This window comes from Hylaeus anthracinus, unplaced genomic scaffold (genome assembly GCF_026225885.1).
Source record: "Hylaeus anthracinus isolate JK02 unplaced genomic scaffold, UHH_iyHylAnth1.0_haploid 27474, whole genome shotgun sequence".
Taxonomy (NCBI): Eukaryota; Metazoa; Arthropoda; class Insecta; order Hymenoptera; family Colletidae; genus Hylaeus; species Hylaeus anthracinus.
In genome coordinates this window covers 28,901-100,989 of record NW_026535263.1, presented here as the reverse complement: position 1 = coordinate 100,989, position 72,089 = coordinate 28,901, and the positions used below count along the sequence as shown (strand labels likewise).

The 72,089-nt window shown below is 41.0% G+C and overlaps 1 protein-coding gene across 1 annotated transcript; it reads left to right on the top strand.

The window, feature by feature from the left end:
• Positions 1-30,411: 30,411 nt before the first annotated feature.
• Positions 30,412-62,568, top strand: LOC128893416 (uncharacterized). Its single transcript, XM_054154326.1, has 3 exons — positions 30,412-31,800; positions 52,231-52,526; positions 60,804-62,568. The coding sequence occupies exons 2-3, from the start codon at positions 52,260-52,262 to the stop codon at positions 60,891-60,893; spliced, it is 357 nt and encodes a 118-aa protein (XP_054010301.1). The 5' UTR covers positions 30,412-31,800; positions 52,231-52,259; the 3' UTR covers positions 60,894-62,568.
• Positions 62,569-72,089: the final 9,521 nt, after the last annotated feature.

Genomic DNA, 72,089 nt, shown 5'->3' with positions numbered 1-72,089 from the left:
TGCATGATTTTTGCTTTTAGAAGATTATATTGTCATGGAGGCATTAATGAGTATCACCTGTGGGATTGAAAAGATGATGACATTTGAGAATTTCTTCTGAGGATGCTGAATGATTGATATAATTATACTACGTAGATTTTAAAAAGACATCCTTTCAAACAATGTTTCTACCAATTTTCATAAAAAAATATTTATCTCTATAGAAAATTCTCCCTACACTATGCTACCAAGATTCTTCTGTCTAGGTAAAATAAATTCCTCGGGTCCTGATAGTCAGAATTAGTTACAGAAGGCTTACTAGAAATAAAATAAATATTGCTATCATCGTGCAGCTTTCCCAAAATATTGTTTTATATAGATACCTCTATTTCCATTTTCTCACATCGGAGTCAATAATATGTATTTGTTCATTTTCTTTAAATAGCCACTGTTCTTCATCTCTGGATGCCACAGATTTAACTATCTCACCAGCTATGCTTGAATTCAAGAGAGGTTTCGAGCGACCCCAGAAATTGAACTCATCAGAAGTCATCCTAGTGATAAAGGTATTCAAATACACGTCTCCAACATACGTGGTACACATTCTACATCACATATCCCAAAGCAAGCCTTCAATCTCTTCAAACTTATTCAATTCTCGCAATTTCTCCAATATCTATTGGATATACTATATATGTTACCAATAACGGGTGTTTAGAGCTGCATGACTAGGTTTGATCAGGTTGAGAATCAAATAAGGGTCGATTGCTAGTATTTTGAGTATTCTTTGGGGGCTGTCTTTAGAATATTGGATATAATTATAATGAATTACTATATATGTTACCGATGACGAATATTTAGACCTGCATGACTAGGTTTCATTAGGTTGAAAGTCTAGTAAGGTTTGGTTGTAACCATTTTAAGCATCCCTCGAGGCTGTCTTCAGAATATTTGATATATTAATAATGAATTACTATATATGTTACCAATTAGGAGTGTTTAGGGCTGCATGACTAGGTTTGATTAGGTTGAGAATATAATAAGGGTTGAATGATAGTATTTTCAGCATCCTTCAGTGCTGTCTTTAGAATATTTGGTATATTAATAATGAATTACTATATATGTTACCGATGACGAGTGTTTAGAGCTGCATCAGCAAGTTTGATGAGGTTTAGAATTTAATAATTAATAATGAGTTACTATATATGTTACAATTCTCGCAATTCCTTCAAGTTTCATTGGATATACTACAATAACTGCTACAAGGAAGTAATTTACATAGTCACCACAATTGCTCTCAACATCCCAAAAAATTCCCCAAAAAAACAAGTTCCACCAAGCAATAGGTGTGACAAATCTCCGAACCTCGCACACAAAACCTCTTTCTCCCCTATAAAAAAAAAAAAAAAAAACAAATACAATCTCTCGAAATAATACGACGCTCAAGTTCCAGAATAACCCTGGAAGGCGTCGTTCGACAACGACGTCCCGCGAAGAAGGGGGTCCGGTTGCATAAGAGCCGCGTCCATCGTTCGGAAGTTGTTCGTCACGTCGGTTCTTATTGAAACATTCACAAAAGGGCGATCGTAGCTTTATCTGCAGTTTGATTGTAGATTATTGATGTTCCTCCCCGTGTTCGTTCATCCAGGCAAGCGAGGGCCGTCGCCCGTAAAAAAAAGCCCCGAAAAATCGACGGCAAAGGGTGGACCACCACCTCCTCCTCCCCCACGCCCCCTCTGCCCCACCCGGTTCCACCCGCTCTCCCTCCCCCTCCCTCCTTCCCCGTGCCCCCAGCATCAACGTTCCCTCCGCCCTGGCCAGTCGAATGCATGTCTCTCCCTGCACTCTCTCTCGTTGCACGTAAAAAAAATATCTACGTCCTCCCGGTACGGCAGCTCGAATCGGTCGCGCGCGCGTACGCCACGGCTTTTTTTTTTCACGCGTGTGCGCGGCCGTGTATCTCCGTCCGCGCGCACACACGGTGAAACGCGGCCGGACGGCCACCACCCCCATGGGGAGAAGGGAGAAAGACAGTTATTGGGGGGAGGGGGGGTTTCGGCGAACGCGCGAGCACGAAGCAACGAACGTGTATAGCGACCGATGTAGGCGGACGTAGACGCGTAGACACGTACACGGACCTAGACAGCGCCCGATGGAAAGAGAGTGAGAGAGGGAGGGGGCGGGAGGGAGAGGACACGTAGGAGGCAGCGGCCGCGTTGTTTTCGCGTATGTAATCTCGATTCACAATGATTTCACATACTTTTGCCATTAGAGCCGATTCACAAGTGAGCAAACAATGCGTCCCATTCTTCCGATCGCTACAAAAGGGTTTTTGGCACACTTTCGCGCGCGCTCGAGCATACGCGTTCATGAGAGGAACCAAGGGGGGTGGGGCGGAAAGGGTGGGAGCAGAAGCGCCCGTTAGAGAGGGAGGTATGCTAGTGGGCCTCGCGCGAGAGAGAGACGCACGACCCAGCTCCGGCGAAAGAGGCGCTGGGGAGACAGACCCGCGGACGACAGGGGGGAGGTGAAAAAAGGGGTGGTTACCCACCCGTCTGAATTGCATCGTCGATGCACCGGCGCATCGGATTTCCATGCGACTCTTCCTGACAATCGCCGTCCTCTCCTCCGCTGGCAAACGAAAGCTTCTGCCTTGCCGCCCCGTTACGAGGAAAGTTTGGCACGGCTCGCCCCGAAGCTTATCTTGTCACGGGGCGATTAGCGAATCGCAGATACCGGACGGTCGGCGTGCGGACGACGAGAAAGGCCTTGCATCAACGTGCGCGCTAGGGTTTTACCGGGGGCACGTTTTCAGTCACCGATTATATATCTTTCTTTTTTTATTCTCGCACCCCTCTCCTCCAGTAACGCGATTGCCCCGGATAGAATTCTGATGCTGATGCGAGTAAAGGATTTCGAAACAATATTTGTTTTGGATGACGAGTGTTTAGAGCTGCATGACTAGGTTTGATCAGGTTGAGAACCAAATAAGGGTTGATTGCTAGTATTTTGAGTATTCTTCGGGGCTGTCTTTAGAATATTGGAGATATTAATAATGAATTACAATATACGTTACCGATTAGGAGCGTTTAGAGCTTCATGACTAGGTTTGATCAGGTTGAGGGTCTAGTAAGGTTTGGTTGTAGCCATTTTGAGCATCCTTCGGGGCTGTCTTTATAGAATATTTGATATATTAATAATGAATTAGTATGTATGTTACCGATGACGAGCGTTAGACCTGCATGATATCTTTCTTTTTTTTTTCTCGTACCTCTCTCCTCCAGTAACGCGATTGCCGCGGATAGAATTCTGATGCTTGATGGGAATAAACGATTTCGAAACAATATTTGTTGTCTTTCCAGACAGCAAACACGCAGACGGGCAACCCCGTGGACGCCGGTCCGCGCTGTTACATAGAAATTAAAATGTAGAAACACGCGGACCACTTGAATAGCAACTGAATTGGATATCGAGAGCCCTCCCCGTAGAGCGCCCGGGACTGATCAAATATTTTTTTTTTTTTATTTTCGTACCGGGGGGGAGGAGGTTTTTTCGTTTTTTTTTTTTTGTTTCGACGTACTTGACGAAAACACGCATCTGCGCCCCGATCTCACCGGGTCCGACGGCGCGGATTCTGAGCACAGCGAGGCGGGTGAGAGTAGATGCCGTTGGATGAGTGGCTGTTCGTCGTTCATGGTCGTTTCGAGCTGCGAAAATTTGTGTACTCGCGGAACAGGCGTGAGCTGGATGTTCTATGATAAATAGAAATTGTTGGAAGGTGGAGGGTGTTGTTGCATCGACGGCATTTGGGGTGCTTTTTTAGGGGAGGGAAAGGTGGTTTGGTTTTGGAGTGAGCGGCGTAAGAAGATGGAAGGGTTGGTGATGAGAGGCAGGAATGTTCGTCTGGGAATGTTGTGGAAATTCTTTTAATTATGTTCGAAAGTCATTGAAATATTTTTTGTTCAGGAAGTTGGTTACTATTTGGATAGAACAGTGCAAGAAGATGTTTCAATTATTTCCAACAACCGTTAAAATATTTTTTATTTGGGAGATTGGTTACTGTTTGGATAGAAGAGTGCAAGAAGATGGCAGGGTTGGTGAAGAGATTGAGGATTTGTCTTTTTGCAGGGTGGAATGTTCGCGTAAGTATCAGGTAGAAATCGTTTCAATTATTTTCTACAATCATTAAAATACTTTTGTTAGGGAGATTGTTTACTTTTGACAAAAAAAAGAGTGCAAGAAAATGGCAGGGTTGATGAAGGGATGGAAGATTTGTCTTTGTGAGGTAGAATATTCACATGGGTATTATGTGGATATCGTTTGAATTATTTCCTACAGCCATTAAAACATTTTTTCGTTTAGGAGATTGGTTACTATTTGGATAGAACAGTGCAAGAAAATAGCAGGGTTGGTGAAGGAATGAAGGATTTGTCTTTCTGGGGTGGAATGTTCACGTTGTGGAAATTGATTCAATCATTTAATTCAATCATTTCAATTAAATCCATCATTTCAATTAATTCATTTTAATTAAATCATCAAAAAATTTTCAAAAATGTACACTTTTGTAATTAGCCAACGGTCGCAATAATACTAATATATTTCAAACAAAAAAGTTAACTCTAATTGATCTCCAGTTAGGCTTACGTATCAGATCATGTCTTAGACGTGATGCTATTGATCGTTTGAACAATCTATTCAAACTAATTATGTACTAATAACCATTGAGTAATTGGATGCTAATTAAACGATTAGCAGTGTCATGACTGGTGCAGGTTCTGCTGGATAAGCCTCATCAATTAGATTAATTAGATGATCCGATGCTGGAATATTATAATATCATTCCGTGTGCCAAAAGTATTGCTTATCACAAAAAATAGTATTTCTCTTCACCATACTGGAGGGTATTAAATAATAAGTGACCAGGGAAATAGATTCTTCAGCAAACTATAAACAAATTTACAAGCAAAGAAGATATCAGCTGTTGCTCTTCTCTATTTACAAACAATGTCCCATTTCGTTTCTTTCTTTAAAACGTTTCTCTACCATTCATTTCCGAGAATTACCTATTCTTTTCTTTTAGTCACCTCTACTGCTTTAGAATTTTTCACCAATCTCAATGAGAATTATTTTAAACACACCCTTCTCCCGGTGCATCTTTGTAACAACTTTCAAGCACACTATTACATACCTATTACCTAAATTATTACTTCGTCCTGTATCGTCTTTCAGCCTCAGATTCATGCTTCAAATCTTGAAAAAATTCTCCGGAATTCCTTAACGTGTACAAGTATCGTTCAAGAATCGCGGATAATCCAGCGGGTGACCCGAAACAATAGTCTCGAACCTCGCTACCGATCGTCCAGCCTCAATTCTAAAAGTCTGCCTTGAAGGGTCGTTAGGTTAACGCGGTGACATCAGAGGTAGTCGGGTACGCTAGCCCGTAATATATCGAATGATGAATCCGCGCATCGCAAACCCATAAAAACCCGTCAGCTCCGGACAGATACGAGATACGCCCTATTACTGTCCACCAACACCCAAGCGCCCCAGCGCCGTCCAGTTCGCAACGGCTAACTAAATTACCAGTTACATTTTTTACTGTCCGATCCCTGGGCGTTTTTTACCATCGTATCGAACGCAATGAAATGCTTCCCTAGGTCGTCGCGGCACTGGAAGTCCGCCCTGCAAACCGAAAATGTTGCCCGTGCTATTTTTCTCTTTTTTTCCTTTTTCGCCCGGGTGCTCGGCCAGGTTAAAACGATAGATTCGAAAAAAAATAAATACACCGGCGTAACGGGTGTAAATGCGCAAAAAAATATACGGCTGATCGAAAGCGACGGCCGGGACGAGGGCGAGAGGGACGCTGTTTTCGAAAATCTTTCGCCGGAGCACTCCCCAGGACCGGCCGATCGCTGGAAGGGATCGAAATATATTTTTATAGGCCACGAGAAAGGTTTACGTCCGTTGTGTCACGTAATACCCTCGCGACCATCGCATAGCCGTCGGCGTTCTCCGTCGTTTCCCATCGCGGTGTCGTCGACGTCGACGACGGAATAATGATCAGCAAAGCAGTTTAATTGATGGAATTAGATCTAGCGAGGCATTAACGATAACGGGCTGATCCACACGTGCTCGCCGCTACTTACGGTAATCATTGCACGTTATTAAGAGAATGTCTCTTAAGTGACTCTAATTGAAGGAAGACGTAATTAGAAGCTAATTACTCGGAACTGGACGGTGGTCTAGGCCCCTATGAATCTAGTATCTGGATATCGGGGTGTGTCTGATATGACTGGCACATATAGACACGTTCTCTAACCATTCAGTACTTCACAGTTTTCTTTTAATAAATAACAAAATGGTTCTGGATGTATTCAGAATTATAGTATATTTTATGAAGTGTCAGTCTCATAAGTATTCCCTCTATGTCTATTGGAAGTCCGCCAGTTCTGATATTTTCAAATAAATGAATCGTTATAAATATCTACATACATAAATGGACTTCATTAACCCTTTGCCCTCGAAGCCTTTTTTCTGATATCTACCAGCAATTCGAGATGCTTTCTAAGCAAGCTTTCTAAGCTTATATTCACTTCGAACATCTAGCCCGATTGTAATATTATTGTCACCTCGAGTTCCAAAGAAGCTAAACCTAAAGAAACATTATTGTTGGTAGATTTGCTACGTGGAACCTATTTGTGACTGAGAGCCTCCAGTGCAAAGGGTAAATAATAAAAAGGTTATTTACAAACATACAGTCCATCAATTTTAGACAAATGTCTTCACTAGATTAAAAAGAAGAATACATAACAAATTGAGTAACCTCCTCCTTTTCGAAGTTGGTTAATAAATAAGTCGAATACTTATGGGATTGACTGTATATGAAACCTATAGACTGACCCCGTGAGTACCTGGCTATTCTAACTGACTAATCGTCTATGCAAACTGAAAATTCATGTGCAATTCATGAGAGAATGCGAAGAGTTGTAAAAGTGTCATACTTGCAGGTTCCACCAGCCACGGTGAAAGTTTATTTCCAGAGTCATGTGCTCGATCGAACCTGTTACAACTTCCTTAGCCAAGAACATCTGTTCGACTATTAAGACCATATAACATAGCTAATAGTTGTCTCAAAAACTTCGTCAACTGTTCCTTGCAACATATGCCCAGGCTTAATCATGGGTTACTTTTACTTCGTACCGTCAGACGTTGGGGACTTCCCAGAATTCCAAGCCACAGGGTAGAAAACAACCTTCGTACACCCTTCGTGAGGGTTAATTCACCGATGGGGGCGTTTTCATGCTTTCAGAAGTATAATCACGAAGTACTCGAGCTATAAGATACTCGGAAGTCAGATGTTGGCGAATTCTGGGAATTGCAACTGTCGTTGTTAGACTGCGGAGTTTTATGCATTTATAGGTAGCTTAAAAAATACTAAAAAATGCACACAATGTGCAAGAATATAAAAATAATGAAAGTAAAGTTCACATTATAATATTTGCAGGGTAAAATAAATTCCTATTTAGGTACAATTTTTGTAGGAACGTTTGCAAAGATTTTATTTTCCATAAAGATCCACAGTCTAGTCATTATTATTCGAATCATTTCAAATTCTATTCCTAGGTAGGACAAAATTACGAAAATCTTTTTATTCACAAAATTATTATCTCAAAACATATTTTAGAAGTAATTTTTATCTTCGTCTTAATTTTGCGATGTCCAGCTGTACAATTTTACTATTTTCGTCAGTATTAATGTTCTTCGAGTAAATCCTCCAACGAGACAATTCACTCTGAAAGAACCACATTCTAACTAACTAATAATTTAAAATGAAATATGAACCAAAATGTGTTTCTATAAAGCAAGGAGAGTTCCATCTCCATACTCTGATTCGTACATCATTTTTATATTTAAATTTGAATTAAACAGTGCCTGAAATAACAATGGGATGACCGTCTCGTCTCGGTTAAACACATTTACGCGATTTTATATCGCTGTTATCCGCCAACTTCCGACATCGAAACAGTTACGACACGCGATCAACGAATTCCTCCCGAAGCGCTCAGAATTGTGCGGGAAAGAATTTATTAACTGTGAATCGCGGCGATTTTATTTCGCATAGGATTTTATTAGGCGCTCGAAAAATCAGCGACGACTAATATTTTACTATTGCTCCGCCGCGAAACCAAGGGGGCGTATAAAATAAAATGTTGCGCGCGTTTATGCAACTGCCGAGCCACTCGTTTCGGAAGTGAGACGGTGTAAATTTTACAGTACGCGGACGATAAACGTGTGCGCCAGATGAAACATGGTCCGCGCCATTTTTCTTCGCCACCCATTTGCGCGTAAGTCACGGTCTCTCTTTTTTGCTTTTTTTTGGTTCATTTTTGTTTTGTTCGCCCCGGATCGTTATCCACGGATCATAATCGTTTCCGACCCCCTGCAGGTATTCGTAAACGTCGGCTGGACGCGTATTTGTAACGTTCCTGGAAAACACCTTTGTTTGGGGACGGCCCCGCGATTATTCCCGCTGTCGAAAAATTGGGGAAGCGGGATAGGTTGGGGTGATGGAGAGATTTGCTTGGAGAGGTTTGTAGTGGTGATATTTATAATTTTCTGTAGGTTTACTGGTCTTGGAGACTTTTGGTTTAGGGTTAGAGGAGTCTCAAACTTCAAAGATTAGGGTATGATTAGGGTATGATGAATTGTAGGATTACAATGTTGACTTATTGGTCCTGAGCTTTGAAATGAGGTTATGGAGATATGGTGGATAAAAATATCTGAGCAAGTACTTCAATGACGAAGAGATCTGCTTGAAGAATTTAATACTGGTGGTGTTTATGGTAATTTTCTGTAGGTCTATTCCTGAAGACTTTTGATTCAGGATTAGGAGAGCCTCAACCTTCAAAGTTTAGGATAATGTTGACTTATTGATCCTGAGTTTGAAGAGAGGTTACAGAAATAATATCAATAGAAACTTTTTATCAAATACTTCGAAGATCCTCAATTAAAGCCAAATAATAGTGAAAGCTTAAGAGACAGAGGTGATCCTTAAATATTTCTCGAATCTCTCCAAAGCGTGGACATCTTATTTCAGCAATTTCCAAATCGCACGCAACACGATACACCCTGACATCCACTCTGCTACACCTAAGCCACTAAAACCAGGTACAACCGGTATTCCGCAACAAATATTTCGAAGATTCTTAGGTAGCGTCAAAGAACACGTGGAAAGGTTAACGGCCTCTGACAGACCTAGAATTAAGCGGCCGAAAATATTGCACGCGAAGTCTCTACAACCTTTTTCCGTCCAAATGAGCCAGCTTCTTTCGGCCCGAGACTTTGTTCCGGGGCACCCTCGTAAACGACAATTTAATTCGTATGGAAGGCGGCGATTACTCCACGCGATAAAAAATTACGCTCCCTCCCCGAAACCTGACGGCGTCCATGAAAAATGCAGCGAGCCGAAAGGTGCGTGCTTATGGGAACTTCCCGGAAGGAGTAAACCGGACGGTTAACCTAATTTATGCCAATATCTGGCCGCTTCGGAGAGGTTAAAGGTACTGCATCTCGAGGAGCCATCGGGTCGTAACGGATAGTCCGTATTCGTGGCTAAGTTACGACCTCGTAGGGCCGACTTCATCCCTCGTAAAAAAGGCCCGAACGGCCTTCCGAAACGAGGCACCGCGCATAATTATCCGACACGTCCCTCATTCGCGTTGGCCCCCTCAACTTTACTGTCCCTTCGGACCTGCAAGCCTGTCGAAACTTTTGCGAAGTAACGCGCAAGTCAAATCGACCGCGATTATACACGCCTGGAAACCTCCCATCCACCCCCTACTTGGCTGTATCTCAAATTTTACGCGCCCACATCTTAGAAAGAGACAATTAGGGGGTCGCGTTCTGGATAATTCACGGAAATAAATCAAATTTCACGGAAAGGAAGAAGGTTTGACTCCGAACGGTCTTCAGCATCTTTGTTCTTAAGTTGTAGTTTAGTATGGAGATTTATTTTAGGTTAGGTTGTTGTAGGTTGATGTTCGTACAGGAAATTCTTTTTGAGGTAGACTAATTAAGCTCTAAGCACTTTGGAAAGGCAAGTCCTTACTACTGTGGTTAGTGGAGATTTCTTGGGAATTTGGAGTGGTTTGGATCATTTTCATGGGGATTGAGTGAGAAGACTCGTAATTATTTATGAATTATGTGAGGATTTTTGAGTATAATATTTTAAAAATCTCTTCCACTATTAGTGTTTTGAAATATTCCCTTGAGACTCCTCAACGCTCACACTACCTAGAACGATTAATTTCAATATCTTTGGAATTTGGGGCATTTTGGGTCATTTTCATGGCAACCTAAGCGTTGATCGAAAGAAGTCGTAATTATTTATGAATTATGTAACGATTCGGAATAGAAATAATTACAAGTCTTCTCAATCAACGCTTAGGTTGCTATGAAAATGACCCAAAATGCCCCAAATTCCAAAAAAACTGATCCCCATCATCCACAGTAGTAAAGACTTGTATTTCCAAAGTGCTTGGACCCTATTTATAAATTGTATACCTATTTTTGAAACCTCTTAAATGTTTTGAAATATTCCCTCGAGACTCCTCAACCCTAAAACTACCAAGAACCACGAACTCCAATATCCTCGAACTAAGATGAACGGATAATTCGCATACCAGTTCGATAAGTATCGCCTAAATGTCTCCCACGAGTGAAATTTACCAAAAGCGATCCCAGTGTCGACGAGGATGTTCCTTCGGTTGTGTAACGTCGAAGGGATCCGCGTAATCGATGCAAACTGCGAGTCGATCAGTGGAAGGGCCGCGACCGCGATAAAGATTAACTCTTCAAGCTCCGTTGCGCGCGCGTAATCAGCAAGGCGGACATAACCGTACGGAGTTATCAAATTGATCAAGCCAAAATAATCTGTGCGAGCGACCACCCCGGTTATGCGCCATAAACGCAGTGTACGAGCAATACCGCGTGCCACCTAACCATGTATACCTGCGTATAAACCAGTGTCCACGAGGCGGGCGTCGGTGGGATCGCCGACACAAACGCGGCGAACATAACATAACCTGGTGTCACGCGCAGGACTTTACAACTCTGCCATCTCGTCGTTGGTCCTACCCTTTGCCCCACTTCAACAGTCCCTTCGTCGGGTACATCGCCCTTGCCCCGTTCTTCCCTTCGAACCCCTTTCGCCCATCCCGATGAAACCTGCGAAAGTACATGATTCATCAACATTTAAAACGAACGCTACAGTCGCGTAGCGGACACTTCTCCATTTTCTCGTGCGCGGCGCCAGTGTCTCGACCCGCATAACTTCCACTAGGACTTCTCGCCAAAGGACCAGGCTTAAATATATATCGAGGTTTGAAACGTTAAAACCTGACATCCCAGCTGTCAGCTTTCGAAATGTTTCAACGAAGACGGAAGTCCATCGCGGTACACCGAGTCGTTAAAACCGGACCGAAGACTTCGGAACGACCGGGAGGTCGCGAGTCGAGACCTGGGGAACTCGAGGAGGTCCTGGTACACACGGAAGAGGAAGATATGGGTAGGAAAAGAGCGCGAGAGTCGCTGATGATCGAAGTCCCTGAGAGTGACAGAATGATGACCAGAAATAGACGTTACGGGAAAAGAAAACAAGGGCCGCTAGCGAAACGGTCGGCCATGGCAGCCTCGAAGAGGCAGTGAACATCCGCTGGGTGCTGGCAGATATTACTATAATGCAACTCTGGACATAAACGCGTTTACGACGCGCTGCGTTGTCATTACGCGGCCCCTGCATCGTTCGCCAGTGGCTTTAACTTTATCGGCACCACCACCGACACCGACGCTACAATCATTGTTACCACTACCGTAAGCGGCTTCTCCGGCCGTCGAAGAAAGCCTGGTTGCTTCAAAACCTTCCCCTCCTTTTCCTCTCCCTCTCGTGCTTCGCCCTCGGGAAACACCTGTCTGGTATGCTTTACGACGTACTCGTAAAAATTAATTACCTGTAATTAGAAAAATCGCGAGTGTACCGTCGCGGCGCGGAACCCCTGAAAGAGGAGCCAGAATTCGACAGCGCGTTCCCTGTGAACTTTTTGGAGCTTCTGCAACAATGAAGGGACGTTTTATGGCTCGGCGAGGAACGGAAAAGTGGGAGATCATTCCCTCGTGGGTTTTTGCTACGTTGCTTTGTGCTGATGTAGAAGGGATTCTACTGCGATCGTGGTGGAATATTATTTGGTCTTATTATTTGGTGTCATTGGTATTATTACTGAGAGTGATATTAGGGAGTTCCATAAGTTCGTGCTGAAGACTGTGTAAATTTAATACAAAAATTATAGAAATGTTATAGTGACGGTATAACGACTATGTCAGAAATGTGAGAAAATATTGTAAAATGGAAGAGATAACCTTTTTTTAAGAGTATATTTCACATATTAATTCGAGCAGCAGAAGTGTCATGAACTTTTAGGACGATCTAATATTATTATGGTATTATTATTGAGAGACTTAACACTTTATTTACCGGGAGCCTATTACAGACTTTTTAATTCCAGTATTTAGCTTTTCGAATTTATTTACTGTGTCGATGGTTGTCTACTTACAATGTTCAGTTTTTGGAAACAGACTTGACTTTCGATGTACCCAGTAACAATACGGAGGAATTATTTTCAGCCTAGATTGTCATATGGTGTTGTAGAAAATTCTTTTTTGAATTAAAGACTGTTTCTAAATAGCTTGGTAGATAAAGTGTTAAAGTAGAAGTTTCAGAGATTCAGATGGTTTGGATTGTGTTCTAAATAGTGTGATCTGAATGTTTGAATGATTGGCGCGCCTGACATCGGGTGGCGCTAGTGTCGCGCCCAGCCTTTGTGCCTAATCTTGGAATTCTATTTTGCTTAAAAATTGTCTATATACAAATCAATATACATCGAAACTCGTTATCGAGAGAAACCTTCCACTTCCTAATCGCTAAGAATCCGAACAAAAAGAATAATTCTATCGGATTTAGAATTTTGTAAAGGGAAGATAGCTTGCCCACAGTTGAACCAACTCCAATTTGGAGTTGAGCTGTGCCTACGCAGGGACCAGCTGAACCCAACTAGGCGCATATAGAAACCAACCAGTGCGAAAGGGCACGAAACGACCAGAAGAAGACGAAGTATCTGAATATGTATACGCGCGTGCATTGTATCCATCCATACACGTCCATAGTTCTGTCCTACACGCGTTGGCTGGGTGTTGCGGCAAGGAAGGGTTTAACGATTCGCGTAGCTGCGTCGATTTACGGCCCCTAAAACACATCGAATGCGCTTTATATGTATGTAAATTAGGTCAGGCGCTTTGCTTCGTCCGGACCCCAATCTTCGGTAGGGCGGTGCATTGGGTAATACTGAGCTGAAGGCAAAATTACGACGTTTTCGTTTGGTCGAATACAGGCATACAGCCAAGCGTGAGTTTCTGCGTGGCACTCAATCGCCGAACTGCGACACTGTCACTGTAAATCATGTTTATCACCGTTGCAACTTATAAAGTAGTACATGCTTTGATCGCCTCATTAGGTTAGAATATTCTTGGGTACTTTGTACAAAAGGTAGTGGGAAAGAGTAATGTCTTTTTCTATTTTTATGAATTTTATCATAGCTTGGAATGATAAGGAAGGATTAACAAGAATTAGTCTTGTATGGTATTTATTTTGATGAGGTCGATTTCTTCGTTCGAAAAGTAATGTCATTTTTATTTTTATAAATTTTATCATAGCAATACTAATAAGAATCACGGTTCAGAATAAGTATTCATCGAACACAGTAATCGTGAGAAATTTTTCTATATCTTTATACCTGTAACTGGAATAACTAAAAATTAATTTCTGATAATAGTTACATTAATTATTAACAATATTTGTTCAAGCAATGACCGAGAATATGACTTTGTTGTAATATTACACTCCATAGAAAGCGGTAGATGCTTTTTATAAAAATATTCAAAATCATTACTAACCAATAGGTAACTCGTGATTTCAGTCATCAACCAATTACGTTTCTTTTGAGTAGCTTCGTGTGCAGACTTATAATATTAACAAAATTGTATGTGGCATCGTCTGTTAGCGCAGCAGTCACGGCGTCATATATGATGGCGATCAGCAATATAATAAAACATTTTGTCGAGATCTCGACGAGATTTTGAAATAATCTTGATCTCGCCCAAATCTCGGCATGCTAAATTTCGATATCGATCTCGAATGTTACAAGTAATCGTAGCTTAAGGGGTTAAATTGTAAGATTCTACCACTCCAAGGTGTCTCGACCACAAAACACCAAATTCTTTTTCCCAATTATTGTCCTACTGCTCGAACAATAGCGCGAGTTCTCCAGAGATCCTAAGAACTTCCATGAACACCAGTTACATTGGAGGGGGGTAGCAGTTACGAGTGCTAGTGTCGGTGCCCCGAGAATTGAGATATACTGTTTTATTGTGAATCATTTGAATGCGGGGGGGGGGGGGCGTTTTTTGAAGTTGCCACGAGAAGTGGTTGCTCCGAAAGTGGTTACTTTGAGTCACAGGTATTCTCCTGCTTTACGGGGTACCTTCTCCCGGGACCGGAGTAAGCTATTACTGAAATTACCGACGATCCGACGCTCGCAAATCAAAATTCGCCGTTCCTTCGTCGCTCCGACGCTGCATTGTTACGATTTATTGCCGACTAAACGCCGCGATTTCGCAAAAGAAAACGAAACGTCGGCCCCTTTGCGTCCGCGATCCAAGGGCGGCCATTAGCGCGGCTTCGGCAAGGCAAACAAGTGCGAGGGTAATCGGAGAAAGGAACGATTATTAGCGCTCAACTTTGTAAATCGCTCCCCTTAAAAGGAGAATCCTGCTGTTGCTCCAGTTCTATTCTATTGCTCTACTAGCGTGCGAGGTTCTGCAGTTTTGTTAGGAGACTTTCAGACTTAACGAAAATTATTGATCAAATCATTGAGACACACCTTTGACACTTTCGGGAATGAATTATTTTTTTTCTCGTACTAATGTAACTTAATTTTTAAGATAATCTTAAATAGTTTTCCAGGAAAACTAGTCTTTCTTCATGCTCACAAATAAAGACATTCGCCCTAAACGATAATGTAGGTAATTTTTAAATTTTGTGTCTTCAATTTTGGACGAAAGGCTCAAATTTATACTGTCTAAAATATTATAATTCAATAACTTACTATTCAATTACAAATACTATTCAATTACCAGATTGCTTAATGCAATACAATACAACAAACATAACAATTCCAGTAAAAAATAATGAAATAGCAGGAATAAGTATATAAACAAAACAAAAGTAACAAAAATGGTCACTAGACCTCGACCTGCACAATAAGAAATCTCCCCAAAATTAACTAATTTCTCGTAACTCCTGAAGTTTAAAAAATTAACCTACTACTGAGACACACTAAAGTGATCGAATCTCACAAATCAATCTTAAAATCTATACTGTCCCAAATGTTGCAATTCAATGCAGGTTGCTTATAGAATTGCCAAAACAAACAAATTTTTCGTAACTCCTGCAGTATGAAAAATTAGTCTTGTGCTGAGACACACTAAAGTGATAGAATCTCCCAAATCAATCTTAAAACTGTCTAAAAAGTTGCAATTCAATACAACATTTTGCTTAAAGAATTGCCAAAACAAACTAATTTCTCGTAACTCCCGGAAAATGATCCTAGCATCGTTATCACAACGTGCCTCAAAATGGAGGCAACATTGAACTCTTACGTGCGGAGGGTCGAGCGACCGTAGGGAAACAGTTGGGCGAACTTTATGATCACCCAGTACAACTGCGAATAGCACGTTCTAAAGGCTCGAGCGCCGCTGCCTACGTAGGTTGCAGTTTGAACTATAAAACGACGTAAATTATGGCCGCGGATTGCAATATTATGAGGCTATATACGCACGTTTAATGATCGAAGCTACTGGGCAAGGGATGCATGGCTAAATATTGTCCGGAAATGGTGCGAAGGCATAAGCTGACTCGTCTTCGCTCGACTGGCAACTATTGACCGTTGCATTCGTGACCGCGTACTACGAGGCTTTCCATTCCCAGGGAGCTTTCCCTCGCGTAGAAACGTGAGAAAAACACCTGCAGATGGCCGCAAAAATCGCCAGAGACTTTTAAGGGTTGGGACAGTATCAACGCTTCTATCCGGATGGAGCGCGTTATGGTTGGTAATAAGCGACGTCGTGGCAGTTTTAGAAAGAATTTTATAAATATTTACAATCGCTCCTATGTGTATTCCTATTGAAGAGATTTGCCCTAATTTAAATGGCAGGTTCGATCTTTTCAAACCAATTTTTCATTGTAAATATGTTCATGAAGAAACATTACAGATGTAACTTATTATGTATTCTACTTTATCTTGCTGTATTACATTGTGTAAGCATATGAAGAATAATGGTGTATCTTGCTGCATTATACTATTATACGTTGTATTATGGTCCGTGATGGTTGAATTTGAGAAGCCATTATTCTCCTTTCTTTGATCAAATATTTTTCTCTTCAGAATACTGTGAAATTAAAAAACGAGTTCGATTAACACATTCCCTAACCGTTTGCCATCAATCTTATTATAGTAACGTGAAAGTAGAATTAAATAGACATTTAGATTAATTATAGTTAATTTTACATATAAATTTCTTCATATTCTCAATTAAACATTTCTTGTTCTATTCCTGTAGTTTATAAATAGAGAAACTTATTTATTTTATTAATAAGTTTTAGGGAAAGGAGTAATTAACCAACATTCCTAAAGTTCATTACTTTTAACGTTAATCTCTTATTTCTTTTCTTATTAATTTTATTTTAAATTGGTTACTGTACGAATACTTTTTACACTGACTGGATATATACGCGTATAAAGTTTATTCATGTACATGTTTATAAGGAAACATTTCTTTGAAAATATCAAAGCTGTCATTTAATAGAGATCAATTTCTTAAATGGATGTAAAGGGTAGGAATACTTTTGGGCCTGACTGCATTTATGTATTTATTCTAATGCTCTCCTAAGGGTTGCATAGCCTTCACTTCCACTTACAATTTCATGTACAATTATATTAGTTAATCTATCCTTTCTATCCATAACATAACTGACGAGAAGGAGAGACACTTTCAGGGAAAGATTTGTATATTATTGTTCAAGTTACGTTCAGTGATAAGCAATAGGAAAACCCCTTTCGTGTTTTAAATATTTCAACAAGGTGTTGTAGACGTCAAGTTCGTAATTTTATGTTTTCGATTGTATTTCTTATAATAGAAATTACAATTCGTCTAGATTGCAAACCACACGTGTTAAAGTATCTCTTTCGTAGACGTTGATATTTGAATAAATAATAAGGTAATCTTTTTACACTCTGCGAACTTTGATAAAGATAGTCGAATAATTATGGATATTTCTTTTTAGCATAAAACGAAGATTCCTTGAACCATAACACGCAAACTTGGTACAACATGGGGCAACATGTCCATTACTGCAGTGGATGGTTTGAAGGGCTAGGAGCAATTACTCAAAAATTACCATAGTTAATTGCAGTTGTACTATAAATTACGTAGAAGCATAAATTACGTCATTGATATCTGTCATATCAAAGTGGTGCTTAATACGATAGAAATTATTTTAAGTAAACATAAGGTTAGATATTCAGTTTCAATTATGAAAATCGCAAATGTTACAAAACCTACCATGTCAGTTTTCTTCTCTTCTTAATATTATTACAAAAAATTGTGTTTCTAAAAATTTTACTACCAGTTTCAATTATGAATATTGCAAATATTACAATACCTACCATGTCAGTTTTCTTTATCTTCTTAATATTATATTTCACTTCATCAAGAAACAATAAAGTAGTTTTAGATACATTAATATAACATTGAAAAGGATCCTTCCACTTTCGATTCTTTTATAATACTCTTCTTCTCTTTGATTCGTCAAAAAATTGTCTTTCTAAATAATTTTACCACCAGTTTCAGTTATGAATATTGCAGAAATTACAAAACCTCCGATATCAGTTTTCTTCATCTCCTTAATATTATGTTTCACTCCATCAAGAAACAATAAAGTAATTTTGGATACATTATACAAGATTGAGAAAGACTCCTTCAACATTTTCTTTCTAACTACACCACCAGTTTCATTTATGAAAGATTCATGAAACCGTCGCGGAAAGAGTTATCCAAGATCAAGAAAGTCTTCTTTTGTATATACAGGAAGACAAGAGATTCATTAAGATCAGAGATCATCAATCGAGATCCTTTGTTAGATTAAGGAATAACGACTAACAATAAAATCGAGATCCTCGAACACGAAAAATTTGCTTCAAGTTTCCAATATTATTACAAAATGTCCTAATTGGAATATATAATTTCCTCCATGCTTCCAAAACGTTTTCTTTCTATTACTTTCACTACCTTTATGTTCTAAGAAGGATTCATGGGGGAATTAGGGAAGGAATTATTCAAGACCGAGAGAGACGACGACGCTTCTTACGTATTTACAGAGAGACAAGAGAGTCGTTTGGAATATCCATTCAAACAAGAAGCGTTTCTTGTTACCAGATCACGGGCGGGAACTGTCGTCTTACGATACAAGACGTAATCTTTACAGGGACACGAAGATGCGGGCGAAATATCAAGTTCGTTTCACGGAGACACGGTGTCACGTGTAGGCTATATCCAAGTTAAATTGCGCGTTATTCAGTCTGAACAGGTGTAAATTATAAACCTATTTTCAGCGAGCTTGCTCTCAAACGCAACACCGTGTTACGTACGATACATACTCGACGAATGCTATACCCTGAATCACTGGGAAAAATATATTTATACTTGTTATAAACTTGCTTAAAATTCTTTGGACACTTACAATTTTTAAGTTGGGTTTAAATATATATAAATCTATGAATAATTAAATTAAATTTATACGTGTTAATTTCAAACGAATCTTTGGAAATAAATCATTTAAATTCTTATAGCTTTCACAGGATTTACAGAGCTCTAAGTGGAAACTCACATTTACAATTCTTTAGTTGGGTTTAAATATATATAAATCTATGAATAATTAAATTAAATTTATACGTATTAATTTTAATCGAAACTTTGGAAATAAATCATTCAAATTCTCTTAGCTTTTCACATGCTTTTCTATCTACAAATGTCTAAGTAAAAACTCACATTTTTTAGCACATTCTTGTGTCAAAACATTGACGCAATAAACAACCATTGTTGCTTATAAATTTTAAAACGTTCTCTGTATACACACTTTACCTTCGCAATTGAAATTTTGCAAAATTGTATTTATCGCAAGTTAGGCTATTTTGAAGGGTATCGCGGTGGAAAGCAACACTGTGTTACGCGGAGTGTACACAGAACGGATCGAAATCATAAATCTACGGAGGAACAGGCTGCGATAATAATTGTTAATTACGAGGGGATGTAAGAACGAGCGGTTTCATTTAAATACAGTATAAGTAAGCGCCGGCAGGGAGAAGGTTCGCAGCCCGTCGCTAACGAATCTAAACGCCGGAAGGGACAAGATCTGTTTTATTGTCGGAGCATAAATTGTGCAATAAACAACGACACAAGACAAGATAGTATATTACTCAGTCATAAAAGGCGAGAATAGGGACGGTTACTGTCGTGGCGATGGCACTGAACGTTGTTTTGTTACATTTTCCTGTGAAAAAACAAACGAATAGGAGGGATGATTTGCATGGGCGCGGGAAGACGCTCCGCCAAAGGAAAATGCGTAACAAAATGGCAGAGGAAGGTTGTTACAAACTGTTATCTTAATTAGTATTCGAATGGAACATTATTCGTTACCCCTGCTTTATATTACTCCGCCTTTCATGTTACTCGGGTCATAAAACATAATGTCATAACTTACATTTTATATCAGTATAGAACGTAACGAAATGTGTGGGGAGCAAGCTTAACATTCGTAACGTTTATTTCGAGATATTTATGGTTGTAATTTTTCTTTAATTACGCGTATGTGTATGGAAATGAGGATAATTTAATTTATGGACATTTCCTTGATGAGTCAAGGAGAGTTCTTCATTTTCATGATCAAGGTGAGAGAAAATGGAGGTGAGCTAAAAATTGTTAGAAGAGAAAATATTAATACCTCAAGATTAATTTCTAATAATTTTCTATTAATTCACCTATAATATTGAATTAATAAAATTCATATCTCCAATAGTACTGTAAGGGGTTCCACATTGATCATCCCTCTAAACCAGTTTGCACCACCATGATCAAGGTAATCGAAAATAGAGATCAGCTAAAAGTTCTTAAAAAAAAATATTAATACTTCCAGATTAATTTCTAATAATCACCTACAATATTGAATTAGTAAAATTCATATCTGCAATAGTACTATAAAAGGCTCCACATGGATCCTCCCTCTAAACCAGTTTGCACCACGAATAATCAAACGCACACTGCACCACTCGGTCATCTTCTTGCACTGTTCCTACCAAGACCCATCGCAAATTTTTCATTCGCGATCATGCCAATTTGTCTATAACAGTGTATCAAACAGCAAGACCTCTCGGAATCATTTCGCTGAAACCCCAACTGTTCCAATCCACGTGTGCCAATCCACGAGTATAATAATACCTAAACGGCGACATGGCGCTCGCGTGATAGCGAGTGTCGATGGACGTGAGTCTGATGAAAGCTAAAAAAGGAGAAAGAGGCACGGTAGAAAAAGGATTGTCGTTTCGGAGACAATGGCGGAAGAACGGATGTGAAAGGGGTACAACAGGCAACGTTGCAATATTGTTTGCGATCCTTTCACGGACGACATATGGGGGCTGCAGCGATCGAAATTTTTATAGAAGCTGAGGGAACAAAAATACCGCGAGAAGTATCTTTTTTTTTTTTTATCGAGTATTTCTTATTGGGGCATTCAGAGCACGGGGCGAGAAGAAGGAGAGGTAGCAGGTGGTCGACGACGATAATACCGTCGAGATGAACATTGTCGTGTTCGGGGAAGGATGTTCGAAACAAAGTAATCTAAGGGAGAATCTCTTTGTATCAAGCTCCCATTGATCGACAATTTCGCGCATCATTGTTGTCGTAATAACCGCTTCTCGATATTCTGCGGCACGTTATTCCCCCGGTTGCAAGTAATGGGGCTATTTTTCTTTATATTTCGCCGGAAGAGCAAACAATGCTCGAATTTCGCGGCGTACGTTGGCGCCTGTGGTCCTTTTCTTGCCTCTTTCGCGAGAGTTTGAAACTGCTCGATGACACGGAACACAAAACTTTGGAGGAAGAATGAAAGGCGAATTAGACGCGGTATCGATTCTATATATACGTAGTTAGTAGTATACAAAATTTATTTACTTCTTCGTTCATTTATTTATTTTGTCAACGAAGTATCTCACTTGTTCTTTTGTATATACTATAGCGCAAAGTCTCCTGTTGATTATTTCAAACGTTTCGTTCTGTATCTTCCTCTCTATGTTGGAAAATTCAGTGCTAGAACGAATAATAATATTTGTTATTATTAAAATTCAGTACTAGAAAAGAAAGTTCTATTTTAACAGGATATACAAGCACTAGACCCTTCAAGCTTGTAATTCACCTATGCAAAATTAAACACACAACACCTAGAGAAATAGAAACTTAAGTAGCACGCATGCTACTCATTACTCGAACCAAATCATCCAACACATTTTGCAACATTTTTGCAATATTTGCAACAATCGCAATATTTGCACTATATTTGCAACGTTCGCAATATTTGCACTATATTTGCAACGTTCGCAATATTTCCACTATATTTGCAATATTTGCAATAATCGCAATATTTCCACTATATTTGCAATATTTGCAATAATCGCAATATTTCCACTATATTTGCAATATTTGCAATAATCACAATATTTGCACTATATTTGCGACGTTTGCAATATTTGCAATATTTGTAATGTTCAGAATATTTGTACTATATTTGCAACGTTCGCAATATTTGCACTATATTCGCAATATTTGCAATAATCGCAATATTTGTACTATATTTGGGACGTTTGCAGTATTAGCAACGATCGCAATATTCGCAATATTTTTTAAATTTCCTGTCCTAACCTATTCCAACGTTCCCGCGCCAAAGTGATCTGTAACATACATAGAGTCACTCACGCGATCTCGAGAATCGCCCTTCGCGCATTAATTAGCCCCTTACGAATCTTCTCAACCCGCTTAGGCAAAGGGTGGAGGGGGCCCAACCGGCTGTACCAAGCATCGAACCCCGCGTCTGAGGTTTACACTTCTGGGAAGACGCTCGTAAAGAGTGCTTGGCTTTCGCTGGGTCTGTTATTAGCCGCGTGGCTGCGACTGAAAACGGGCACGGGGCCCTGGGAACCCCCCCCTTCCCGGGGGCCCCGAGGATATAATCGCGCCTCGCCACTCAGCCTTTCACCCAATACCACTAATCTTCCGCGGCTGACTACTATACGAGAGAAGATGGTCTCGCCCTGCAACAGAATTAAAAGGGCTACCTCCCCGCGTTGAAACTATGTTGCTGGCAGGATTGAGTGATTGAGCCCCGAAGAGCTGGAATTTTAAGGAAGTTCTTGTCCTTGCCAGCCGATAGCAAGCCCCTCTCGAGGTTCCCGATACGCAATTTAACTTTGCGATTAATGACGAGGGGCTGGGGGCACTTGGTCCCGAGGATTTGTCAGGGGGGTACCAATCATAATTATTTGACGTCGAACGTCACTTCTTTTAAGCCTCTATGAGCTCAACTTTCACGTCACATGCTAAGTATGTATATGAACATTTTATAATTATAATTCCTTCACAAGATGGCGTATACGTGTTAATTATATAATGTTGAAACTACATGTTGGAAAATATTCTAAAATTATTATAGTGATATTGTTATTTCATTTTGCATAAGTGCATGTACCTTTTAGTTATGTTTAGTATGTGTGTATTACATTGTAGTTAATAATTTTTATTTTTATTTTACAAGATGATGCCTTAATTATATAATGTCTTTGATAATAACACTGCGAATTATATGCAATTATGACGTGCAATATTAATTATTTTGCTCTTAATGTTGCTGGATATTACAGCAAAAAATTCTCTGTCTTTAATTAACACTCAAACTACGAGAGATTTACTTAAACCAATTACTTGAGATTACTCAAACCAAGTTCTTTTAAAACTGACTTTATTCATTATTACAAACGCCTCTGTCGTAATTTTTGTTGAGAATCATTCAATTATATCGATAAAGATAAGGATCCGTTGCAAACCCTATCCTCCAAAAGAACTTTGAATCACTCAACGCCGCCTAATCCTCTCGCGCAACAGGGCCCAAGGGTTAAGTATTTATCACTCAGCCGGCGGGCATACGGGAGCGTCCCGGGTGGCGAATAGAGAAAAACGGAAGCGCCGAGCCAAAACAGCCGTCGACGAAGTCACGGAAGATCATTAGCATCCGGCCAGGCGGAAGAGAGATTCCGAAGAGGGGAAGGGTAACCGTCCGATCGGTGGTGGCACGCCGCAGGGATATAACAGCGAGGGTCCCAGTTTTGTCGAGGTGGTTCGACGAGGGAGGGAAGGAGGGGTGGCGCGAAGGCAATCCCGTCGGGACGGAGGAGTTTTACGCGGAGATTATCAGGAAGCGGAGCGGACGCCCATGAATACGGAGATCCTCCCGATAAAGGGACGAGAAAAAACGAAGAAGAAACAAGGCGAAAGGCGGGTAGCGCGCGAAGGCGTGGGAGCAGGACAGAGGAGGGGTGGAGGGGGTGTGGGAGGGCGTCGTGAAAGAGTTGGTAACCCAGTGCCGTCAGGAGAGTGCCGGAGCAATGTAGTCGACCACGAATGAGCGTACCAACGGATGGAGAGGCAACACTTTGTAGTTTTAATCGATCCGGTGGGACGGGGGAGAAAGACGGAGCACCCCTCGGAATCGGGAGGGTGAGACCAGGGCATGTGGGGCAAGGAGAGACGAGGGAAACACGAGGGAAAGACCCGTGGAGCGTTCAACGGGGTAGAAGGAGAGCAAGTATCGGGGGCAAGGAGGACGAGAGTCGGTCGGTCCGGCGCGAGGAACGGAGAGGAACGGAGAGATGCGGAAGAGGGACGGAAGGAACACGGAGAGAGAGTAGAGACCCACATCCTGTCGACTCCTACAACTTCAACCACCAGCTGGCTACGCGTCCTGCCTGGAGGGGAGGGGTGAACCGGGGGGAGGAGGCGAGTTATATGTGAAAAGCACGTGGACCGACGAGAGGAAGAAGGACGACCGGATTCATTCATTTCCTCGCGCACTTCGTGGAAAAGATCCGTCCTTTCTTTCGTCAATGTCAACGCGGCTTTCTAACGGCAGGTGGAAAATGGAGACGATTTAATGGTCGGCGGTTAGGGGCGCGCCTGGGAACGGGGTTACCGTGTCGATTGCTTCAAGGGTTTTGCTTGGGTAGTTCTGTTGAACGATTGGATATGTTCAATCGTGAACGGTGATATTCAGTCGACTGAAAGTATGTTGAGTAAGTTGGATGTTGGTAGGGCTAGACTTGAGGTAAGGAGCAGAAATGTGATTGTAAACTTAACCGAGGTCTAGGAAATTTTGGTAGAGTGCTCAAAAATTTTCCTGAACAAAGAAGTTCAATGGTGAACGAAGATCTTCATTTGTCTGAAAGTAAGTGGTAATATGTTGGACGTTGATAGGGTTAGACTTGGGATACGGAGTTAAGATATGGTCATACCTTTATCAGAAATGTAGAGAATTTTTGTAGAGTGGTTCAAAAATTTCCCTAAAAGGATATGTTTAAGGGTGAACGATGATCTTGAGTCATCTGAAAGTATGAAGACTAAGTTGGACGTTGATAGGGGTAGACTTGGGGTAGAAACTTAAGATATGATAATAATTTTAACAAAAATCTAGGGAATTTCTGTAGAGTTTCTTCAAAATTTCCTTAAAAGAACATATTCAATAGTAAATGATGATCTTCAGACATCTGAAAGTACGTGGGAATTAGTTGGACGTTGATAGGGGTAGCCTCGAAGATGTGATTGTTACTTTAACGAAAGTCTTCTAAAAAATGTTCGTAGGTTCGTTACAGAATGTTCCTGATCATAATATACTATTAAATCCTTTATATGTCTGTATAGAATCTCAAAAACATAAACAACATAAAGGTAGATAAATATAAATATCTAAATCTACCCTCAAAATCTCTACCTATCACAGAAGCCCATATTTTCTTCCCAACTCATTCATCCCTTGTTTACAACGACCTAAAAATATCCTTCTATCAAGACATCCTATCAAACATCACCTAAACCTACCCCCTACACCCAATTCGTCACAGAAACTCACGTTTTCTTTCCACCATCGTAAACATTCATAGGGCATTGCGTCACGTCGGAGGTCGTCGCGAGTATTCCCAACTTAAGCGTCCGCGCGAACCAAAATCACGATGTTCTTATTACAGCCAAGAGAACTTAATCAACGGTTCCGTGCGTGGCGCGATCGATAAGAACGAGGCGCGTAAATAACCACGATAATTTATTGTCAGCTGGCGTGACGACGGCGAAGCTCGAAGCTCGCCGTTTAGATCGTAAACAAGTGACGTCTTCGGCCAATGTTTCAACCGAACTGAATATATCCGCGCCTCCAACGGTCGAATCACGACGGAATATCGTCGAGGTCGATGTCGGAGAAATTGAAGGGAGAACATTAAAACACCGAGGGTGCGGACAGTAATAGTGGCGTCGGCGAGGGTGGTTCGTCGCTCGAAAGGGGTAAAATTTGGACTTAATAAACGTTCCCTGCTCGGATACGAAACACGCTGTTATATTTACGCGGGATTCCCTGCGTGAGATTATTTTTACTGCCCGAACTGACACTTTTCTTCATTATATTAGGTTGTCCCAAAAGTTTCTTGCGTTTTATTAATAAGTAATACATACACAATATTTTATGTTTAATGTTACATTATTGAATTGTGTACGATTCATTTTGCTCATTACTGTTACAACATCAATATGTAAGAAATTAGATTGTCTATTTATATAAACACTACCACACAAAATAATTGAGTGCAAATTACGAAAGAAACTTTTGGAACAACCTAATAGAAACAGAAAGTATATTTAGTGTAAATATTTTACACTGGCGAGTGCTTTTCGAGTTGAAAATTGTGAATGTACAAATCTTCACGCGCGGATTCCCATTTAAAAAAAAATTTGCGAAGCACTTGCCGCCCCTTCCGGAACCTTAAGGGTCATTCAGAGACAAAGAACTTTTGACGTAACATTATATTTTGTTTAAAGTATGCGTCGGAGCGTTGAATGTCTCGTGTCTAATCAACCCCTAACTCGATGACGTCTCTTCTATATTCTAATCTGTTTCTCATAGATTCTTAACCCCTTAACCTACGATTTACGTTCCAACAGCCTGGGCCCAAAACGTAAACAAGATCGCTCAGCCTTCGAGCTATTCCGCGGGTCGGCATATCGGTCCTAAGTTGTACCAATCGCGCACTACTGTACGTGTAATATACAATTGGTTTAATTTTGTGAAATATTTCGTAAGTAATTACAACCTGATGTATAATAATAATTGTGGTAGATATAATACTACAAAAGGTTTATTATCAATTAATAAAATATAACATAAATCAAAAACATTATTAGAATTTATACAAAAATCAGTAATAAAAAATTAGCGACCAAGAATAACATGTAACTGATTGTGATCACGTTACAAATCGCGACCGTCGTACTACGGGCCATGCCCGTAATGTTTACGATTGACGCGACCGATGTACTACGGTGCCAAGCCCGTAATATTTACAATTGGCCCAAATATAAGTCTACGAGTCTCGCACGTACTTATAGGTTAAGGGGTTAAGGGTTTACGTAGAGAAAAAATTTGTACTATCACTCAAATTTTCGTGCACCCTTTCTCAAGTATCTCAGCAACTCAGACACCAAAGTATTCTTAAACTGAATTGTTTATAATTAGAATTCTTCCAGATCGTTTCTAAACAATTATTAAGAATTAATCTAGCATCGTTTCTAAAGATAGAAACATCAAACTATTAATCCTCTGCACTCGAGAGGTGACTTGAGAGGCGTGATTAGGTTTCACGCAGCAAATCTACAATACCTAATGTTTCTTTAGGTTTAATTTCTTTGGAGCTCGAAGACCGAATTTGTAACTAGGTGAAACCGGTTCACAAATATAACAAGTGTACCATCATCGTTGCTCCTGATACCAAAGTAAGTAGAAACGGTCAGTAATAGGCAGACTCTCAGTCACCATTAGGTTTCACGTAGCAAATCTACAATACCTCATGTTTCTTTACGTTTAATTTCTTTAATTTCTCGAAGTGTCAATAAAATGATTGTCGATAAGGTAAAGGTGACCTTATTCTCAAATCTAGACAGCTTAACATTCATTTCAATAGAATGCTAAGAAACATCGCGAGTTGCTGGTAGATACCAGAAAAAAATTCCTCGAGTGCAAAGCGTTAAGTTAACTATTATTCTATTAAAAGGTGCAAAAACATCCCTACGGCAGCAACCACGGTGTACCGAAACGCTTCCATTCGTCTTGGCGAACGATCGTCATTCCGATTCGCGTTCCGTGACAGAACGAAAACGAAAATGGCGCGCTATCGGCCGGCACCGTTGCAATTACCAGTCCAGGGGTTCATCGCACCCCTGAAGATAAATGAGACAGTGGATCAATGTCGACGAACTCCGACTTCTGTGCACGACGATTTATCAAAATTAATGACTGCGGGCCTACCAGCCCCGACCAGACACGCAGATAATTGGAGTGCATCTGTGACTTGCAATTGATAGGATACATACTTAAGGAGCACGGATTATATAGATAATTCGGGGGACGTCCTTGAGATCGAGAACGATAGGCGCGGATAGACATAGATACGTCACGCGATGAGATGGCGTCGATTACCAGATTTTTTTCGAGCATACAAGTGATGATCAGCGAGTGTTTAGGGGGCGTTAACGTGTCTAGCCTTGAGAACTGAATGGGGAACGTATGGGAGGGATGATGATGGACAGTTGATTCATCTTCATTTTGGAAATAAATGTTCGGGATTATGTTGACCATCGCCGGTGGAGATCGGTTTCGGAGCAGTCTAGGGGTGAAAATTGATGGATAGCTAGGGGACATTTAGAGACAGGGGCTAGACTTTCGACGTAACGTTGTGTTTTGTTTAAATTATGGCATGGCGTGGTGGAATGTCTCAACCCTCTGACTCGATGACAAGAACGATGCTTCGGATGGACTTTTGATGTAACGTTGTATTTTGTTTCAATTATGCGTCGAAGTGTGTCTAATCAAGCCCTTACTCGATGACGTCACTTCTATATATATTCGATCTGTTTTTTTATAGATTTATATAAATAATAAATAGGAGTATGTCAATAGCCATAATTTCTTTTAAGTACAGATAATATCTCGTATCTAATCAACCCCCTAATTCGATGACAAGGGCGATACTTTGAGTAGATTTTTGACGTAACGTTATATTTTTTTAAATTATGCGTCGGAGTGTTAAATGTCTCGTGTCTAATCAATACCTAACTCGATGACGTCTTTTCTATATATTCAATCCATTTCCTATAGATTCTTATCAATGATAAATAGGTATTTTAGTAGCCATAATTTCTTTGAAGTAGAGATGAATCTACCCACTCCATTTATGCGAGATGTCATGCAAATAGCTGGCTCTTGCCCTTCGTCTGCTGGTAAACTAGATACCCTAAGTGCGTCTGTAAGTTGGAAACAGTTTCCTATATGCGAAGACCTTAGATCAAACTCACCAACAACGGAGATCCGTTCTAATAGTTATCTAGAGCTTGATAGGAGTTATGGTGAAATTTAAGTGAAGATCACTTATGGTAAAATGGAGTCCTGTATTTTTTAGAAAGCACCCATTGCAAAGTTTGATATAAAGTAACGTCTCAAGCGAGTGAAGGTAACTTGGGTTCAATTTTACAAAATTGTATTATGTATCTACTCATTCCACTAAGCCTTATTAAACAGACTCTCAAATGCTCCAACCTAACATCTCCCTCAGGTGTCATAACTGATAATTTCCATCACATGAAACCATGGACACCAAAAATACACCTAAAACCACCCCTCAAGCCCCAAAATCAAGCTTCTTCGATTCTTCTAGAAACTTCGAGTCTTGAAGCTCAATAACTTCTAAGCATCTAAATTTCCATCAAACAAGAACTATAGTTAAGGTCACACCTAAAACCACCCCTATTTTCTTCCCAAAACCAAAATTCTTCGATTCTTCTTGAACACTCGAGTCTTGATCCTCAATAACTTCTAAGCTTCTACATTTCCCTCAAACTGAAACCACAGTACAATCCACCCTTAAAACCACCCCTAATTTCCTTTTAATACTCAAATTCTTCGATTCTTTTCGAACATTCCAGTCTTGGTCCTCAATAATTCCTAAGCATTTAAATTTCCATCAAACTAAAACCATAGTACAATCCGCCCCTTAAAACCACCCCTAGTTTCCCCTCGCAACCAAAATTCTTCGATTCTTCTAGAATATTCGAGTCTCGATTCCCAATAACATCTAATCATCTAAATTTCCATCAAACCAAAACCACAGTACAATTCACCCCTAAAACCACCTCTAATTTCTCCTCAAAACTAAAATTCTTCGCTTCTCCTACAACATCTGAGTCTCGCTTCCCAAAATCTCCTCTCCAAACCTTATCCCCCACCCCCAGGAAAAGAAAAGATTCGCAGTGATCATTCGAGAACCATCGTCGCCCCGTCCCCCCTACTCGTGGTACCAGAATCGCTTCGCGGGACGAGGTCCTCGAAAGGTCTTCCCGATCGCTTGATCAGCCCTTAAAATCACATCGTCGAGAGGCGCCTGGCGCGGGCCGGTGTCCTTCGACAGCGAAGACCGGCAGGGAGCCGCGAGATCGGGTCCTCTTCGCGCCGATCGCTCCTCCCGTCCGTCCCCCGGGCGAAGTACTCTTCAGCCCCGTCGGGCTGATTTGCATCACGGTTACGAGCTCGTTCGAGCTTGTGGTGGTTATATTACAGAGGAGCGAGTAGGAGACCGGGACAGGCCGGGGAACGGGCGAAAGGGGGACAGACGGTGGTCCCTCTCGCGCGCGTTCCACCCCCAGAGCACCTCGCCAGGAGGCAGCTCGGACACTCATAACAATCATAACAACGGGATCTCGCGGAGTAACTCGCGGACCACCTCCGCGCATCGTAACCGCCCACGGTACCGCCTACGATACCCCCACCGTGCGAAACGAGCATTGGCTGCCGGCTAGGCGGGAGAGAAGCCACGGCGGGTTGCCTTCCCTCGGCTCCAAACCGGAGCCACTACGCAGCCAGACTGCGGACCGTCAGGATTCAGGTCCAAGTTTTCGCGCCGAGCTCCGACCACGCAACGTGCACACCACGCTGCCAGCGACACGAGGCCCGCCTTGGATGTCAGCCCTCGATCCACCGCCAAGTGGAGTCGTTCGAACGCCTTGGATCATCCCTCGCGCTTCATCCGTCAGAACCGGAAGTGTTGGACGCGCCAGCCACGAAGAACCCGGGGAAAAGTTCGCCCTCGAGTTGGACCCCGGTGGCGGGCCGAGACACCCCCAGGTAGCAAAAGAAGCCGGGAGGTTACCGAGGAGGGTTGTTTGTGATACACCGGTGTGATCGACGAGTGTATGGTCTCGAAAGTGATACCAGGGAATCAGAGCGTTGGGGTGCGTGCGCCGTTCTGTCGTCACGTGGACGGAGGAACACACGCACGCTTGGATTCCGGACTCGCTTTTCGCTCTCGAGAAACTGTTGTGTCGTGAACTGATAATTTGTGACTGGGTGAGCCGTGTTTTCGGACACGAGTGCCGCGTGATCGTATCGGTGTCCATAGACTCGCGCGTCGCGGCTGACCATTGACTATCGTCGGACAGTGCCGAGAGGTTTCTTTTCGCGATTTTTGGAGTGCTGGGAGGACTGTTTGAGAAGTTACGTTACCGAGGCCCACGTGTAGCAGGCGTTAAACGTGCCAGGTGGCCTGGACAGGTGGTGTTAATCGATCAACGACGAGCGTCGATCCGAAGGAAAAAATACCGCCGACTCTCGGTGGTGACACAAGGACTCTAATAAACTCCTAATTATCCTCCGCGGGTAATTACACACGTGACACCGTTGCTGTGTCCGTTCTAACGCGAAATTACGCGATAGCCATCGGCCAGTGCCTCACTGACAAATAGAATAATTAAAATCGCATTAAAAGAACGCTCCACCGTCGTTCGTGCCTCCCGCCTTATCTCGCGACGTTGTGTTATACCGCGAGTTACTTTTTTTTCGGAAGCTGCTCCTTTCGAGGATTTCGAGGTTTATTCGACTCCCTGGTGATCGACCGTTCGCTCCTCGATCGCTCCTAATTACTCGCAATTAGCCGGCGTAATTAAGTAGACTGATGTCACGGCGGTCGATGTATTCGTGAATCGTTTGTCCGTCGAGGTCGGTCCATCGAGGCTATTTGTCGTCGTTAGACGACGTGGAGTCGTGAAAGAGAAACGAAGGTGTAAAGGGAACCTGAGTGGAACGCCCCAAGTCGTTTTGTGCACGAGGGGAACGCGAACGACGGGCCCGCTGACGCTGGGAACAAGGCTAGGTTCCATCCAGCAGGTGGCAACGTGCTAAATACATAATAGCAGTCGGTGTAAACCACGTCAGGACGACGTCCCACGTACAGCTGTCACAGATCTCCTTCGGTGAGTGTCAATCTAATGTTTTCTTAACCGGAGGATACGATCCGGGATCCCGGGCTGATAGGACCTCGCGACTCGGCTAAATCGGTCGATTATGATATCTGTCGACCCAGTGAATCCTTACGGGACCATCAATTATGCATTTCGATTGGGAGGTTGGGACGTTTTCAGGTTTAATCGATTACGAGCAGAAATTGCGCGTTTAGGACAATGGAAGAGTAGGTGTTCGAATATTTGGTCAGAGTAATGAGAATTAGAATGCCGCGTGAATGTAAGTTAAAGTATCGCAGACTTATAGAGTTTCTTCTGTCGTCGAAATCGCTTCTATTAAAATTTCATTGGTCCCTGGTTATAAATGTAGGCTATGACAGTATTGTTGGATTAGATATTCATGTCGCAATGGTTGGGTATAAGTATACTTGTGTGGCTGGTTATAAGTTAATAGTAATTTTGATTGTTGTTTACGTTGTACGTCAAAGTCGATAAATAGGAAAAATATGTCGGGATGAGGTTCTTGTATCACGGTCTTTGGTTGTGTAGTTTTATGTCAGAAAATATTTGTGGACCTAGCTTCAACGAATTTGTATCATGACTTACCATTTATTAGCCTGTTAAAAAATGGCAATTAGAAGATCTCGTCTTCGCATGTTACTTCGAGAAAATAGATAACTGAGAAATAAGAATGACGAGAATATTGCAAAATTGCACTGAACACAATCGCAAATCGAACTCGAGAAATAATTCATAAACAGAACAGAAAACATCACAGGAACATCCTGTAGGAACAATCTTAATTTAATTTAACCGTTAGTCTACACGAGCTCTATCAAAAGTCTTCAACCAGTATTCGTTATTTAAAAATTATTGTGATCCTGTGCAACCACGAAAACTTCCACAATTAGAAAACTAAAGCAATTAGAAACACTTTGAAGCCCCTCCAAAAAATTCACGAACCCCTTCAGACTCATTTTCTTCATCCTCTCACCTCCAGAACTAATTTTTCTAGATTTACATTGGAAATCCTCGTAACAATAAATAATATCAATCTCACGAATCCATTCCACTAAACTAAGCATGGAAACTCCGAGTTACAAACCTGAGTTACAAATCCGAGTTCAAACAACGAAGAGACTAGACAAGTCGACGCGAGAAAATAGTATCCATCGATAGTAGGTAGGCGCTTTATCCCGCGAGGCGTTAAAAAGTTTCCATCAAAATTCGGTACGCCGGTGCGCAGCGTGTATTTATATCTGGTCGGCAATTGCGAGGCTCGCGAGCGATAATCGTTGCCCCGATACCATTAAGTTAATCTCAGTAATTAAGAAAGTTACTCCGAGGCCGTGCCGCGCGGGAATGTCTGGTAGCGAGGGATTGAAACCGGCGTCGGGTTTCGCGTCTTTGGTTCGCCGTGGAACGCGGTGATAATTCCCACCGGCTACTTAGCTGCATTCCAATAATTAGGGTGATAATCGCGCGCGTCCGCGTTCTGAAAATGCTAATTGAAGGATTGGCCGAGCGAACGCAGAGGGCTCTTAACCTTCGACGATGTGGACTAGGATCGATGGCGTTGGGAAAGATTCATGAATTGCTTTGGGGGTGACAAACAGAATCGCGGGTAGAAATTTGAGAGGGTAAACAGGACTTAGTTGGGGGTTGATCGCTGCATGAATTTTATTTTGGAGTTTGAGGAAGAGAGATTTCTTTATCTAAAAGATTGTAAAATCTATGCTATTATTAACCCTTCGAGTGCCAAGAAGCGATGTATATTATTGCTCGAAGTTGTTAGTGCTATGGTTCCTTAAGAAATAAATTTTGCTTTACGAAAGCAATCTAGAATAATTTATCTGATGGACATAGATTGATTTGTGCACTTCAGTTTGATTTCAAATATCGTAATACACAATTATGAATAAATTAAATATAACTGATTTATATATACAAAATTAATCGAATAAAAAATAACTGAAAAGATTCATTTTAATAGACAAAACCTTTTCTTCTTTACAAATAAGATTCAAGTTTAAGTCTTTGTGAAAGTATCTTCTTTGTACAAATTTATTTTTTGTTAAGCCTATAACGGTTCTACTTAATATAACTCTCTATAACGGTTTTACTTTTAGTTTTTGTAGTAATAAAGGAAGTCTAACATTTTTTAAGATATTTTTATTTATGATGGTGCACCTTTGCTTAAAATTGTCTGGCATTTCTCGTATATATATGAAAATTTCCTCTGTCATATAAAAGTTTGAGTTCCTTATCGAAACTATACTAAAAACTACCCCTTTAATACTATTTCAAATAGAAGATATTTAACCTAATCATATTGAGAAAACCACACACACTAATTTTCACTTATACTCACTCTCTCTCTCTCTCTCTTAAAAAAAAATAAACCTCCCAGTGCGAGTTCCTCCCAAATCCACACAAAAAACTACCCCTTCGATCCTACCTCCAATATAAAATATTTCACATGCTAATATTAAAAAGCAACACACACAGTAATTTTCACTTGTACTCACTCTCTCTCTCTCTCTCTTCAAAACAATAAACCTCCCAGTGCGAGTTCCTCCAAAATCCACACAAAAAACTACCCCTTCGATCCTACCTCCAATATAAAATATTTCACATGCTAATATTAAAAAGCAACACACACAGTAATTTTCACTTGTACTCACTCTCTCTCTCTTCAAAACAATAAACCTCCAAGTGCGAATTCCTCCTAAATCCACACAAAAAACTACCCCTTCGATCCTACCCCCAATATAAAATATTTAACCTACTCCTACCAAAAAAGCCATACACCCTAATTTTCACTCGCCCCTGCTCCGTTTCTTAAAAAAAAATAATAAACCTCCAAGTGCGAATTCCCCTCGAGTGCACCCAAAAGAATCCATATCGCCCGATCTAAATCGTCCCGCGAGTTATCCCCGAATCGCGTAGTACGCGGCGTGCCGCGTGTCGAGCACGCATGCACTCGTCATGAAAGCAATTAACCAGCGTGCGCATACGCGTCCCAGGTATTTTCGATGAAATGACACCGTCAGTGAACCCCCTCCCGCCCCCTTCTGCCGCCTCTCTCCCTCTCGCGGCACACGTCGGCCGTGCCGCGTCCCCGGACCATGTGATTCGAGAGGTAAATAGGAGCACGTGTTGGCAGCGTGACTACGAGTGACGCTGCGTGGTCGGGGGAGGAACGAAGGTGTACCGGGGAAAACGGTGGCTCGCGGGGGTGCGGTTCGGCGGAACGGGACGGGTGTGGAGGGTAGAAAATCAGTGCCGGCGACCCGGAGGGTAGGAGAGTTCTTTGCTTGCCGCCTCGGGACCATGGGCGAGCGAAAGAGAGAGAGGGTTAAAACGGGCGAGGGAGAGTGCCCGCTTTGCACCGGCTCGAAAGCGGAAGAGAGAAAGAGAGGAGGAAAGTGGCGGTTGATGGAGAGTCGAAGGCGGAAAATCCCAAAGGAAGCACTCCACTCTGGATATCGCTGGGACAGCCGCTGGCGGGAAAGGAAACGGGATGCTGGTGAGCTTTTCTTACCCGAGGTCGTTCTCCACCCTCGTAAATTGATATTTAGACGATGGCAATTCTCGCCCAATTGACGAACTTTCCGATTTCTCGGGACTCCGAAGGATTCTCTTTTTTCGCGATGGGTTTGCGTGGATTCGTAGCATTACTTTTTTTGAGAGTTTATTTACTTTGGAGTTTCTAAATTTGTTAAACTTTGTAGCTTGAATGTCTATTAAAACTTGCTATCTCTATTAAAGCATTTGTCTAAATTAAATGATAGGTTTGATGTTCCCAAATAAATATTCATTATAAACATATATATGTGAAAATGTTTGTGTAAATATTTGTCATGAAACATCTATTTGGAAATATCAAGCTCATCATTTAATGTAGACAGATTTCTTCTGTCTTCTGATTTCTTCAGTTTCAAATTTGATAGCAGACTTTCCAATCGAATTGTACACTAGCAATTGGTTTGTTTTTAATATTTGCTTGTATGGATGTTACCGTTGCATAATGTTCTTTTGAACAAAAGTTAAAAAGATCAGACACACTAATTTTCACTTGTACTCTTTCTCTCTCTCTCTCTCTCTCTCTCTCTCTCTCTCTCTCTTTCTCTCTTAAATTTAATTTGGGAAATCAGGCTTCTAAGGGTTAACGTACATAGAAGGTATGAATACTTATGAGTAGACTGCCGATCTTTATGCATTCATAGGCAATTTGAATGCGCAAGAACCTACAAAACCCAAACAATGTGCAAGAATATAAAAAGGATTGAAAGTAAAGTTCATGTTACAACATTTGCAGAATAAAATAAATTCCTATTTAGATTCAATTTTTGTAGTCACGTTCGCAAAGATTTCATTTTCCATAAAGATCCGCAGTCTACTTATGAGACTGCCTGGAGAATTAACAATTGGAAAATGTAATACAGCTAAGTATCTAAAGACAGTTATCTCAAAGATAAATTTTAGATTTGTCTTAGATCTTTCTGCTTTATTGTTCCATCAATTTTACATTTGATTTATTCGGAGTCCTGAAGCACCTACACGAAAAACTTTTACATCCCTCCCTCGTTCATTTGGTAAATGCAATATTAGCTAAGTATCTAAAGACAGTTATTTTAGAGACAAGTTTTGCCTCATTTCTTCTAAATTTTATCGATGCAATTTGCAACGTTCCTTCAATTTTATACATAATTTATTCAGACGTCTAAAGCAGCCGTTACAATCCTCCCTCAACTACACTTAGTCTAGATTACAAAAAAAAATAATCCTTATACCCTAATAGCATAATAATATAGGAATACAAAAGCGTATCATGTCTCGAAGTAAAGGAGATATAAAAGTGCGGTGGTCATGAGTAATAGAGTCGGAAACGAGGATATTGTCCAGGTCAAGAAAAGTAATCGATGCTTTCCCCTTCTTAAATCCTTCCACATTTCTCCTCGTTCCTCCGGGCGTTTATCCTCCGTCTCTATTCTCCTTTTCCCTCCGGCTCGTCAACCCCCGTTTGCAGCCCCATTCAGCTCCCTTTTACCCGATTCAACCCCTGCCGACGATCCGGCGCGCGATAACATTTCGCTCGACAACTTACCCACTTCCAGCTCGCTTTGTAGCCTTGCTTCTCTATTTTCCATCCGGCGCCCTCCATCGATTATCGACTCACGAATCACCGCCGCTAAGCAAGTTACGCCACCGTCTTCGGGCGTCAAATGTGAATCGAGTGTTTCCCCGTCCGTACCTCCGTGCACGGCGCGATATCGCGTTATTAATCGGCCGACACACGTGTCCCCCTCGTGTGTTTGATTAAACAATTTCCGGTAAATAGGAAGCCCGTTTTTGTTTCCTTCTTGCTCGACAATTCCGTTCTTTTTCTCGTTTATTCAATTTCGCCGCGGAACGACTCCCGATCGACTCTGGCCATTTATGGATCATTAAGGAGGGGACATGTCCTCGTATCATTCGGAGATTAAAGGAAATGTGGAATTTTTGATGAATTCAAATAGTTGCTAAAATAGTTTCTAAAATGGTTGCTTTTGTAGAGGAATGTTCTGGAGGAGATGTACATAATTTTTCGGGGTTATCGAACTATAGCAAACTGGGATCAAACTATGTCTAAATCTTGGAAGCTTTATTTTTTATTATTTTGTAATGCTCACTTCGCTTAACTTCTTTTCGATGAAATATATGAATGCAATATCCCGTCTCCCATAGATAAGAATAAGGAATGAAACGAAAACACAAATCGGTTCAAATCTCCGTGTCCTATCTCTCGTAGAAACTCCTATATTCATGAATGACAACGTTTTTCAGTGAAGAATATTCAATCAAAGAAATTATTACACGGTGTTACTATATTTAAGAAAGCCAATCGAGAATTTTGAATTTAATTTTCATATATAGAAATAAAAATCGTGTGTTTATTTAGAATAATAAATAAAAGAGAAACAGACTCCTAAACTTCTAAAATTAAATAATTTCTGATAAAGTAAATCCTGAAACCAACCATATTTCTGCGTATGAACAATTGAATAGTGCTTCGAGCTTTGAGCTGAATATTCTTCGATGATGTAAAGCCTCAAACTAACCATATTTCTGCGTATGAACATTGTGAATCGTGCTTCGAGCTTTGAGCTTAATATTCTTCCACAAAATAAAACCTCAAACCAACTATGTTTATACGTATGAACATGTGAATAGTGCTTCGAGCTCTGAGCTGAATGTTCTTCCACAAAGTAAAGCCTCAAATCAACCGTATTTCTGCGTATGAACATTGTGAATAATGATTCCTACTCTGAGCTGAATATTCTTCCACCAAGTAAAGCCTTAAACCAACCATATTTCTTCATATAAACATTAAACAGTACTTCGAACTTCGTCTTGAATATTCTTCCACCTTCTCTTCAAATAAAAGACCTACCCATCCTCTAAAACAGCCATTCATGATTCAAGCTTCCGGCTCACAGCTACCACTCTCATTGACAGGCCATTTCAAGAGTGTCCCAGTGATCTGCGCGCAAGAATTAACTTTCCAAGCGTTTTTTACGGGCAGACAAGGAACGGAATCGTCCCCTGCGCGATGTCTTTCTTCCTTTTGAAACGATTCCCCGTCGATGCTTGCAATTGGACGACGCTACGCCCCGTGGCGCGAGGCTATGCGTGCGGTGTCATTAATTCTAATAATTCATAAAGAAGCACGCACGTGCGTAATCAGGGCGGGGAGGCTCACGCATCGGGGGACAGAGTGATGCTACGGCACGAGTGTTTTTGTACGCTCGATGCTCCTAATAGACCTAATTTGCGTGTAAAAGCACTCCCGAGATTTCCGTGCCTCGTCGCCCTATTGAGGACTCCTTCCCGCCTCGGCTACCAGTCGGGAGAAGAGGGTCCCGAGAAGAATTTAAATTCCTCGAAGAATGGCCCGATGTTCCACGCATATTTCACGCCTTCCCCCTTTTTTTCCTCGTCTCGCGTGTACGCGATTTTTCTGTCGGTCGTTTGCACGATTGCGGAGTCGATTCGACGATGTGCGACGGCGAGAACTGAGACTGACTAGAACGCTTGGGATTGGTTAATTCTGGGGATTCGATTAGGGTCAGCTGGATGAGGAATGTCTTTTCGAAGGCAGTGGACAGTGACGTGATTAGAACGAGTGTGTAAATGTGGCTGTGGTTCTAATACGTGTGTGCGAAGAAGAGATATGTAGTTTTGGTATTACCAAATTGGATATTTCAGTGTATGTATATTTATATCAACATATTTTATTTTAATATTTATCGTTACGAGGAAATAAAATGCACCATATTTTTAGTCTTGTAAGAAGGGTCTTTTGGTGCCTAGAGTTTATTTATTTACAGATATTTAGGTTTGAAATCTACAATTAACACCTAATGCTGCTTAACATTTTTTTTTTAATTTCATTTGAAAATTGATTCTTCAAACATGAGTGTGAAGAATGCGGTATTCGCGAGGAGGGATCTTCCATATTTACCGACAAATTCTAATGTGTAAATATTTCATATTTCTCCTTCTTTATTTTCTATTTCAACGTGTTTCTTTAGTTGTAAAAAGCCGGGCGGTGTATTTAAATATTAATTTATATTATACATTTATCTATTACATAATAGATTTTCATATATATCTATATATAAAATCTTACCTATTACGATGTATACGTATTTATAAATAATTTCATATATACATATTAATAATTAATTGGAATTATATTATAGTACGTGTGTCATATAATTTTAATTCATAAATAAATATAGACAATCAATCTCAAATATCAATAGAAAACTAACTGTATTATTAATTCCAAATCTGATCGATCGGCGAGTACCCCCGAAGCAAAACGGTTAATCCTTTTACAAGGGAGGGGAAAAGGGGTCCAATGAACCGAGCGGAGCGCGTTTTTGGGCCAGATGTTAATTCCGACGACTCAGCGTGAGCCGCGAAGGCGGTTCGGTACGTAAATACATCTTCAGCAGGGGGTACCATTATAATGGGCATGTGCGGTTAAAGTTCTATTTGTGGTAATTCGGAGTTTAATGCACTCACGCTCTGATTTAGCCGACGGGCTGACACTTTTTTTGCCCGGGCGCAAACCCCAACGACGGCGGCGCCGTAAAACATGAAATATTCTTCCTGCGCCTCTGAGGATAGCTCGCCTACGCAGCGAGTACCGTCGTCATATTTTCCATCTTCCGCGGCAAATTTTTGATACCGATTTAACGCCATCGCGGCTCTGGCTTCGCTAGAGTTATTTCTGGAGCTGCGTGTATAGACGTCTTCGAACAGTGTTAACGATAGCGATCCAGGAATTAATTAATAAAAGAAAATGAAGCATTTCTGCTGATCTGAAAAATCTTTGCGTCATTCAGGGACAAGCTTCTTGAGCTACGGAGAAATTCTGTATTCAGTTTCGGGTCGTTGTTTATCGCCCAGCACTATTTCTTCGTGAACTGTTCTATTCTGTTCTGCTGTTTTCGATTCGTCATGCATACTTCCTGAGAATTCTAATGTGGACGCGATGTGGATGAGTCTTGAGGCGCGATTATGAGAACGAGTGTTTAGGAAGTTTAGGAGTGTTTAGGTTTGTGAAAAGAAGCAATGTGCACGATAGGGTACCATAGAATGTTAATTATGTATTTCATAGTTTATAATGTTATAAATAAATAAATATACTCGGTATTCGAAAAAGTTCGTGGCGTTTCTTAACCATTTCATCTCAACCATCATTTCATCGCATCGTTCTGTGATTGGTCGACCACGTGATCTTTGACATTACAATTTTGATAGAGCATTTTGTCTGTGAACACCACAAATTTTATCACAAGCCTGCATTCTCGCCTTGATCTAGCGACAAAACGCCACGAACTTTTTCGAATGCCCATTATATATCAAGGGTGTAACAAAGGAATGATCTAGATTACCATTTATTCGGAGTCCTGAAGCACCTACACGAAAAACTTTTACATCCCTCCCTCGTTCATTTGGTAAATGCAATATTAGCTAAGTATCTAAAGACAGTTATTTTAGGGATAAGTTTTGCCTCATTTCTTCTAAATTTTATCGATGCATTTTGCAGCGTTTCATGAATTTTATATATGATTTATTCAGACGTCTAAAACAGATGTCATATTCCTCCCTCAACCACACTTAGTCTAGATTAACAAAAAAATAATCGTTATACACCCTAATAGCATAATAATAGAGCAATACAAAAAGCGCACATCGCTCCAAGTACAACATAATCCTCGATACATAATGAAAAGTCACTATATCGTCTGCGCCTCAACCCGCCACATTTCTTCCTACGTGTCACGAGATAATCTGGACATGATCCAAGTCCACTTCTGTTCGATTTTGAAGTTTCACAGCCTTGATCTACACGATCAGCCATCGCATCTGCCGCCGGTTTGGTCACACCCATGCTTTGATGTTCCAGTATGGTTCAACATGCAATAAGATTAGGAGATTGAGTTATTCCCATTCGCATGATTCGTTATGTGAAATTCTACGAATGCGAGTTTATTAGAAACGAGGGATTATACGGATATTTTTATTTTCAGGGATTGAAGCCAGGATTAATTACCAATTTTGTATCTAGAATAATGACATCGACTTTCGAGAAATAACTGCATGGTAAATTACTATATTATTCAAATATTAATCTAACGAGATAATATACTTTGAGTGCTAATTTATCATAACTTGATGGAATATACTGATATTTTTATTCTAAGAGGTTGAATCCAGAATTAAATACCAATTTTATATTTTGAATAATTTTATATTTTGAAGACGTCGATTATCGAGCAATAACTACCATACTAAATTACTCAATAATCTAAATATTATCACGAATTCACTTCTTCCTAATCAAGTAGCAAGCTCATACTCTTCAAGCTCGTACTCCACAATCTCGTACGTCCTTTCACAGACCGCGTTCGACCCCATATTCGAACTGGAATATATGTCACAGGCTCGAAGAAAGAATCCAATTCTTCCGTCACCGTCCGAGCTCTCCTAATGGCTCTAAACTGGTTCGAGGCAGCAACGATTCGGTTAAATGTCGTCGCCCGTTGTAGCAGGTTCCTCCCACGGGGGACAGCCGTGGCGTATCGAGTGATTCGAATTAATCTTTAACGCACGTACGTACGTAAGCGCGCCGGCTAAGTGCCGGGCCGAGGTAATGGTCGTTTCGTGCGATACCGTTCCGTCAGAAATCCGAGGGGCTTTGTCCCGAGTCACGAAACGCAAGGATTAAACTGTACAGCGGCCCCGTTAATGCGACTGTGCGAATGCTTCGTCGAGGATACACGGCTTCGCATGGACGACTCTGCGTTACGCGAGCCGGACCCTCGATCGGCCAAGTGTCCATAAATCGGTACCGGAACGGGTTCCAATCCGATGTTTCCGCCCCCAAGATCCGCGATCCTCGCCGCTCGGTAGTCGCAACCTTTGCAGTCTTTAAGGTCTTAGTTGGCGATTGGCCAAGGTTATTGCGAATTCATCATTAGGGCATCGGCGAGGTTGAGTTAATGGCTTTGCTCTGCTCTGCTTTATTTACCACGGCGTTACTGTGTTAGTACAAATCGTAGCATCTTTTTAAATTTTGTCGATGTAACTTGCTTTACTCTTGTGTATAAATTTATGACACCCAATTCCAAGTGGACTGCAGGTTCTAGTAGATTCAACCGTTCTAGTCAGACACGTCGTCAACTTTCTTAAATATCCTCACACAATCACACTCGACAATATTCCTTTTCAAATTCATTAGTCCTAATTATTACCTATATTAGATACTTTTACACCAAAATCAGATCCACCAAATCCCTTCAATTCAGTCTTTGTCAATCTTCAGCAAAAGTATTCCAAAGCTTTACTATTATACGTACATTAAATATGTATTGAACAACAAAACAATAAATTTTATTTTAATTTTTAACCGACTTCGAAGAGGAGGAGGTTACTCAATTCGACATATATATATTGTTTTTTTTTTTTTATAAAATTCGCTGCTCCATAGTTTTAGTATCGTTTGCAGCATCTTTTGCATTTATTGGGGAGGTTGAGTTAATGACTCTGCTTTATTTACAGGATATTATTGCATTAGTACAATGTATAGAATAACCGTGCATTAGTCTTATATTGAATCTTATCATTTTTATAATATTCTGTGCTCCATAGTTCTAGTATCATGTGCAGTATATCTTGCATTCATTGAGGAGGTTGAGTTAATGGCTCTGCTTTACTTGCAGGGTGTTATTGCATTAGTACAATGTATACTAACCACGCATCAGTCTCATATTGAATCTTAACACTTTACTAACCAGTAGTGATTGCAGATATCATTAAATTCAATAATACTTTATATTTTCACAAAGTTAGTACTATTCAATCTTTATTTTATCTATTAAAATTTTCGATTAATATTTATATAATATATTATCCAGCAAAAGTCTATTAATATTCTACCGGTCGATAAAGTGTTAATATTCTTATAACATTAACTGCCTTATAGCTTGTAATACTGTTTACAGTATCTCTTACATCCCTTTGCATATCTGTTAATATTTGTATAACATATCATCTAGCAAAAATCTATTAATATTCTACCAGTCGATAAAGTGTTAATATTCTTATAACAGTGACTACTTTATAATGTGTAATCCTCTTTACAGTATCTCTTACATCCCTTTGCATATCTCTTGGGGTACATTTATGATCATCTGTATATCTACAAAGGCTAACCTTTAGCAATAGAAGCAAAGAATGCGGTATTATCTTCCCCGGTCACGAATTAAAAAGAATGAACTACAATCCTAGATCGCGAAACATCTTTCTAATCCGTGGTCGTTAGATAATTTTTCTCCTACAAATCTCTCCCCGGACTAAAAGAAACAATATCACTGGCGATCACGCGAGAGCCTAAACAACGAACTCGCGCGTATTTCACGGTGGCTTTTGTCACCCTAGGTTTCATTGAATCGCACGCAAGCACAGCCGAAGCTTCTTTCTCTGTCTGTTTCGCGTTATGAACGCGACCCAGGCGCCACAATGGCACGATTATGCGTTGCCATTAGACCGCTCGATTGATTACGGGATCGTGAAAAAAAGGACTCGACAAGGACAATGTCGCGATGGGCGGTTGCCAACTGGTCCCGCTGGGATCATTTTATTGGCCGCGTTTCAAGTAGGAGGGTTACTCATGCTGCCTTCTTCCACGTTTTGCCTCTCTCTTCCGCCTTTTCTTCTTCTTCTGACCCCCCCTCGCACGCGACCTTGGACTTTCTGCCTTCGCCGCTCGCAGAATTTGATATACACTGCGGTGGATTGCGAAGCCACTGGGTAGATTAGAGGTAGATTAGACCTAGAAGGATAATAGAAATCTAGACCTTTTTTTTTGTTGCTATGGTGGTGGAGAAAATCTTCAATAATATTTTCAGAAATATTTGACAATGCTTGATTTTATCTCACTATACATTATAGAAACATTCGGAGAATAGTTGAAATAGCATCCAGGAACCCAGACCTAACCACATTTAGGTTCAAGAAATCGTTGATAAATAGTTGTTAACATATTCAAAAGTGTTTGAATATGTTTTCCTTCAAGAATCGACCTGAAGCCTTCATAAGTGTTTCATAACTCAATATTTTCAGGTATATTTGACAATGTTTGATTATGTCACTATAAATTTTGCAAAATATTTGAAGAACAGTTGAAATAGAACCCAGTTACATTGTCCCAAACTAAGAAGACACCTCCTCCTGACATTAACCCTACATACACACTTCACCACCCTCCTTTCAACTGAACCACTTCCGAACCGCTGAACCAAATACCGCTCTTCTTTTTCTTCTGCTCTGTGCCCAACCCGATTGACATCAGAAATTAGGTTCTCCGCAGTCACGACCTAAACACGCTAATTTCTCGCCCGTAACGCCGCCTAACATCGGTTCCGGAAGTGGACGCGTGCCTCTCTCACCGGGGCGCGACACGTATACCAGGAAATCGAACCGGCGCATAAAGCGTGCCAGCGGCGTGTCTGAGAAACCGCGGGTAGTTGCGCGGCATGCGCGGCCATATGGCGATTATCCGCGTTCGGTTATTTATAGTTCCCCGTCGAGGCGTTGCTGAGGAGCGTCGTTCAGAAACGGAGCGCGTTTTGCGCGATGAATTTGACCGAGCCTAAAATTCTAAAACGGCTGGCAAGTCTTGGCCGGCCACGAATCGGTCTCATAAATCGTGGCCCCGGACTTTGGGCGGTTTACACGCACCTCCGCGGCTACGCTGGAGGCGGCCAGCGAGAAGCGGAGGAGGAAAGGAGAGAGACACGGTCACCTAGGGTCAGAACGATGGAGCCAGAGGTGGGGAAGACTATGTGGAAACTAGCTGCCGGCCAGAGGCGCGCGGTTGTTTCTAAACCCACCTTATCTACTAGCCCCTATAATAAGCTGCGATCTGAGACCGTATATCCCACCCACAAACATACACGCACACGTACGCGCGCGGAAGAAGCCCGGTTAAGCGTAGACACGCTCGTACCGGTACACACAGCCGGTCCGAAGGAGCTACCCGCAATTCCTGGACGCTTATTCACGGTGTTGCGGACCACGGAGCGCTTGCAATTACAAGCTGGTCAACATATAATTATCCCCAATGACCATAAATTACCAGATTTTTATGCGCAACATTCTTAATTACCCTTTGAATTAACATCAATCAACCCCGTTAATTGCACGCTGCTGCTAGCGCTGCCGGCATCGCTGTGTTCTCCTCGGCATCATCCTCGGCTTACTGGACGACGATAATACGAAAACATGATGCCTAGCCCCGAAGCGAGGACGAGAAATATCGAAAAAGGGCCCAGGTAAGAGGGGACCGAGGCATAAGTCGAGGGACACAACCGGGAGTCGCGACGAAGTCGCCCCCAGGGTGGCTTTCGGTGGTTAAACGTCTGATCGTTGGCGTGCTTGAGAGGAGGGTCGAGGGTAGACAGAGAGGAAACCTCGCGTCGGGCTCGTGACGGCTCGTCGCATAATGCACGCGTTTTAATTGCCTCCCTAGACACTCGAACGATCCTCGTATCAATGGTCCCGGTGTTTTAATTGCATATTCGATTACGTGGACTTTCACCGGGTGATCTCGTCAGCAATTATCGCTCGAGGAGCCATGCCAGGATGCACCCGATGAAAGCAGGTACTCGTTGTTCGATGAAAAGATTTGGCAGCCGCGATTTCCTGGGAAAATTGACCGGAGTTGGTTAAATCGATGGCCTGCGACCCCTCGTTTCGTCGGCTGTCTTAAGATGACCCGTCTAGAAGACTCCCGGGGAGTCGGATTGACCCTCTTCTGGAGAAAGGGGTGCTTCAGTTTGATCATTATCGACTGATCAAAGTGAGGCGAACTGGACGTTTTACTGGACGTGATCGGACCAGCGAACGTAGTAATGAATTGTAATATGAAGGGGACTGTGGACACATTTTGGGGAAGATTCAGGGTTATTTGTAGCATTTTTAGGGAAGGAATGACATTTATAGTCAATTTGGTAAGTAGAGTTGAAGACTGCAAAATACAGAATATTCAAGCATTATAGAACGGTGTGAATACTGCGTAATACTGCGAAATATAGAATATTTCAGCAAAATACAGAATATTTCAGCAAAATAGAGCTCCATACTGCAAAATGCAGAGTATTTAGCATCATAGAGCATAATACACGATATAATAGCACAATGCAGCGAGATACAATGGAATTCTACATATTACAACACGCTATAAGACAAAATGTATCTGCAAATACAGCATAATTGTACGTAATACGGAATATTTCAGCAAAATAGAGCTTAATACTGCAAAATGCAGAGTATTTAGCATCAACGATCATAATTCAAGATATAATAACACAATGCAGCAAGATACAATGGAATTCTATACATAGCAACACGGTATAATACATAATGTATCTGTAGAATTGAACATACTTCTGCGCAATACAGGATATTTCAGCAAAACAGATCTTGATACTGCAAAATACAGAATGATCAGCATCATAGATCATTATACACTGTATAATAGCACAATGCAGCAAGATACAATGGAATTCCACATATCGCAACACAGTGTAATACTGCAACATAGAGTGAATTACAAAACAAACTTGCAAACGGGGGCTTAAAACTGCAAAATACAGAACATTCGAGCATCATAGAACATAATGGATCGAATAAAAGCATACTGTATCACATACAACGTAATACTACTTATCGCAAGACAATAGAATACTGCAAAATACAGTGAATTACAGAACAAACTTGCAAATTAGAGTTTTTGAAGGTGATACAGGTCTGAATACAAATGAAAAGAAATGATATGTATACATCCCTTAATAAGTGGAAATGTTGTGGAACAAAATGGTACCTATAAGTACCAGTCCCATAAGTATTCGTGTACCTTCTATGAGAAATTTGTTTAATTTAAATGAATGCTTCATGTTTACAAGTAAATTTATACACATGTAAATATATACATGTGGGAAGTTTATTTGTTTACATATTTATAATGGAAAATTGATTTAAAAACATGAAGCCTATCATTTAAGTTAGACTCTTCAATAGATGTATTGGGTACGAATACTGATGGGATTGACTGTATATAATTCAATAAATATATATCAATATTTATCTCAACCTTTGAATTTTTCTTAAAAATTCACACGAACTTCCTGGACAACCCAGTAAAAAGAGAGATGATCCAAGAAAGAATTGTTTGGAAGCCTCGCTATAATTTACTGAATATTAATGTGTAATTACTATGATGTGTATTACTATTAAGGAGGTTGTGATTGAGCAATGTAGGCCAAAAGCGTGATATATTCTCGACTCGACTGTCCATAAATAGTTAGAGGCTAGACTGAGTTTCAGCCAGCAGAATTTTCACGAAAGCTTTCATTAAATAATCCGATTCCGGTTCGCTAAAGACTCTGCAAGTTTGACGATCATCCAGGACGTCGACGACAACATCTGAAGCCCCGTGACGCGTAACGAAGGAAACGTGGTGCATTATCAAGTGGCGGCAATCGAAGAACGCGCGACCCGAAGTCAACGGCGCAGGTATAAATACTTTGGAATTGGACTCGCAATTATGCGCGGGCACGGTTATCCGTAATCGGCAAAGTGGAAGGTTATTTCCGTGCAGGATTCAGCGATGATCGATCCTCTTCTGAATCCGAGCGGAAACACGACGCCTCTCGAAGGCCAAACGCGAAGGTAGCAATTTTCAAATATTAAGGCTTGAATGACACTTGAACGATCACGGTTGTAATCATTTACGATTTCTTCGTCCCGTTTCGGCGGAGATCCTCCTTCCGTTTCACCTATCACGATTCGAGTGGGGCGATGCGCGATACGCTAATGAAACCGCACTCTCATTAAAGCATCCAAATCGACGATACTAATTGGCCCCAGCTTTCGGAATACCCGGCATTATACCTCAGGATGCGATATAATAATCGTTGCGGACGAATTCGGTTTGGACAGCCGGTGGTTAAAGCGTCTAGTAATTTCACGGACGCGACCCTAGACCGATTAATACCATTCCGACGGAAATTAACGACCGCAAATGGAAAAAAGGGTGGTCCTCGTTCGACCGTCGGACGTCGAAGATCGCTCGAAGTCGCTGGCATTCGCGACGTACACGGCTCATCCGCGTCTTCTTCGGGTTCGGATTCTGTCGACTGCCCTAAGGTATTCGGGAAATGTGAAGTTACGTATGCTATAAACCTTTCTGAAAAATATCTCTTAATATTTTTGAGTTAATAAGAGAAGAAGTAAGATACTAAATCAAACATCGGAATATTACAATAGGTAAATCTAAATAAAAAAATTGAGTACAAGGATAATTTCTCAAGCAAAAATTATACTAGAACAAAGGAAGTTTTAGTGAAGGTTTCTGTTGACAAATTAACTACAAGAATATATAAAAAGATTTATTTTTATTTATTTATTTCGGTAGGAAAGTCAATTTTACACAGACGCAGTCAATCCCATAAGCATTCATACCTTTCATGTCTGTTGACAAAATTTGTCTTAATTAATAATAGCATTGGTGTCTCCAAATAAACTTTACACTTATTTGGAAACATCAAACCTACCACTTAATTTAGACATTCTTCGATACATGTTAAAGATACGAATATTTGAGAGTGATTGTATTGCTGGGCAATACGATGAGGTAAGGTGTACTGTACCTTAATCAGTGGCACGTATTACCAGTACAAAGAGCATGCAAGACAACTCCAATGGCTTGATGTGCAACCAATACGTAGCTTTGAGTCTTTGGACTTGGAGGCAATTAACAGAGGAATCTACAAAGTGCATAAATTCATCCATCTGGATTCTTGTTATATTTAAGTACTCAAACAGTGACCTGTTCTTTGAAGCCTGTCACCTCAGACAATTTTGAAATTCTCAGATCATTCTACAGAATTCTAAGTGCATAAATTCATCACTCAATATCTTGTCATATTTGAATCCTTAAACATTGATCTGTTCTTTGTAGCCTGTCACCTCAGGAAATTTTAAAATTCTCACTTCATTCTGCCTCTTAATACACACTTGTACCAAACAAGTTACATCACGAGGCCATCTAGGAAATTTTCAGAAGATCAAACCTTGACGATAATTTCTCGGCGATCGACGACTTACATTAATCACTCGCACTCAGTTATTCCCAGAAACTCTGAACGACAGCGTCCTAACGAAACAGCAGCAATTACCTGGTTACGTGTCGCGTTAGCATCCCGTCAAGAGCCAATCGGTTGTCTCGCAATCATCGAAGGTGTCTTCGTCACTTCCCTGGGAGCCCTTGGTTCCCTTTTGCCTGTCCGTTCGCTGTTTTAAAAACTGGCGAGAAATATTTGCACGACGACCATTATAAAACGCCTTTCATGAGGGACAAAGTAGCTGGCGGGCAGGGAAGGTGCGCGCTCCCGCCCTTTGACAATAATTTGTCCAGAATAACCGGCTCGTTTCTCTCTACCTCTTCGCTCTTCCGCTCGATGATCCATCCAGCCGTTCGTCATAGGCGCTTTTAAAAAAGTGAACCGCTGGACTCGGGCCAGCGCAAAAATAGAAGCAGATGTTGTTAGTTGCGTTCACCAAGTACACGAACCGCGGCTTCGACGATGGATACCCGGTCCTGGGACCCCACAGAGTCTCTTCTGGGGCGTGGAACGGAGAAACGGAGGATGGGGAAGGATACGAAACGAAGATCACTGCCCTTGAATTCGCGCTAATGGCTCGGATGAGAATTCTTAACGCTTCGTGTAGGAGGCTTTGACACATCTAACTGGGGGATTTTTAGGAAAACGATGAGGAATTAATGCTTTTTAGGAGGACGAGGAATTAATGCTTTAACCCATTCACTGCCAGGTAAATTTAAAGCGTTTTGCTTTGGGCTAAACTTGGGAAGATTTAATACAGATGTGTAATCTAGGTTATTATTTTGATAGTAGAAAGTGACATTAAATTTGTCGTTGTGAAAATAAATTTTACGATCTTCTTTTACTATACTTTGTGACTACAGTTGAAAATAAAATTCCTGGTCTACTAGGTATCTAGTTATTATTATTATTATTATTATTATTATTATTATTATTATTATTTATATTATTGTATAAACACACTATGCTATGAAAGGTTAAAATATTTATTAGCTGGTTTGACACTTGAGGTGATATTTTTCTATAAAGCTACAAAATTTTTGGAAAGATGGAGAAAAGTCGTAAAATACAATGGTTTGCATACAGCTCAGTAATGTAACATAAATATTGCGTACGTGTTACTTAAAAATAAACCAATAGAAACTTCAACATAATAAATATCATTCAGAAACAAGTTTAGCCTATTCACTGCCACCTTGGTCAGCGAATATTTTTATTGTTGTTTGAATTAGGAATTATTAGAAAGGATGAATTAGAATTTAATACAGTGTAAAAGACATATTTAATACTAGAATTTTATATTATACAAATAATAACTCAGACGGTACGGTTATAACATGTTAATTATACACGGTGTCCCAAATTTATTGGAGTTCCTTGAAAGGAGTGGTTCAAGGAGTGATTCGAAACAACTTTTTCCTTAGCGAAAATGTTGTCCGAGGCTTCGTTAAAGAGATATTAACAGAAAACCCCAACTAATCAGAGCGCGAGTATGCCGGTAGAGCGTAGTCTATATTACTGCGGCCGTCTAGCGGGCAGCCTACGCACCGCGGTTGCCTAGCGGTAGCCTACGCACCGCGGGTGCTCCAATTTGTCGGGGTTTTCTGTTAATATCTCCTTAACGAATCCTTCTCATACATTTTCGCCAAGGCAAAAGTTGTTTCACATCACTCCCCGAATCACCCCTTTCAAGGAACTCCAACATTCTTCTGACACCCTGTATACCCTTAGCAACGGAGCAAAACGCTCTAAATTTGTCTAACAGTGAATGGGTTAGACAACATACAAATAACAAATTGTTTTCTGGCAGTGCCTGCAAATGGCGATCCTTTGTGAAACCTCCATTCCCACAAGAAGAAATTCTGGACCGTAGGCGCTTAACGGAAATAAAATTAGCTAGATGACGATGACGCGTCGTGACGTGTACGTGGGGCGCAATAGTCGCCGAATTCTATCCTCGTAGCGTCGTGACGCGTTCACCTCACCCTCTGCGTCGCCTCCTTCGCTCCGCCGACCAAACGTTTTTGCTTTGATGTCGGAAGATGAACGGGCATCCTCCTAATTTCTACTGTCTGCATTCTTAACAGCTGCACGCACCACGCTCCGGTACGGCTGGCGGGAGGTCCGCGTTTAATTAGTATCGTGTTTATGCGAGTCGTCCGCGCCCTTTCAAGTATTCGGCTGGCTGGGGACTATTTGAAATCCTATCGATCGCCTGCGTCTTACTCGCCTAATTGTTGTCTAGAAGTGGAGCAATCGCCGGCAAAGAAATGTGAATGTGAAAATGTTTAAGTGAAGCTTCGTTATTAGTCTGTTAAGAATTAAAAGGGATGATCAAGTAATAATAATATATATATATATATATATATATATATATATATAATAGAAAGTAATTACGGGTCTTCAAAAATTGTATTCGACATAAAATTAAAAATCGCTTTACATATATAATTTTACAAATCGACTTCGTTCAGGTTGCATTTCTGTAAAGATATTTCAAGAACGTTGCGTCCAAATTCGAAGAAGAAATTTCTATGATATAAAGAGAACATTAAAAAAATGTTACCGTGGTCAACGATAACGTTTAATTCGAAGTTCGCAAGCAATATTCCCACCATTATACGAGTAGAGCGTCAGGAGGCGTAGCGATTTCGCCTATTAGATCGGTCCTCAGAGAGTTTTGGTCGATTCGCAGATTACGAGTCCCCGGGATGCAAGACTGACATGGCAGAGGGTTCGGCCGAAGAGGAACAGAGCAGTACTGCTGCGCCCGCTTCCCCGCCAGCTGATCTTCGCACTCTGAACACCCGATTGTCGCCGCCTTATCACCACCAGCCCCATCTCCACCCTCGTCTTCAGCATCTGCAGCATCCCAACATGTTGGCGACCGCCGTACCGCCCAGGCACAGCCACAGGATGCTGTCTCATCAGGTGAAAACGGAAGCGGAGTTCGACGGTCCCTGCGACGTGCCATTGAATCTGAAGAGCGAGGTAAGTCCATGAATCTACGTGAACTATGCCACGCGATCGATTACGATTCGTTCCTAATCGGGACGGGAACAGTCTTGGTCGAATCGATGATTAGTCGACCGATTAATTAGACTGGAATCCTTTGGATTCGTTGCCGGTCTTTTGAAGCATGTGAATTCTAATCTTCGGTTCTTTCGAATACTTTACGAGATGTTCTGAAAAAGGAAATATACAGTTCCATAAATATTTGTATGGTTATTGAAGAAATTTGTTTAAATTAAATGATAGGTTCGAAGCTTCGTATTAGGAGTACCGAAAAGTAATCAAAATTTTATCAACATTTATTTATTAAAGAAATCTCAAATACTAATCAACATAGTAATTTTAATCATTTTATAACAAATTTTGCCATCGTAAAGGCAGTTGTTCGATTCCATTTTTGAAAAAGTCCTTTGATTTTTCAATGAAAAACTTTTCCAAGTCTTCTAATATGTTTGTATAAATATGTTGATAAATATATAAATATACTTTTATAAGCTTATTTATAAACATATTTATAATGAAGAATTCATTTGGTAATACGAAAAATACTATTCAATTTAGTCAAACTTCTTCAATAGAATAAGAATATTGATGGGATTGAGTGTAAAAACAATTGGAATAATTGTTTTTATCCAATGTTTAGAAATATATTTTGAAACTAAGTATTCATTTTTCTAAATATAGAATAGAATTGACAGAAAAAAAATTAGTTTAAGTAGTTCCTCGAGATAACTTTAGTGTCACCCAGTGTACTTGACTGTCTCGGCTCGACGGATGTTATTATCAACTTAAAAATGGATGAAACTGATACTGTTATCGTGTTAAAAAAGTTTAGAAATGCACATTTTGCAAGTGTACAAAACTGTGCTCTCGTTATCTGCGTATTGAAGAATAGTAAAATTGAGACAAAGCAAGTTGTGATATTGACAGACGTGAAACAAACCTCTATAAAGGGAAGCCTTTAAAGATCCTCAACTTTTCATTCTACATACATTACAACCTCAACATTTTTATTATACATACATTGAATACATACTGAAGAACGAAAAATAATTTTGATTTTAAATTTTGTCGATGTAACATGTTTTATTTTTGTCTATAAATTTATGACACCCAATTTCAAGTGAACTGCAGGTTCTAGTAGATCCAGACGATCTAGTCAAACACGTCGTCAACTTTCTTAAATTTTCCCAAAAGCCACGCTGGAAAATATTCTTTTTCAAATTCATTATTCCTAATTATTACCTGCGTTAGACACTTTTACACAAAAATCAGATGCACAAGATTCCTTTAATTCAGTCTTTGTCAATCTTCAGCAAAAATATTCCAAAGCTTTATTATCATACATACATTGAATATGTATTAAACAACGAAACAATAAATATTATTTTAATTTTTGGATGTAACATGCTTCGTCTCTTGTCTGTGACACCCAATTCCAAGTGAACTGCAAGTTCAAGTAGATCCAGCCGATCTAGTCAGACACGTCGTCACCCTTCTTAAATATCCTTAGACAACCACACTCGACAATATTTTTTCGTCAAACTCCATTATTATTTCTAATCATAACCGGCATTAGAAACCGAACCAAACAAGGCTCAATAAAGGGAAGCCTTTATATAGCCCTCAACTTTAGCGCGTACCATTTCGTTTCATTTGTAGTTACGCAACCCGACGAGTCCCAATTGCGTGACGCCACCCTTTATTAGTTCGACGATCCTCATTAGGCATGGCGCGAGATTATAGACGAAGGATCCGCCGCTGGATCCGTGGACGCGATTCGTCCCTGATGATTAATAAGAAAGCCTCTTCGTCGAGGCGATCGTCGCGCTCGTTACCAACGGTTTTGTGTGTCAATGACAACCAATTGTCTGCTTAAGTAGCTGCCGCGCCGCGTCCCAACCTAAATCGGCCAATGGTCTCTCTGACCTGTATACGATTAACGTACAAAACAAAGCGTCTCGAACGACTTCCATGTGGATGGATGGGGTCAACGGACAACCGCTCATTCTTTCTGCCACGATTGCGCAACGCAACGTCGCGATTCCGACGGAAAATCTTGCGCCTCGAGATGTCCCGGCGCTCGCACGTTATTATAGACAATAAAGTTAGGAAAAAGACGAATTTAAAAATTGGAGAATTTTTTGAAATATTGTGGAAGGGTGGAAGAATATATTAGAATTATTAGAATATATTAGAATGATTTTGTTCATTTTTGCTGTTTTGGATTTTGCTGTCAGGTGCTATTTTAATATTTCTAAGGATGTGTAGTGATTCATGGCGTTCTTTAGTCATTAAAAAGTCAAATAAATTTAATATATTGTATAAGGAACAAGTATAATTATGAACCATACCTTCAGAATTACGTTTCTTCAATTACTTATTTAACAAGAACATTGAAAAGCACAAGTATTTTTAATTTTGCTGTTAGGTACTATTTTAATATTTCTAATTATGTGTGGTGGTTATTTTCATGGTGATTTTTTGTCATTAAAAAATCCCATGAATTTAATATACTGTATAGAGAACCAGTACAATTAAGAACCATGCCTTCGAAGTTGCATGTCTGCAGTAACTTATTTAAAGAGTACATTAAAAATTACAAGTTCTTATCTGAAATTATATGAATAAATAAAAGTGTTACTATAAAATTTTAATGAACATAAAAAAACTAGTAAAATAAACTACAATTACGAATCATCCCTTCACTTACTTATTTAACAAGTACATCAAAAAGAACTTACCACGAATTCCATAAATATAAATACAAGCGCATTAACATAAAAGTAAAACGAATATAAAACCCCACTAAACATCGAATTATAATAAACACAGTGCTCTAAATTTCCTATATTCACCCTTCTGAAATTGCTCCACGTTTGCATTCCTCCGAAGGCACGATTTCATTTCCCACACGTCACCTCCCGCCAAAAAGAATTTAGCGACCCAGTACGAGCTTGCTCGCATTTCAAAATCCTAACGAGAAATGATAATGTAGACGCAAGAACACGAATTTCCCATTTGGAATTTCCACGCGGTGTTTCGCAACTTACGAATCGGTCGCGCGATCGGACACGATTTAGGCGGAAAATCATGCCCGGCCGTAAATCACGCGGCCCGAGTCGCTTTCTACCGCTCGGTATCAGCGGTCTCGCGGTTAGAAAAAGAGACAAAGGCGTTATCGCGAACACGTGAGTGGCCGTTGTGGCAATCTAATCTCCATACTTGGTACATGTCCGTTGGCGCATTAGGCGCTCGAAACGGTTTGCTGGGTTATTACTAGAAACTGACGGAAAAGACTGCTCCCGTTAGGCGATCGGTTGCCCGTGGGAAAATCCTGTTGGATAGAATGTCAAAGTTTCTAACGGGTTGCCACCGACTCCTCTGCCGCGACATTTGCCTAAGCGCGAGATACTTCCGCGTTCCATCGACGGAGCAAAGTCTAATCACAGTTTACAATCCGCCCCCATGGAAAAACCTGAGCGTCGATCATTTATCAATTCGTAATCCGTATCGGAAGATGAACGGATCAGGATCACTTTAGATCTCTCTTTCCCCAGCCGGACTCTTATTTATCACGTATAATAATTGTTTATTGCGAGGCCAGACTGCGAAAGCTAGACAGGCTGGTACACGGCTACCAACTGTTCCAGATCTCGTTTTGCCCGCTCGGAACGACGTTACTCGCGTGTAACGGGGCGGAATTAATATTTATGGCGGTTCTGATACACGCGGAATCTTTCGTTCAGATCGTAAAGCAGGAATTATTAGGGAGATTGTCGGCGGGGGCCTAATCGCGTTAATCATGGCTCGGTGTCGTCTGCGTGCTAGGATTGATGCGTCAATTTGTAAAGGGCACTCGCGATCGTTTATCGAGAGTCTTTCTTTTTATTATTATTTGCGAGGGAGCTGATTCTTTTTGTTTGGGTCTGGGTTTAACCCTTTGCCCTACGATTTACTGTATGGACTGTAATCAGGTATAAAATTCCTTGTGCGTTTTCGTACGACACGTGTGAGACTCCTGTCACACAATTCGAGTCGAACCTGAAAACCACGAGTCACACACGTGTCGTACGAAAACGCACAAGGAATTTTATACCTGATTACAGTCCATACAGTAAATCGTAGGGCAAAGGGTTAATAGATACAATTATAATTTTATAGGGTGTTTCTTGAATTTTAAGATTATTGTGGACGAAAAATATTCAGTACACCATAGGTTGTAGTCTTTAATTAATAGAAATTCAATAATTTAGCTTTCGAGGATTTACATACAGTCAGTCCCATAAATATTAGTACCCTACATGTCTATCGAAAACATTTGTATGACTACAATTATAGGTTTAATGTTTCCAAGTGAATAATTCATTATAACCGTAGGCATACATACATTAATAAATGTTACACGTATGTATTATATATATATATATATTTATAGAAAAAGATTTATTAGGTAACATCAAATCTATTATACATATAATTTATACAAATTTCTTCAATAGACATGGAGGTTACGAATACTTATTTGATTGACTGTATTTGATCAGTGAACAAACAAAATTGTGAATCGTGCTACAAATTCTAGAAATAAACAAATATAATTGGTACCATAGGTTGATGTCTTTAATTAATAAAAATTCAATAATTCAACTCGCGAGGCTTTAGTTAATCCTAAAGAACAGAAACGAATTCATTAAATTATTCAAGATATTAATAAACTACAACATGTTAAATAAATTATAATTGAATTGTAATCAATAACCTCGTGGTTGATATGACCCTAAATAAAGTAGTAAAAAAAAATTATGAATCACGCTACAAATTTTAGAAATAAACAAATATAATTGGTAGCATAGGTTGATATCTTTAATTAATAGAAATTCAATAATTCAGCTCGCGAGGATTCAAATATTCGACACAGTGTATTGATGGACAAATTTAATTTGTCTGAATTAAATGACAGGTTTGGTGTTTTTAAATCAATGTTTTATCATAAATATATACACATGCAAAGCATTCGTGTATATATTTATAATGAACAATTTATTTGGAATCGTCGATTGGAATCGAAGATTGTGAATCATGCTACAAATAGGAGTAAACAAATATAATTCCAGTGTATCAAATCGCCTAAAAATGTAGATTCAAAGTCTCGTCCAGTAGATATTTCGACAGGCCGCCTTTTCAACCGCAGAACCTCGCGTCCATTCCGCATTGGTGAAAGTCCCAGATCGGTCCAGCGTACCGAGGTGGCAATTTCGCGAAATAATAGAACGAAATAGGTCGATACAGTGACCAGCGTGGCCAGTTAATGTCGCCCGTAATCCTAATCGTTGTCGCATTCACGTGGCCGGGTGTATTATTAAAGCACGACAAAGGCACTTTTCCTCGGACAGCTGTTGATTCGTGCATCAAAAACGTACAATTGGCGGTTGAACAATGCACAACAATGATGCCAATTAGCCGACAAAAGGGAGTAATAGTGCACTAGAGGAGGACCGAGGCGGCAGCCTGAGACTAGAGTCTCGAAAACAGCAGTCTCATCCGTTAGCTCCGGCGTTCCTGTCCATCCATTACACTATTATCCCCTCAGCAAACACAGGATCCATCCTCTGGACTCCACGCATGGACTTAATGCCCGCTCTCGGCCAGGGTCTGAGGAGGGAGCATGCAATTTACGCGCAAAAGAACTAGGATGTATCGTGCCCAGCCCTGGCGCAAAAAGAAATGCCTCTGCTTAACAGGGTACAGCATACATAATAATGTCGTCTGGGCGTTTCCGCGTCGGAGGGTGAGGCTCGATGAAATATGAAATAGCCGGCGACGATCTCCTTATTTATACGTATTAACATGTCAAAGCTGCTTAGAGTTCTTTCACCTGGCTGGGCTTTTTCGCACCGTCGACGTTTTAAATGTCGATCGTTTCGGGTTTCTTCACAGAATTTCTCCCTACGCGGTCCTTCAAAATACAAAATTCACTGTCTAAATCTAGTTAGGAAGGTTCGTCGAGGTTGGATGCTGAGGTCACAGATCGAGATTTCTCATCGTTGTTCTTCAAAATAAATAATCGAGCTTGGATGCTGAGATGACAGAATTTCTTACGGTTTGAGATCAAAGTGTCGGACACTACAATTTTTATTTGCTATATTGAATGAAATACAAGTTTATTTGAAACGCAACAACCGAGATTTCTCATCGTCGCTCTTCAAAATAAATAATTTAGTATTCCAACTGATATACAATATAATTAATGTTAATATTCATCCCAAAGCCTCTAAATTATGTCTATTTTCTTTGCATTATGTTTCTCTTTGATTCATTCTGTTCTAAGTCTGTTTCACCGTCCCTCTTCAAAATAAATAATTTAGTATTCTAACTGATTATACAACTTCATTAATATTTATATTCGTCCCAAGGCCTCTAAATTACATCTATTTTCTTTGGATTACAATTCTCTTCGATTCATCCAATTCTAAAAATACCTGTCAATTACCTAAAGCAGCATCCCAACAAATTACCTCCTCGATAAAAGTAATCCAGTGTCTCGTTACCTCGCCAGGTGATAAAGAGCCTGCAACAGTGAGAAGGTGAGGGCGGGGAGGATTCCCGCGGAATCACCGAATCCGCAAGCCGCAGTCTTGGCCCTCTGCGCAGCAGCTATCGCAGTAATTGTGAAATTCGATCGAAACCCGAGTGACTCGGTGAAATGAACCGCCGAGGTAATGAGATCCGAACGCGAAGTCAGCCGATTTGCTGCGCAGGCACCCCTCGTTTGCCTTCAATCACTTTCGCGACAGATGCATTTACGGTCCAGGCCGGTGGCCGTCAAGGTGGTGCGCCTTAAGGTCCTCCTGTCCTATCGATCCATCGAACGCGACCCAAGAATTTTGCGTCGACTACTAAAACCGTTGAGTGGGCCAACATATACGCTACCGATGGTTTTCTGCCAAATCCCGTTCGAGATCGCTTGGAGGATCGCCTGAACAGTCGTGACGATGCATCTGTCCGCTGTTTAACCGACTCTGATTCGACGATACGTATCGACGCGCAGCCGATTGCCGCAGTTCTTGCGAATCGTCGAATGCACTCGACGTGTTACGTGTTGACGCACGCTGCACGGTGGTCTAGGGTCGTTCAACGCGCGCGCTTGTTGAGTAGCTAACGAGTGGCTAGAAATTGGATGACAGTTGCACTAGCCGATTTAGAGCAGTTTTAGAGTAGCGCGCCTTCTTGCGATTTCGGGGTGAAGGAGTTTGCTGAACGCCGAAGGGGAGGATGCTGGGATAATTGGTTTGAAAGTGATGTTTCAGGTATGATGGAAGATGAAGACATCATAGATGAAGACTCTTGGGAGAATTAGTAAATTTAAAAGAGTTTTCAATTTTACTCGCTTTCTGGCTCATTTTTTTAGTAGTGGATGAATTTTACACCAGAATGAATAGGCGACAGTCAGTCCAATAAATATTCGTACTATCTGTGTCTAACGGAGAAATTTGTCTAAATTAAATGGCAGATTTTATGTTAACAAATGAATTGTTTTTTATAAATCTATATACGTGCAAGTTTTATTCATATACTCATGTTATTGTAATGTGATGTTATAGAACTGAGGAATATACAATATTTTTTGTTGTTTTGTTTTCGAGACGATTCACCGGATGAAACGGACTTGTATATATCGTGCAAACTTCGCGAGTTCTCTTGCGGGTAGGCGTTGGACGCGCGCAGCCACCTAGCGGTTGGGAGCGGTAGTTAAGGAGTAGTAGGTATAGGCTCAGCGTTCAACATATTCTAACGTTTTTTTACGCGCATGATACTCTAGAGAAAGTAATGAAGCTACTGTTAAAATTTGGTATCAATTGATTAAGTAGTTTTTGAAATTTTCGTGTACATACAATTAAACACTGTCTCCTTATATAATAGTAAGATAAAATAAGATATGCTTATAATGAATTATTTATTTAGAAACACATACTTCCGGAATTGACTGTATGTTAAATAAAAAACATTTCTGATTTCAGATGTAGATTGTAATAACGAATAAAGTACTGTAGTATCCGAATATTAATACGAGTCACTGTAGTTATGACTGCCACAAAGTGTCAATATTAAATCATAGCTGTCAGGAAATACATACAGTTAACAATTAACATCTTAATAACGATTCGAAACATAAGGAGAAAAAAAATTACGACTCTTTAAATGTATACTCTTGTCGGAGTCCCTTGGTAATTTGTCCATTTCATTCGTTGACAGGATGAATTTCACGATGCTTCAGGGATCGACAACCAATTACAGCCGCAGCAAAGTATTTACATCGTCTGTGAAAAAGCCGACCAACGATAAACACGATCCATCGGTACGCGTGTGTTCGATCCCCGGCGAGTTCCATGGTTTCTAATTGTCCATGGTCACGTGTACGCGATTCTTCGAAAGTCTCTTCGATCGCTCGCCTCGTTTAGTCACCGATGGCCTCGTGTATCTCACAACGGATCCTTGGAGAACCGCGTCTCTGTGTTCCCGTACTTATTAGCGTTACTATCCATTATTCTCGCGAGAAGTTATTCCGTCGCAATTAAAAAGAAACGGCTAATGGCATTGAGGGGCTCGTTAAACACGCGCCGCTCAAAGGTCTGGCAATTTATGATCTCTGAATAGAGGAGTTCTAGCTATTGGAATTCCACGTGGGTAAACTATTCTCTAAAAGAATCACGAGGTGGTTTCCTGATCTCCATACGGCGCAAGAGACGCGTGGGAATTATTGCGTAGCAGTCAAGTTTACTTGAAATTAGGACAATCCTTCCAAAAAGGCTAGGATTAAGCTGTTTTTCGTTTTTTATTAACTGCTGCGCTTATACTATTGGCTTGTCTGGAAAGTCCATGACGATTTTTGGTGGGTGGTATAGGTCTGAATATATCGGAATGATTGAAAACAAATCACTTAACAGGTGCAAAGTTTGTAGAACAAAATGGTACCTATGTTCAGTAAAGTCTGGATAAGTGCAATACAGGATTGACTGGATAAATGCAAGATGACTATCCCCACCACTGAGGGGTTCCACCTTGATGCTCGTCGAGCGAGCAGTGTAATACGATCTATTGTCTCACCGATACGCTTCGGCCGACTGCTTTTGTTCCTCGGACCTCTTTTTCTTTCACTCTCTGTCCTTTTCTAAGCCTGACGCTCAACTCGAACCAAATTAAAGTCAACACAGAATAAGAACCTCGACTGGATAAATGCAATGTTTGGGTCCCGATTTTCTTGCACTTATCCAGTCTTTATTGTAATTCAATAAATGTACAGTTGATCCAATAAATATTCGTACCTTCTATGCTTGTTGAAGAAGTTTATCTAAATTGAATAATAGATTTGATATTACCAAATGAATTTTCCTTTGAAAATATGTATATGAATAATATATATACATTAACGTATTTATACAGATATACACTTGGAAACATCGAGCTTACCATTTAATTTAAACAAGTTTTTTCAACAGACATACATGGTACGAATATTTATGAGACTGACTGATAAATATCTTGACGATGATAGTGTCGTATCCTAACATTCATTTTAACTCTTTTAGACCTGAATCGTTTATTTTTCTCGTACCAACTTGATTTAATTTTTAGGGTTAACTTGGACTAAAATTAGTATGGAAAAAAATGTTGAAAATTCGAGAAACTGGTCTTTCTTCATGTGCACAAACAAGGACATTTGCCCTAAACGATAGTGTCGGTACTGTACAAGTCTTACTTGCGTCCTCAATTCTGAACGCCAGGTCTGAAAGGGTTAACTCGATGGATGACAAACCAATTTCTCCTCCCGCGTTAAAAAACGATCATCACTTCCTTCGCGTTCTTTTATAACCAACACAATCCACTGTCATTCATTCCAAACACTCCCAGCAATAACCAAAACCCCGAAACCTTGATCGTCTTTACGCTAATTGGGAAATCAATTTCTTCTACCCCTCTAAAATTCATAAATCATCGCGAGACGGACGTCGCTTCACGGATTGGAAAATCTCCGATTTTATGACGCGGCGATCATACTTGCCACTCGCGGAAAGTTTACTCAGCTAATAGAAAAGAAAGAAAAAACGATCCCGGCGATCCCGCCGGGGGGCCGGCGGGGGGTGTGCTGGCTCCCCGATGAGCGCCGCGAGAGCAAGGCAGCCAGAACGACGTCGACGAAAACCTACCAGGAGGAGGGAGGGAGGGAGGGCGGGAGGGAAGGAACAGGTGGATAAAAGGGTAGAGAAACGTAGGCAGATAAAGGGAGCGAGGAAAGGTAGGAACGGTTCGCAAAGCGCGTGGAGAGAGGGGCGGGAGAGGGGTAGAGAAGGAGGGAGGGGATGGGGGAGGGGGTGATATCCCGATCGGCCCGGACGGCTCGTCTATTTCTCCCGCTTGCTATTCGCGGGAGTGATGGAATGTTTATCAATAGATTAATCTCGGAGATCGGCGTGCGGCTCCACACAATCGCTGGAGCGGACTCCTCGATTGCGATTAAACATAAAAGTATTATTTCAATCTGGCCCCCCCCCCCTCCCCCCTTCTCACCCTCCACAGCGCCACGTTTGCCGTACATATTCAGGCTTCCCGTTTGCGGGCGGTGTCTATATGTACCGGGACGAACGTACATCCACCACCGCCGCCGCCGCCATCCCTCCTCCACCCCCCCTCCCCCGCCTCTCGATAGATCGGGCATTTTTCCATTAGATTGGAACTTGATTAAATTGAAAATCTGTCAATTTAGGAAAAAGCATCCGACAGCTTATATTGACGGTGGACATTATACGCCAGTGGCCAGGCAACGAGGCAGAACTCGTTGGCCTGACAACTAGCGCAGATAAAAACCCATCGTCGCAGAGGAAGCGTACTCTACTCGGCCACGGGACGGTATCCGCTTTTTTTTTTCTTTTTCTTTCGTCTTTTTTCTCTCTTTCTTCGTTTTTTCGCCCTTGTAAAATTAATTGCCGACGCTCTTTGAGGGTGACGGTCCCGCGTCGCGGCGGTCGAGGGCCGATCCCGGAAATTTGCTCACGGTGTGTGTCATCCGTTCAATCTCGAACGCTTGACGACCGCGGATCATCCCGCCGGGCGGGGAACGATTCTTTTCGTAATCGACGATTATCGCGTTCGCGTCCGCGGATAACGTGATTTCGGACGAACGCGCGGCGCTGGCATCGATAGCGTTTCGGGCTGTCCGGATCCGAGGGAGGACGTTCGCGATCTGTCGATTCTTTTGTGACATGGGGGAGAGTTGTAGTTTATTAAGAGGGTGGATAGGTAAGACGATGAAGGTTAATTGTATAGGATCTAAGGAGAGAAATCAAATTGGAGGAGTTAAATTCATTGTATGAATTCAGTGTTGAATATTTTCCCTTCGAAAATAAGTTACTTAATTTTCTATGCGCTGAATTTTTCTTCTGCAAATTATTTGCAAGGGATTAGTTTGGTATTTCAGGTTGATGGTAGAGGCATCAATATTGTTATTGGGTTATAAGAGAGATTATATAATTGGAAAGTATACTTCAGATTGTGAACAAATTATTTGGGTAAAATACTACTATTTGAACTTTGATGTATTACGAGTATGTCATCTGAAAGTTATACAGGCCTACAGATGGTTAATGGAAAATTCTGTTTACTAGTGTTTGTTATTAAATATACATTGATTATGTATTGAACAACGAAAAATCATTTTTATTTAAATTTTTTGGATGTAGCATGCTTTGCCTTTTGTCTGTGACACCCAATTGTAAGTGAACAAGGTTCTAGTAGATTCAGCTGATCTAGTCAGACACGCGTCAACCTTCCTTTTCCCCTCACAACCACACTTGACAATATTCTTTCTTTTTCGAATTTATTATTCCTAATTATTATCTGCATGAGATACTTTTACACCAAAGTCAGATGCACAAGATTCCTTTAATTCACGTGTCAGTCTTTGCCAATCTTCAGCAAAAACATTCCAAATCTTTATTATTATACATACATTGAATATGTATTTATCAACGAAGGAACAATTTTTATTTAAATTTTTAAAATGTAACATACTTTGCCTCTTGTCTATTAATTTATGACACCCAATTATCCCCAAGTGAATTTTATATTCTAGTAGATTCCGCCGATCCAGTCAGACAGGTAGTCAACTTTCCTTTTCCTCGCATAGTCGCACTTGACAATATTCTTTTTCAAATTCATTATTCCTAATTACTACCTGCATTATACCAAAGTCACAAAAATTTTTACACCAAAATCAGGTACACAAGATTCCTCTAAATCACGTGTCAGTCTTTGCCAATCTTCAGAAAAAACATTCCAAATCTTAATTATTATACATACATTGAATATGTATTTATCAACGAAGGAACAATTTTTATTTAAATTTTTAAAATGTAACATACTTTGCCTCTTGTCTATTAATTTATGACACCCTATTGTAAGTGTACTTTATTTTCTAGTAGATGCAGCCGATCCAATCAGACACGTCGTCCACCTTCCTTTCCTTCAACAACCACACTAACAAATATTTTGTTTCAAATTCATTATTTCTAATTATTACCTGCATTAGATACTTTGACACTAAAATCAGGTGCACAAGACTCCTTTAATTCACGTGTCAGTCTATCGCGATTTACTTGTCAATCTCCAGCGAGAACATTCCAAGGCGTGCAATTTTACAAGTCCATATACTCAGTTTCGCATTTTTTTCAATGACCAAACAGCACATTGAAGGACATAATCACCACTCGTACCGTATCGGTGTGTGATAATTACGCCTCTGACTACATGACTTTCTGACACTCGACGCGGATTACCCGCGGAGTTACTTATACGCGGATACCTAATTTAGTATAATTAGTCAGCCGTGTGTCCGTGAGTAGCGTCGTGTCGGCGAGTATGTATTTAACCGAGGATCGTTTCTTAACGAGATACCGGGAACCCATTCGAAAATGCTTATTAAAACCAACGATCCCTCTCAGATGTGTCCGGTGAAGCGAGTGGCCAATCAATTATGGGATAGTTGTGGGAATCTTCAATGTGGACCCCTTTTGGAATTAGAAAAAAGAATAACTACAAGCCGTACAATAGTAAATGATTTTTTATTCATCAGTGCACATCTCAAAAGATAAAAATAATAATTTTACATCACGTTCCAGTTGTCTGAAATGAAAACAAAAATCCCAAACCAAAAATCAGTGACACATATTTTTGTAAAATAATGCAGAAAAGTGTGTTTTTCTCGTTAGAAAATGTTAAACATGAAATGTATTTATTAACCAACTAAACAAGATTTAGTTTTTTATAATTATAATTACTGTCAATAATAAAAACAACAAAAATTTGATAGTAACAAGAAAAAATCGCCTCTAAAGATGTTAATAAGTATAATATTACTAATAAAATGACACAAGCATCGAAGAATTTTCAATAAATTTAAGAAAAAAAAGACCAATCAAAAGTTGCACGAACATTTTTAATCACATCTCGCGTTCTTCGTCCGTATCCTTCCCGATTTTTTAGCGTCTCGCGTTCACGTAGCTTTTTGCTCGTATCGAGCGTCTTTTATCGCCCTTTCCTTTGTTTATTCTAATTCCAGCGGCGCGTATAGCCAGCGTCAGAAAAGAAGCTCGCCCGAGCACGGGCTTAGCCGAGAGGCGGCCGAGATAATTCGACGATTAGGCGGAACATAAGCCGGATAACATTATCTCGACTGATTTAAAACAGTATCTTGGGAGGAGTAATGCTAAGCACCGCGGGAAACGTGATTGCAATTCGCTTGGGCCGTATATGGCACCATTGTCCAAACCAGTTCGATGTTCGCCGCGCAATCGAGAACGTATTACGCTCACGATAAGGCGTCGCGATTGCCGCAGATATATTTAATTGAAAATGCGGCCTGCCCTAACGATAATGCCCGCTGAATTCCACGGTGGCGCGGTCGTTATTAAATCATTTAAACTGCTCGATTAAACGTGTTTTCTGTATGATAATTTCTTCGACTACGGCCGACTGGCTTTATACATTTCAGAGTTTAGATTTTTTAGAATTCATTTTCGTGTTAATGCGTGGATAATTTCCAAGTGGAATTTTCTATCTCTTTTCAAGGCAGAACAAGGACTTTGTAATTAACCGATTGTTAATTATCAGGAGGGCTTGTAAATTGCATTTCTGAGTACTCGTCGCATTTTGTTGATTAGTGATTTGAATATTTTGAGGCTATGGGAGTAAAAATAGTAACGAAATTTTATCAAACTTTCGAATCTGTAAAATAATACACCTCTCCATGTTTCCTTCAAAATTGTTTTCTACAGTCGAAATCGATTACTAGGAACGTTCGCAGAAATTTCCAACTGACTCCGAAATTTTTTGAAATTCAATTACAATCTTAATGGCCTTCAGTTCCCGTGGCTCGTTTCTTTGAATGTCGGACGAAGAACGAAAACGACGACTTTTTAATTACAAACTCGGTTTTCTGGGGAAAATAGGGGATGCTGTGTGATCAGACATTGCAATCTTCTGAAGTTTCATTTTACGACTGCTCCATTTTAGGTCTCGTGAAAACATTTTCGCTCCTTCACTCTTCGATTGTTTTCTGGATTTAAAGAATTCGTTGAATAAATTATAATTTCTGTGCTCAGTGTAATTTTATTTATGTAGTGAAATATAATTGTAAAGATTCATAAATTTACAAGGAAGTAGAAACACTTTGAATTTTTAAAACTTGGTACTTTTGTAAAGAAAGATATATTCAACCCAGATCTATTTAACCCAGACCATTGATATTGTACATAAAATATTATTCGAAATCGTTACATTTCGAAGAGAATTTATATTATTTAGAATTTATAATAAAGAACTCTAATTCCTAAACTTCCCTAGATCCATTCTCCACATCTACACCCACTGCTTCGTGTTCGATGAGACCTCCACGACTCCGTGGACAATTACATTCGCGTTGCTACCTCGATTCATCCTGATCTTTCCGACGACTTTCTCGCGGCTATGTAGATGTTCAGAAAAGTTCTCCGAGTTTTTCGCTCGTGGGTGGGCGGGTAAATTTCCATGTCCGAGCGTAGACTCTTCCTCCGGCTTGATTAAAGACAATCGTGAGGCAGGAAGAGCCGGTGGATAAGTCACGGTGCAATCGCGCGCCACGACACAGCCTTTTAAAGTGGGAAACTAGACGGAAACTAGCGGCCGCACGGTACCTAGAACTCTCCGGTGCGGTGCCAAATAACAATGTTGAATCTCATAAACAAGGAGACAAGACAAATACCCGGCTCGACGGTGGTCCAAGGGCGCGGAGTGGACAGAGTCCGTTCCACCCAGCCACCCCCAAGGGGATGGGAGACTCTGCTGGTAATTTCACGGTGTCTTGCATCCCTGAGCCACCCTCTCTGGCACTCCCCTTCGCAGCACTTGCCCTCCGAAGCCGCGCGATACGTTCGCCATATTCGTGTTCGCCAGACCCACATTATGATCGACGTTTGGCGCATTAATCGAATGCGACCTGGCCGCTGCGACGCGTTCCTCGGATGCCTATCGCCCCCACTCGGTTGTCTTCGTTTTGTCTTCAACGAAAATGGTTGGTAATTGCTCTCCTATTGAAGCAGTATGGGTTACCATGGGTGGTTTTGATTAGAAATCGGGATTAGGTAGAAATAACCCACGAAGGATTCGTCCTGTACTGAGAAGAAAGAGAGCTGAAGACAGCGATATTTGCTACACTCCACTGCCTTCGTTTTGTCTTCAAAGAACGTACTCTGTAATTGCTCCTGCTGATTACAATTAGTCTCATAAATACTCGTACTTTCAAATCAAGAGCCTGAATTAAATTATAGGTTTAATGTTTCCGAATAAATTTTTCATTTGAATTATATACACGTGTAAAGTTTATTCAAATATACATTCATAATGAAACATTTACTTGACAAGATCCAAGCTATCGTTTCATTTAGGCTAATTTTTTCGATAGAGGGTATATACTGTATATGGGCTGTTCCGATGAGAAATGAATTTATTTAGTAATAACTCATCAAGGAGTCGTCCTTTATTGTAGACTAGACCTGAAGAGAGAGAGAGAGAGTATCATGATACTCGACTGTCTTCCTTTCTTCTTCAAAGAAAATGGTTCATAATTGCTTTGCTATTGAAGCAATATATGTAAGTTAGGTCTGAGTTTAGTTAGTAATAACTCACGAAGGATATGTCTTTTACTATAAACTAGACCTGAAGAGAGAGTGAGTATCGTCCTACTTGAGTGTCTTCGTTTCTTCTTCAAAGAAAATGCTTACCAATGCCTCTGCTCTTGAACCAATATAGGTTAGGTCCGGCTTACAACTTACTTCTCCCTGAACCCATTTCTAATCAAACCCACCAATATAACCCATATTCAACAGAAAGTAAATAATCGACCTCTTCGTCGTTACTTCGCGAACCAACCCCCATTTATCTCCACAGAATCAAAGAACAGCACCTCGTCAACAATCGGTCTGGAGGACGTTGTAGCGAATCGAATATCTCCGGTCAAAGCAACACGGTGTCTTGGGCCACGAGTAGACGATGTGCGGATGGGTCATCGGGATTTGCGCGAATGGCCGACGACTTAATTGATCGAGGGCCATAAGCGAATTAGGGATGACCAATGTTCCACGCGCGGAGCTCAGGAATAGAGCCGGGGGAAGACGCCGAGTTAATTCAATTCGAGGAAGGCTGAAGGGGTTTCGGGACGGCTCTCGCGAGACGTAAATTTGCGTACGACCATACGCCCCGCACCCCCGCGGTCTCTTATCCCCTTGAGGTGGACGGACACTCCGACAAATTGCGAGCGGGCGACTCGGAGACTCCCTTCTTTCGGCCTAGAGACTCCTTCAATCCTTTTTTTTCTCAAACGGGGTCGAGTCATAAACCAAATTATACGCTGTGAGTGAGATTAGATTTCTGTTTGACCACGTTCGAGTTTTGGGTCCCGTAGTCCTTTTCCTCCCTCCTTGTAATGGCACGAACGTGTGACCCAGAGACTCCCTTCTTTCGTCGGGGTCTAGAGGCTCCTTGAATTGATTTTTTCTCGAACCCCGTTCGAACGGTGGGAGTCATAAACCAGATTATACGCCGAGTGAGATTAGATTTCTGTTTGACCACGTTCGAGTTTTGGGTCCCGTGGATTCGACGAGGGTAAGGACTGCGGTGGCGTAGACCTTCTTCCTTCTTCCTCCCTTCGCCTCGCCGTAGCTTCCCTTCCATCCTCGTCGACGTGGCACGGTGTTGCTGGCCAACGATAGTGGTGGTGGTGGCGCACTACGAGGTCCAACATTAGTTAACGATTAATCAAGGCGCTTGTAGCTCAACATATATCATTAAACTAGTTAGCGAAGTAGGGTCGGCCAAGTGTGCTGACCACTGGCTACCGCCACCCACCCGGGCGGACCACCCCTCGGCCCCGACCAACCCCCTTGACCGAGCCCCCATCTTGTTTCCGCGGCCGATCCAACCCTCTGGCGACGTGCTCACGTACCGGACCGAACTCTTAGAGACTCCCCGAGTTCAACTTCGTCCCTGATGTTTAGCCCGTTCCTACTGGCTGCCAATTGCTCGTTAAACCTCGGCAACGAGCCGGAGTTTCGGGCGAGTTTCGGAACGAATCCGGGACCAATATGGCAATCCGACGATATGCGTCTCCGTCCTTTTCTATAATGAATCGCGCGGACACCCGCGAACCATCACGCGAAAGTGTAATCCCACGGCGAGCGTAACCTTTCGTTCATAACACGGGTGTGTTTGCATCGACCCTTGTAAATCGCGGAGAAATAGAGGTTAGCCCGTGAAGGAAGCTCGACGTAGCATAAACTGACCGGTGTGTATTAGACGCGCGCGTAAATATTCCTCGTATTCCGAGGGAACCCGGCGGGGGAGGGAGGAGGGGATCAAGCTCTCCCCAGGTTGACCCGACGTCCTTCCACTTCGATTGGACTCGTTCCTCGCGTCGTCTCACCTTCCATTCCCGTCTCTGTCTCCCTGATACTTGCGCACAGCCGATCTCACGGCCGCGCCACCCACCCATCCCCTCCCTCTCTCTCTCTTCGGTCGTCTCTTCTAGTTTTAACCATCGAGAGACGGCCGCATAGCCTTCTGTGCGCCCGCGGGCGCCCCTTATAAATCCTGCAGGACTCCTGCAGGCACTAATGTACGACTGTTTGCGGGTATAACTTGGCCCCGACACGAAGGATAGGGGATGGTGTTTCCAGTACATGCTAAGCCGGGGCTAAAGGCTCGCTAGACCGAGCCATTCCTCACTGCCCTACAGACTTACACCTCCGCCCCTGTGTGCTTGTCTTTGCTTCTTATCCCTAAGCAAATGTGGTCACCGCGAGGAGCCCGGCGCAGGGATTTATTGATGGATTTACGACCTTGATGTTTAGATCTTAGAGTAAGACGAATGGAATCTTGAAATCGTGAGCGTCATTCCGTGTTTAATCTTCGTTTAAGCTGTCCACGTGCCGGCCCGGTTCTTTTATACGGACGAAGTCAGACCCCCTGGCGGTCGACGGGGGACTTTCGATTAATACTAATCGCGGCGCGCTGACCGGCGATTTTTCGCGCGCCAAATTTAATCCGCTTTCGCGGTTTTATTGAACCACACCGATCGAGGTCGATCGAACGACGACTAGTCAGTGGGTCAGGACGAAACGTTGTTTTTAATCCCGTTTGGTAGCGTTTTATTGACTCCGGGGTTGATTTCGGCACAGGCTGGTTCGAAATTTGGGGAAAATTATGGAATTAAATTTAACACTTTGCACCATTTAAGCATCCTGTGCCATCTCGTTGAAAATTTGCGAACGAGAATAAAATAGCTTTGGAAACGTGTCTTTTTTGGTATTATTAGACTCGAATGTAAGTTCTTATAGCTTTCATGAAGCGTTGACATCGCTACAAACATTAACCCTTTCACTAACAAAATTTGTTGGATTTAGGATCCCTTTTAGGGCACATCCGAGTGCGAAGGGTTAAGGTAGGATTTCTTAGGTGGGATTAGTACGTGCTTAAAAGGTGAACGGTTGGATGATAGCATGTTTCGTGGAACACCAGGAAATTACATTATGTAACTCATTCACTGCTAAGCAAATTTAAAGCGTTTTGCTTTGGAAGATTGCGTAAAATTATTTTTTGCTGGAATATTTAGTATTATACTATATTTTTCTGTATTATGATGTGTATCGACATCAAGAATTACGTTGGACCCTGCAGCAGTATGCTATGACACTATGTACAATGCTGTTTGATCGTGGAACATTCTGTATTTTGCAGTATTCTGATATATATCGTGAAACATACTGTATTTCTGCGTATTCTGACATACACCGTGGAACATTCTATATTTCGCAGTATTCTGACATATAATGCTCGAATTTTTTAGTTACATTTTTAAAGTGGTACAGTCAGGGTAATTTTTAACCCATTCACTGATAAAATTTAAAGCATTTTGCCTTGGGTGCCAAGATTTAATACAGATGTGTGATCTAGGTT

Excerpts from the sequence above, each read along its gene's own strand:
- LOC128893416 (XM_054154326.1), top strand. The coding sequence starts at position 52,260 with ATGGCAGAGGGTTCGGCCGAAGAGGAACAGAGCAGTACTGCTGCGCCC. Across the intron at positions 52,527-60,803 it reads CATTGAATCTGAAGAGCGAG|GATGAATTTCACGATGCTTC; the intron begins GTAAGTCCATGA and ends ATTCGTTGACAG.